Source organism: Sminthopsis crassicaudata, chromosome 2 (assembly GCF_048593235.1).
Source record: "Sminthopsis crassicaudata isolate SCR6 chromosome 2, ASM4859323v1, whole genome shotgun sequence".
Taxonomy (NCBI): Eukaryota; Metazoa; Chordata; class Mammalia; order Dasyuromorphia; family Dasyuridae; genus Sminthopsis; species Sminthopsis crassicaudata.
In genome coordinates this window covers 144207419-144279507 of record NC_133618.1, presented here as the reverse complement: position 1 = coordinate 144279507, position 72089 = coordinate 144207419, and the positions used below count along the sequence as shown (strand labels likewise).

Genomic DNA, 72089 nt, shown 5'->3' with positions numbered 1-72089 from the left:
TGATAGAAAGAAGCCTGAAAAATCAGAGATACTAGCCTTCCTTGAACACCCATATAACCCATACACAAAATAATACACAGAGTGAATAAGGTCTCCCATTGGGAGTGAGATAGTTCAATTGAGAATGGAGATCTCAACTTTACTCATTGAGGAATTCCCTGAAGTTTCTAATGTTGCAAGGGAGGTATAAGAATATTATTGAGGTTCTAGCTCCTCTCTATGTCATTTTCTTTGCAGAATCTTCCTTCCTTTCAGTGTTCTCTAGAGAGTCTGGAGCTGTGCATCTTCTATCTTTAATCTGGGGGCCAGAAGAAAAGGATTTCTCTTCTCTCCAGCTCTCACTAACTGTCCCTCATGCTTATGAAGAGCATTGAATAATCAATCTCCACCAATTAAGAGAGATTTATGGTTTTTGAGTCACTGATTACATACAAACACACACATTTATATATGTATATATAATACATATATATATATGTTTGTATGTATATATGTTTGTATTTATATATATGTTTGTATGTATATAAATACGTTTGTATGTATATATATATATATGTATGTATGTATTATGCATACACATATATCCACAAAGGGAGTTAAAATACTTAGGCACCAACAACTGGGAAGATCAGCAAGAGCCTGATGGAGAAAATGGCACTTGGGCTTATTCCTGAAGGATACCTAGGGTTTTAAGAGGCAAAAGTAGGGAGGCAATGCATGTCAGATGTAGGAGACAACTAGTGGAAACACCCTGAAGTAGCAGATGGAGTGTGTAAGCAATGGCAGGAAGGTCAATTTAAGTGAAAAGGAGAGTCTGTGATGGAGGAAGGATAAAGTATAAGAGGTAAGGTTAGAAATGTAGGCTAGTATCAGGTTAAGGAGCTTTAAATTTTATTGTATTTTCTTTCTTATTGAAGTTTTTTTTTTTAATTTTCAAAACATATGTAAGGGCTGCCTGCCATCTAGAGGAGGGGGTAGAGGAAGGGAAGGGAAAAGTTGGAACAGAAGTGAGTGCAAGGGATAATGTTGTAAAAAATTACCCATGCATATGTTCTGTCAATAAAAAGTTATAATAATAAAAAACCATATGTAAGGATAATTTTTCAACACTGATCCTTGAAAAACTTTATGTACCCATTTTCCCCCTCTTTCTCTCCCCTTCCTTTAGATGAGCCTTAAATTTTAATCAGAGCTTCTATGTTCTTCTGGCATTATTAGGAATCAGTGTGATATAGTAGAGCTGGAGTAGCATATCAGGATTCTAATCCTGACTGCCCCTTACCAACTATGATATCCTCAGGCAAAGCACTTAAACTTTCTAGACCTCAATTCCTCCATTGTAAAATGAGGAAGTTATTTTAGATAATTTCCAAGATTCCTTCCAACTCTAACATTAGGGGAAAGGGGGAACTATCAAAGGTATCTACAATTAATTTTCATCTATTTGTGCTCCACAGAAAAAGTGAAAAATTAAATCCACAGAAAAAAACTTAACCTCATTTTTCCTCACTTAAATCTTCCTACCCAACAAAAGTACTGAAGACCTGAAAGCAAGGTACAAATTTTACTGATTTAATGTATGAATGATTTGCATTTTATTTTTTCTTTCTTTTCATTTTTAGTTTAGGGTTAGTCAGCAGTGAAATGCTCAAAAAACAGATGGTAGGAAGGAGGAAGAAGAGAAGGAAAGGGCCTGGATTATTCACAAATTTATATAACCAGTCTCTGTATAATCAAACATTTGGCTATATTAGCTTAAATATGATTTTTTAATTTGCTTAAAGAGTTTGACATCTTTAAAAGCTTTCATGCCATCAGATTACTAACAGAGCAAAAAAAGCTGTTTTTTGTCTGGTAAGTCCAAATGCCAGAAATTGAAAAGCAGCAGCAGTTTTAAAACTGCTTATTGGCAAAGGGAAGTGTGGAGAAAGCAGAGCTCTGGAAATAACATCAGGATAAGAAAAAGACAAAAGAAAAAGTAGGAGGCAATATATGGAAAATATCACCAATGATGATTGGATTTTGTCATTGTACCAAATTAAAAAAAAAAAAAAGAATTCCATTACAGGTCCCAGAAATATGTATGGGAAAAATAAATTGGTACAATAATACTGGATTCTGTGTGTGTGTGTGTGTGTGTGTGTGTGTGTGTGTGTGTGTGTGTGTTTTATTAAGACTTGTGATTCCAATAATGGAGGGAACTTCTGGACATGAAATTCCCTTTACCTACATAGAATGTCAAGTATTTTACAATTTATAGTCACAGAAAGTTGCCTGTATAAGTGTCTTGGTAAGTTTACATAGCCAGAATGTATCAAGGGCTATATAACCCTGAGTTAAGTGTCATCTGAACTTAGTTTATTCTGACTCCAATATTAGGTCTCTATCATCTGCCTTCCTTTTTTTAAAATAGCTTTTTTATTTTTCAAAATAAATGGAATGCAAAGATAGTTTTCAACATTCACCCTTGCAAAATCTTATGTTTCACATTTTTGTCCCTGTCCCCCCACCTTCCCCTCACCTAGACAGCGAGTAATCCAATATAAGTTAAGTGGGTGGAATTCTTCTACACATATTTCCATATTTATCATGCTCTTCAAAAAAAAAATCAGATCAACAGAGAAATGCAAATTAAGACAACTCTGAGATACCACTACACACCTGTCAGATTGGCTAAGATGACAGGAACAAATAATGACAAATGTTGGAGGGGATGTGGGGAAATTGGGACACTAATACATTGCTGGTGGAGTTGTGAAAGAATCCAGCCATTCTGGAGAGCAATCTGGAATTATGCCCAAAAAGTTATCAAACTGTGTATACCCTTTGACCCAGCAGCGCTACTACTGGGATTATATCCCAAAGAAATACTAAAGAGCGGAAAGAAACATATATGTGCCAAAATGTTTGTGGCAGCTCTTTTTGTTGTAGCTAGAAACTGGAAGATGAATGGATGTCCATCGGTTGGAGAATGGTTGGGTAAATTGTGGTATATGAAGGTTATGGAATATTATTGCTCGGTAAGAAATGACCAGCAGGAGGAATATAGAGAGGCCTGGAGAGACTTAAATCAACTGATGCTGAGTGAAATGAGCAGAACCAGAAGATCACTGTACACTTCAACAACAATACTGTATGAGGATGTATTCTGATGGAAGTGGAAATCTTCAACATAAAGAAGATCCAACTCACTTCCAGCTGATCAATGATGGACAGAGGTAGCTACACCCAGAGAAGAAACACTGGGAGGGGAATGAAAATTGTTAGCACTAATATCTGTCTGCCCAGGTTGCATGTACCTTCGGATTCTAATGTTTATTGTGCAACAAGAAAATGATATTCGCACACATGTATTGTACCTAGACTATATTGTAACACATGTAGAATGTATGGTATTGCCTGTCGTCGGGGGGAGGGAATAGAGGGAGGGGGGGTAATTTGGAAAAATGAATACAAGGGATAATATTATAAAATATATATATACATATAATAAAAAAAAATCAGATCAAAAGGGGAAAAATTTAGAAAGAAAAAAAAGTAAGCAAACAACAACAAAAAAAGTGAAAATACTATGTTGTGACTCGTATTCAGTCCCCATAGTCCTCTTTCAGGATGCAGATGGCTCTTTCCATCACAAGTTTATTGGAATTGCCTTGAATCACCCCATTGTTGAAAAAAGCCAAATCCATCACAGTTGATCATCACATGATTTTGTTGTTGCTGTGTACAGTGTCCTCTTGGTTCTACTTATTTTACTTATCATGAGTTCATGTAAGCCTTTCCAGGCTTTTCTAAAATCAGTCTGCTCATCATTTTGTATAGGACAATAATATTACATTCTTATATCATAATTTATTCAGCCATCCCTTAACCAATGGGCATCCTTGCCATTACAAAAAGGGTTGCTACAAACATTTTTGTACATGTGGCTCCTTTTCCCTTTTTCATGATCTCTTTGGGCTACAGACCCAGTATACACTGCTCGATCAAAGGGTATGGCACAATTTTATGCCCTTTGGGCATAGTTCCAAATTGCTCTCCACAATAGTGGATCAGTTCACAATTCCACCGTCACTGTATTTCCCACACTGTATCCCAGTTTTCCCATACATCTCCTCAAACATTTGTCATTATCTTTTCCTGTCATCTTAGCCAATGTTAGAGGAATGAAGCAGTACCTCAGAATTGTCTTAATTTGCATTTTTCTAATTAATAGTGATTTAGAGAATTTTTTCATATGACAAGAAATGGTTCTAATTTCTTCATCTGAAAATTGTCTGTTCATGAATTTTGACATTTGGCTTGCTTCTTATAAGAAAGGTAGGGAAGGTAGGAAAGATATTTGAAGTTCCCTAGGAGATCCTTTTGCCCTTTTCATACTGTACCATGTAGCAAAGTCACTATTCAGACAGCTTTGGTTCCTCTCTATTGAGAGTTTGAATCTGGGACAATGGAAGAATGGTTACACCTTTGAAATAAATAGGAATGTTTTTAGAAGGAGTAAAGGGTAATCAATAATGTTAAATGCAGCATTTATGGTCAAAAAGGATAAGGGAAAAGCAAAAAAACCAATCCTTGGAATAAAAACAAAAAAAAAACAACAATCCTTGGAGATGATAGCGATTTCATTGTCCTTACACCAATGAAATTGCAAATCTGAATAACATTAAATGCTGGACATTTGAAGAAAGTAGATGGCACAATGGATAGAATCAGAAAGACTTCAGTTCTTATCTTGCCTCTGATCCTAACTAGTTGTGTAATACAGGGACAGTTGCTTAACCTCTGTCTCAATTTCTTCATCTGTAAACTAAGCATAATGGTAGTGCTATCTATCAAGGTAGTTGTGAAGATTAAATTAAATAATATTATAAAACACTTTATAAATCTTAAAGAGCTAAGTGAATACTAGCTATTATTATTATTAGAATAAGGGAGATCAGAATGCATCTGGAATATTGTGTTCACTCATGGGTAGCACATTTTAGATTAAAAAAAAAAAGCTGAAAAATATCCAGAGTGACTTATCCAGGATAGTGAGAGGAACAAGACATAAGATACAAAGATCAATTTCATTTAATTCAATAAAATAAATTAAATGTCTATTATATGCAAGATATACTGTACTAGATCCTTTGGATATCAAGACAAAAAGGAAGGAGTTCTTGCCCTCAAAGATCTTATTCTGTGGATATACTCATAGATTATACAAGATAATTTTATAAGTTTAACTAAGAACTGAAGGGAACAAGCGGGGCCATCAACAGTTATCTTGAATTTTTGTTTTGTCACTGGTCTTCGATGATCTAGAGGACAGAGTAAGGATGAACACTGTGCAACTCTGCCTCATTTAAATCCAATATATGAACAAGTCAAAACATAACTCTCATGATGTTATAGGTCCTCTTCTAAAACAAAGGGCAAATCACAAACAATAAGTGAAGGATCAAGGAAACTTTCATAGAAGAAGAGAAACCTTAGTAAAGGGTAGAAGCCAACTAAAGATCCTAGCAGATCATAAGGAAGAGGGAGGGTGTTTAAAGAAGGGGAGGGGAAGGGCAGCTTGCATAAATGTACAGAGGAAGCAGATGGAATGTCAAGTTAGCAAAAGGTTACTCCATTTTGGCTGAAATACAGAATAAGCAAATGAAGAGGCTAGGAAGCAGTAGAATTGCAAATGGCTTTTGATTCCAGGTAGGAAAAAAGTATTATGGTTTTAAAGCAGCTAAGTGACATTCATGTGTACCTCAAGAAGATTATTGGAGAGGAGAGACTGAAAGTAGAGAAAGCAAATGGAAGAAAATCACTATAGTCCCTCACCCTTTGCTTCCCCATCCATCGATCCCTCTCACCTTATTTCTGCATAAATTTTGGAGAATGCTATACCTTTCATGTTATATATGTAGTGTTGCCTATTGAACCCATTCCTGATGTGAGTAGGTTTTCAGTACTATGAGCCCTCCTCCCCTCTTTAATGCTTCTGTGTTTATTCTTCCTCTGCACCTCATTTGTATATATGATTACTATTTTTAACCTTAACTCTGTCAATCTTTCTTTTAAGTTTACACTATTGTTCATGTAAATCTTAAACATAAAGTGTACATTTCCCATGTAGATGTTTAAACAGTTTGTCCATGTTGAGTTCCTTAAATTGTTCTTGGATATTGACTCTTATATATTAAATTTTCCATTTAGTTCAGATTTGGTTGATAGAAAGTCCTGAAACTCTGCAAGTTCACTGAATGTTTTTTTTCTCATTGAAAATTATAATTTTGCTGGATGTGATATTTTTGGCTGAAGGCTTAGTTCTTTTGCTTTGTCTGTAGATATGATTCCAAGACCTGCCATCTTTCATTGTAGCTGCTGATACGTTTTGTACAATTCTAATTGTAACTCCAGCATATTTCAAGAGGGAATTAACTTGGTTTCCTTAGCCACAATGGGCAGAACTTAAATAGGTAGAAGTTGTAGAGAAGATTTTTACTCTATACATAATGAAAAAATTTGTAACAACTAGAAAAGTCAAAGTAGAATGGGCTGTCTTTTGGGGTTTTGTATTTTCCATCCTTGGAGGATTTCCAAAAAAAGATCTAAATGATAACATGTCAGAAATTTAAAGGAATTCTTATTCTTTTATGATTAACCTCTGAGGGTTTTTCCGATTGAGAATTTATAGATTGTGACATATAGTTTTAGCCTTGATTACACAACCAACTATATTATCTTGACAAGCTCTCTCTTTTATTCTCTGGGTGTCAGTTTTCTCATAAGTAAAATAAGAGTACTGGATTCTATAATCTCTAAAATCCCTTCTGTTTCTAAATTTCTATGAAAATAAAACAGAGTAGGAGAGACAACAGGAGCAAAAAAAGGCACTATGGTATCAAGTTATTCCAATGTTTAACTACAGTCAACTCAGTGACTTTCTCATACTCTTGCAATAGTATATTTGCCTAGACCCTTCAAGATGAAATAGTAAAAACAAAAAGACAAAGAAAAGAAGTGAAAGATAAAGTGAATAATCAGATAAAAATGAGAGTGAAAGATGGAAAATAGAGATAATGGAAATTAAAAGGATTAGGGCTGTCAGAAAGAGAAGGTAGGAAGAGAAAACCACTGGAGATAGGGAAGAGGCAAAGACAGAATATATGACAAGAAAGGATGGATATAAGTGACACTGGTGCTATTAGTTTAATTTAAAATGCAGAAAATAAAACCAGGGACTCAGAAGATCATGGAATCATAGAACTAGATAGAACCTTAAGGAGAATCTGATCTAAATCCTTGTTTTACAAATAAGAAACCTGAGATTCAGGAAGTTTTAGTTATTTTCCTAATGATATTCGGCAAATTAGTGGCAAACATGAAAATTGCATCTGTGTATATGTATGTGAGAAGCAGAGTGAAATACATATACTATATATAATATATAGAGAGAGCAGGTATAATTATATATATATATATATAATATGTATATATATATATATACATATTTACATACATATATACACATATAATTCCTAAATGCTACTCTTTCTTGATTCTCCTAATGCACTCCAACTTCTTTATTAAATTATGTCCCTTCTCTCATGTCCTAAGTTTGGATTAAGTGGGCATCTATATATATATATGTGTGTGTGTGTGTGTGTGTGTGTGTGTATGTTTATGTGTATGTATTTGTGTATATATTTTAATACATATATTATTGATACCTACATACACACACACACACACACACACACACACACATACAATTTTCATGAAACAAAATTTCCTGTGATTTCAAGATGATAAGAGAGAGAGGCTAAGATCAGGGAAGCATGATAAGAGAGTGCCCCATACAAATAACTTAATGTATTTTATTTACATCTGACTCTATTTAGTGTCCAGTCCAGATTCCTAACATGAAAGTACTCTGACTCCTTCTATTACCATATGTCTGGCAGAATAGCTGCAACAGCAGACTGACAACAATTGTTCTCTTTCCTGCTACTCCTAGACATTCTATACATTTCATTTGTCCTTCCCAGTTTTAGGATTGTTTGTGATCCCCAGTGGATAATTAGGGCCAAGGAAAGGTACTCAAATAATCAAGTTCAAGGAAAGTTTTAAACTTAGTACTGAGAGTGTATTTTATAGGAACTGAGTTAACAGTTTGTATGTTAGTTATTATACCTTTGAAGTAGATATTTCTCTGTAAAAGCTAATCTGTTTGTAAGTGGTTAGCAGGAGACTCCCCCCCCCCCAATATTTGAGAGACACCATTGATAGGGGAGCCATTGGCAGAGATGCTGGATACCCCTAGGCTTTAGTATACTGAAGTATCCTGGGAAAAGGATGAAATATAATGTGTCACCTATGTGGAAGTGGGAGACAGGATGGTCAATATGATATTAGATATACTAATCCATATACTTAGTACATATTACACTATACTAACTCAATATATTACTTATATAGCTTTGAAGTAGTAATTTTAAAATAGTGATTTGAGACATGAAGAGAAATCACAAGACACTTATCATGGCCAAAGGATGCCATTTATTATGTGAAATGGCTTATGGGCTTGACTACATGACTAGCAAAATATGATATGACTAAGCAAAGCTGAATCATACATGATTAAGCAACATGCTTCCAGGAGCAGAGACTTTTAAGGTCAGAGGGGAAAAAGAGAAGGGAAAAGGAGAAGGAAAAAATATAGAGTCTAGGGAATGAGAGGAGGAATTGTCAAGGAGTTGAGAAGGGGGCAGGTGGAGGACCAAATTACATGCAGGCTCCTGTGTGAGGAGATATAAGGTCCAGTCTGTTTTAGGTATGCTAATCAAGATAATCTCAGAGGTTGGTCTATCTCTGTGTGGTAATGGGAACAGGATGGATGCATTAGAGTTATTAAAGTTCCTGTTCCACATCAGTTGCAGGTTATAATATGGGTACTATGCCTTCCTCATGGAAAGATATTTTTATTTCATTAAAATTAAATTTGTATCACTAGTGTGATTAACACAAAGTTTCCCTTTTGTTTTCAGAAACTCCACTTTGCTAGGCCAGCTATTTTTAAATGCAAAGACAGCCATTGCATCGATATAAACATTGCCAACAAATTTACATAATAAAACTTACATGTGTTTTTAAAGGACCACTACTGCATATCTGGAAAAATTTCTTCATACCCATTGTGACCTCTGTATTTTTGCTAGGGAATAAACTAGCAAAGGTCAGAAAATCAGTTTATATTCTAAAAGAGAAGAGTGGTAAGTAAAGTTCTCATTTCTATCCTATCAGTCATCTCTTATATAGTATTCTTTATATGAGGGACAAGGTTGCTCAGTGGGATAGCACATTGAAATCGGAGACTGGTTTTAGGCCATTCTCAGATACTTACCAGCCAGACAACTCCTGGCAGGTTACTTTACCTTCCTTTACCTTCAGTTCCTCATCATTAAAATAAGGGAAACAATAGTACCTCCTACACAAAGTATGTAAAGATATTATCATCTACTTCATTTGTCAAATCTTCAAAACATAACAACTTTTCTACATAGACCTTCTACAGCACTTCATTTCACAATTCTAGACCTACCATGTAATACTGTCTATTACAATAACTTATTCTACATATTACAATAATTATAAGGAATGTAACCCCAGTACCAAAACCCATTCATATTGGTCTGTCTCCTGAGGTAGAGATCAATGTCAGATCAAGGGCAGAGTTGGCAAGAACAGGAGATAAGTCGTCTCCAAGTTTTCAACAAGACTTTTTCAATTTCAACTTTGAGTCACTTCAAGTGCTTTTTACTTTCAGCTTTGAGAGAGAAGATGGAAGAGATCCATCCCACTGTAGATTTCTGTGAGAATTGGATGAGGATTAATTTCCACAGAGTTAGAAAATTTAAATTAGAGAAATGCAGAGAAATGAGACTTAAATAAGTAAAACAAAATCGAAACCTAAGAAATGGAATTTAAAGGTTAGGCTGATGCTGAACAAGAGGAAACAAAACTTATTTTGGGCTTTTTTTGGGGGGGGATTTATGGGAAGCCATAAATTAAAATAAGAAACATGCATGTGGAAAGGAGATATAATTAGGGGTGAAGACTCACATGGGGGAGTTAGGTGCTTCATAACCTCTATATTATCCATCCAGTCAATGGGGGAGACAGGGGAGCCTTATGTTTTGGAATAAGAAATAAAAGGCTGTGCTTTTGTGCTTCAAGGGCATACCTACTAGCTTAGACTCCCACTCTTGCAAGAACATAAAATAAAATCTTTTCCTGGATTCATCAGTAAGTCGGTGGAGTTCTTGGTAAGGCATTTTCTTTCTTACAGTTACTGAAGAAAAAGACTCTGGCAAGACATGAGAAGAATTGGTAGTCTCCATCATGTCCCTGTCTTCAGCTTGTTCACTAGAGACTTTGGGGAAGTTCCCCTTGGGTGAAATCTAGGACTTACTTTCTCTCCCTCTCCTTCTCCCTCTGTCTCTCTCTGACTGCAAGTTATCTTGTTCTCAAGAGGGTAGCTCCCTCACTATCTATGATCTGGTACATTCTCTTAGTTCTACTTTCTCTGATTTTTCTCTTACTTTCAAGGTGGATAAATGGGTTTCTTTGATAATTCCTATATATGTTCATTGTGGAATTCATATTTGGTAGGGAGGGAGTCAAGACTTGGATATAAAGTTTGGGGTCCTTCTTCCCCCAATAATAAATGCACAATAGGAAGTTACCTTGAACCTGGAAACCTCATTTAAGGGAGTAGATAGATATAATTCTAGTCAAGACTCCTTATCATTTGTGGAAATCAGAGTGGCCTCCTCACTCAAAATTTCTGCTTCCAGCAGGAATTAAAATCTTACTAGGAGAAGGGTATGAAAAGAAGATACTAGAGATTTCTATTCTGTGTCCCTTTGAACACAAAATGAAAACTCCACACAACAGGAAGGAATGTAATCATAGCAGGCACTTAAAATGGTAGTTGACAACTGACATGATTAGCAGAGAATTAGAAAATACTGAAAACTGAGACCATGAATTTTCAAATATCCATGGAGTTATCACTCTTCTTGATCGTATCCAAATCATGCTGGGTCATGGGTCTCTAGTCATGTTCCTCAACTCTCTCTTACTTTGAACCCTTGGCATCCTGGACTATCAAGTTGAGTTTTCATCTCAATGGTCAGAATTCTGTATTACTTCCAGGCTATTTCAAACCATGCTGACTATTAGGAGGTTCCTTTTTGCTCCACCTCCCTACTAAGCCATGTATAGTCTTTTCCAATAGAATGCAAGCTCTATGAAGTTAAAGAGCTGCCTTATTTCTTCCTGTTTATTTCTGTAAGAAACAAAATGCCTTACTGAGAACTCAACTGACTCACTGATGAATCCAGGAAAAGATTTTATTTTATGTTCTTGCAAGAGTGGGTGTCTAAGCTAGTAGACAAACTTAAAATCAATAAAACATGCCTTTTTATACCCTATATCTGAAATACAGGTTCCTTCCCCTGATTCACCATTGACTGGGTACTATAAAGCTTACAGCTTACCTGGAGAGCCTAATTCTCCCAGTGAGTCTCTAGTCCTAATTACATCTCCCTTTAGCATTCACCTTATTTGGGTTGTGTACACCCCTTCTGTATCTAATAGCATGTTTCTTATTCTAATTTATTGTTTCCCTCTATAAGTTTTGTTTATCTTTTTTCACATCAGCCTAATCTTTAGGTTCCATTTCTTAGGTTTCAATTTCATTTTTCTGGTTTAAGTTTTACTTATCTAATTTAAAAATTTTAACTATGGAAACTAAATTCTCATCCAATTCTCACAATATCCTCTGTGCTTAACACAATGCCTGGCACATTTGTAAACAAATACTTTACCATTCAGTCATGCACTCTTGTCTCCCTAACAAGACCACAAACCCTTTAAAGACTGGTGCTTACATTATACCCATACAATATGTTTGACTTGGTTTCAACTCCATCATCATCCTTATCACACCCCACCCAGGAAAGTGATCTTTGTGGAGATTGTTTCAACTTTGCTTCCCAGACCTAATGAGTTCCCTAGGCTGTTTCTCTCTAACGAATTGATTCCTTTTGAGGAGGCTCAAAATGCCAGTCATTTTTTCATTTGGTATCTTCATTATCATTTTCATCATGCTCCTGCTCTGATTCTCTTCTCCATTCCCTTGCATCTTCCTTTTGTATATTCTTATGTTTGCTTATTCTTCCTTTATTATATTGCCAACTCCTCGAGGGCACACTTTCTTTTTCTTATTTGTATCCCCAATACTTAGCCACAGTGCCTGACACTTGACAGGTGTTTAATAAATGTTTATTGTAGTGTATCTTTGGTACCACAGTCTCCTCCTCTGCCCACTCTGATTTTCCATTTCACCCAAAGGGAATAATGCCTTTGACCCAAAGGCCTAGGACTAGATTTTTCTTCATTATAACCCTCTGAATCATTTTGCATTGGGCAGTTTGCTGAACTCTTGCCTGCAACTTCAGAGTATGCACAGCCAACGGAAAGGGCCAAATGCCCTGGTAAACACTGGACTGAGCTGCCACCTACTGTCCATATAGTATATGAATGTGAATTGTTAATGATAACTTCCCACCTAGACTCTAGTTTTCACTTGCTTGACCTCAGTTATAGTAGATCTAATTCTCTAGAATTAAGTACAGCAACATCTTAGCAAGGTGGATGGAAAGCAAAATCTTAATAATTCTAGACTAACAATGGACAGATTGTAAGCTCCATAGCAGAGGACAGAACAGTACTCACAGTTGTTGTTTAGTAAATGTTTGTTGACTTGAATTCAATTCTCCTTTGTATAATTGTTGTAGTAGTCATCATCATCATCAATCTGCATTTTGGATAAGCTTTCAGTTTTAAAAAATCTTGAAATAAACATGCATTACAGAAAGTTTCTCTTTCCTGAATATGATAAAGATGCTAGCCTATTATATGTGTGTGACATTTTGCTATTAGAAAGCATTTTGCAAATGTTATTTGATTTAATCCTTACCACTGATAGACAGGCACATATATTATAACTATTTTACAGATGAAGTAACGGGATTTCGGAAAGAGATTAAGTAATTTGCTAAAGGTCATATAGCTAAGCCTTTCTATTTGAGTGATCTTTCCATTATATTATGATGCTTTCTTCTCAGAATAGGGTATCTATCTACTTATTATATTTATTCATCTATTTTCCTCTTTCAAAGTTTCTTTTCCTAAACACTCCCTACTTTGAAAACAACTAAAAAACTATCTGTTCTTTCATCACCCCATTTAGTTTTTTTCTTCTATCAGCAGGGGTGCTAATAATTTGAATCCTTAAAAATCAATTTTGCAACTAGAGATAAAATGATCTATGGAAATAAAACCTAAAAGGCAATTTTAGAATTAATTATTTAACCTATCTGTTTATTTTTGCATAACAAATGTGCCTTGCCTTGAACATAGCACTAGCTTGGGCTAGAGAACTGGAGAACAAGCAGGCACTATAGTAGTTATGCTCATGAGGCAGTAGAAGGTCCTTTGGGCAAATTCTGAAATCTTTCAGGGAAATCCTGCTGCAGTGATAGGTACCACCTGTTCTTTCTTTTTTTAAGCCTGAAACACAAAATTTGAAGTCAACAAATAACTGTATTTATTAAGAACTTTCCATGAGTCAGACACTACAATAAGTGATGAAATGAAAATATGCCCTCAAGAACCTTGTATTCTAATGGAGGAGACACTATGCAAACAACTATGTATATTCAGGATAATTACAGGATAAATTGGAGCTGAAGCCACTAACATTGAGGGAGAAAAGAAGAAGTATTTTGTATAAGGTCAGATATAAGTTGAGATTTGATAGAAGCCATGATAGCTAGAAGAGATGACGAGGAAGATGTTAATTATAAAAATGTAATACTTTGTTCTTTGGGTTCAGACACTTAAGAGTATATCAATTATAGAATATCCAGTTTATTCTGATAAGTAATGTTTAATTATTTGACCTTAACACATGGTATAACTGTTAATAAACAATGTCTCCTAACCTATAATTATTGGTTTAGCTATTCAACAAAATGATAAAATTAGCAAACCCCAGTCTTGCTGAGTGTCTCTGTGACACCTGAGAGCAATGCAATCATTCTGAAGTTTAAGTCCTGTGAAAAGTAGCTAACTTGTTTCTCCAAGTGATAGGCTCATGAATTTAGAGCTGAAAGGGTCCTTAGAAATAATGTTTTCCAACCTCTTCAACTTTACCACTGAGGAAAATGAAACTCAGAGAGGTTAACTGATTGGCCAACATTCCCCCCACTTCTTGCCCCCAGAAGATTTCAGAGCTAGAATTCAATCCTTGCTCTCTTGATTTTAAGTTCAAAACTCCTTCTGTGAATCATGGTAACAAAGTCACTTTCAACATGAGGCCTATTTTAGTAAGGCCAAATAGATATTTTCTTCTCCAGAGAGAAACCATCAAAAATGTTCCCTCTTGATTAAATTTGGCTAGAAGGGAAAAAGCAGTAAAGAGGCAAAAAAATGTATATGTATTTGTAATAGGGATTATCAACTAGATTTGAAAGTGCCAGGAAGTAGCAGATGGCTGCTTGAACTAAAGAGGACTGCCTAGTTCTCATATAACTTTTCTAGAAAAAGCTGAAATTAGCATCAGCTAATTGAAAAAAATGATTAAGAAATCTACTGTAAAACTATTCCTCTTGGGGGTTGAGGTCCCTTTAAGATTCCTTTCTGATTTCCCAACCCCCATGGCTGACCTTTGATTCACAAATCCTGGTCAAAAACCACCCTTTTCAATATCCAGGCCCAGCCCCCACCAGATCAGAGCTGGCTTGGGTTTTCCCAGTCTCCCACTATCTGCTCAGGTTTCCCCCACCCCCCCACAAACAGTTTCTTCCTTATCTGAAAGGCCGCCAGGAGCTGGGATTCCACCCACCTTCAACATCACCAAGAGCCCCCATTATAAAAGGGCAACGCTAGCCGACATGCTTTTGCAGAAGTCCTAAGTATGGCATCCTTATGCCAAGGGTTTCTGCCCACTGGACCTAATCCGGTGCTCTTCTATCTCTACCCTCAACTTTACTAACTAAACTTTAATTCCAAATTTCTACAATAAGCCTTTTTATCAATCTAGGTTTTCGGTCCGTAAATTCATTTACAGGGGACACTGCGCCTCATGGGACTATCTTACCATCTTTGCGCCCACCAATGGGGTTCCCCCTTTCCTATCTCTCATCATTCTCTCAAAACTATACAAATAGCCATTAGGAAACCTACCAGTAATAGGGAAAAGGGACACTAGCAAAGCCAATACCCATGGAGGCAAAGAAGCCAGTGGCCTTCCAGTGTTGCCATTAGTACATTTAGTCTTTAAGATTGTGTACAAAGACAGCAAAAAAAAACCCCCAAAAAACCAGGAAGGAGGCCCCTCCTTCCTCTTTCCAGGAAGCCTCAGGGTGTTCAGAAAGCCCAAGAGGCCTCAGAAAGCATCAGGAACCTTAAAGTCATCTGGCATGACAGTGATGGGTGTGAAAAAGGCACTTAGATAGCATTGTCCTGTTATACCAAAGAGGGTCCCTGAAGATCCCACATACCACCCCAAGCTAGACCCTATATTTAAAGAAATCATAAATGAAAACCATCCACAGCTCTTGGAACCAAAGGGTAAAATGAAATTAGAAAGAATTCTCAAACACCTCCTAAAAGTTATCTCAAAAAAAAAAAGAAAATATCTAGGACTTTGGCAATATTACTGCCAAAATCCAAAATTGTAAGAAAAAATGTTGCAAGCACCCAGAAATTCATGTACCAAGGAACTGTAGGCAGAATTACATAAGTCCTGGCAACATGAAGAAGTATTGGAATACAAAATTTAAAAGACAAAAGAGATAGGCTTAGAGTGAAGAACAATTTACCCAGCAAAGCTGAATATAAACCTGGAGGGAGGGGGTGGCGGGAAGGAAATAGAGCTTTACCAGAATGGATTTTCAGACATTTTTTTATGAGGGGGGGGAAGCAGAACTAAGTAGTTATTGTAAAATGCAAACACCAAAATCCAGATTAACCTAGAAAGGCAATTTAATTTGAGCAACAAACGGGAAGAAGTTAATATTTTAATGGGGGAGAAGAAACAATTGTCTGTTCTGGACCTTAATGTTTTCAAAAGGCATTAAGGAAAATAAGAAAAACAGGGCTCTTGGGATAGACTGGTCTGCTGTAAGCATCTGAAGAGAGAAAAGAAAAGGGTAAAAAGAATAAATTGGTTTAGAAAGGAGGGTGGGAAAAGATTGAATTTTCTAGTTCTCAAAACTAAAGTGTGAAAATTTATAAATATGAAGGATGGGGTCTAGGAAGAAAGCGGTCACTCTTACTCTTACCTGAGATGGGGAAAGGAATAAACCCACATACTCATATACACATTAAACTCAATAAATAATTAAAAAAGAATAAAGGGAAGTTAAAGTAAATATAATACAGAGGGGGATTAGTAGGAATCCAAACAAACTTCTCAACCCTGAAGAGGGATTGAAATGGGAAAAAGAAAGGAACCGGAATGTAAGGGAATGCCCCAAATCTCTGGAATCAGTGAAGAGATTTCAGGGAATTGTGAATGTAGATTTAAAAAATAACATTTTATTTTCACTAACTTCTAACTAAAATTTACTACTCCCTTCAATTGTGAATTTAAAGGAGAAAAAACGCCTAGATCTCATAGAGGAGATTTTATTGCACCATAAGAAAGTAGGAGAGGTGGAGTGAGCAGGAGCAGAGCAATTTAAAAATATTTTACAGAAAGATAATTTCGAAAGATGTGAGCCCTTTGATGAATGCGATGGCTGAGCCCTCCTGTTTAACTGCTTAATGCCTTACAAGCCCCTCTGGGTTTTTAATTGGAAGGGATAAGGATGGAGAGGAAATGGCAACGGCATCCCCCGGAGACGGAGACATATTTAAAAGATATAGAAATATTCTGAGACCAGAAGAGGGAAAGAAAAACAATTTAAAAATTAAGGCGTGATTTAAATCAGGAAGAATAAAAGTTAAAAACAATGAAACAAACAACAAAAAACAAGCAGTAAGAAGAGACGTAGTCTCTAAATCAACGGAGAGAGATGGAGATGGCAGGGAGCATGTATAAACTTTAAAAAGCTTTGAAAAAACGACACAAAACAGCACCACGTTTATTCTGTTATTTGCCAGGTGTTTGCTGTTTAGTAACAGCCTTACTTTACGGTTGAGGAAACTGCAAGTAAAAGTTATTCTCCCGCGCTCACGAAGCGAGGTTTTGCACTCGGGTCCTGCTTAAGCCAGGTCTGGAGTTTTAGCCACTTGCACCACCTAGCGGACACTAAGTTGCACCACCTGTCTGCAATGGAACCCAGTTCCTGAGCTCCCTCGGGCCCGCTCCTATACAGCTCACTTTTCTCCAGTACTAAATCAGTGCACTGCGGGCCTGACTTTCCAGAGGGAACGAGACGCCAGCTAACACTTCCCGACTCTAGACCTGGGGCCCACAGCCCCAATCCGCTCGTCTAAGCTTCGGGGGGTGTGGCCATCGGCTTCTCGGTCCGAGCTTCGCACCATAGATGGCCTCAGGCTTGCGGCCCTTTTATTCTGGGCTTGCTGAGGCTCAGGGGAACAAGAGTGGCAGGGACGAGACTTCCCACTTCCTTCCTTACACAAGTGTAGGAATCGGGAGATGAGGAGGAATTTAAATCTGAAGGCACCATTTCCGGGCACGAGACCTACAGACCTACTCTCCCAATCGGCTTCTGCTACTTCCGCCCGGAGTCGCTCGAGGGCTCTGGGCCTCTGCTACTTCCGCCCGGAGTCGCTCGAGGGCTGTGGGCCTCTGCTACTTCCGCCCGAAGTCGCTCGAGGGCTCTGGGCGTCAGCCACTTCCGCCCGGAGTCGCTCGAGGACTTTGGGCGTCAGCTACTTCCGCCCGGAGTGGACAGCTGCCTGGAGATGTGCGGGGCCTGAGATCCCTTCGCTTTCCCCGCTCCCCGGAAGAGGACCCCGCCTTCTCCCCCACGCCCCCCGGTCCCCTCAGACGGGGTTGCCGGGGGAAACAGCTCCGGGCCTTGAGACCCCCGGCCTGGGCTGGTGTGGGAGACGGGGCTCTCCGACCGGGTTCGAGGGGCCGGCCGCCGGGAGCTTGAGGAAGAAGGGAAGAGAGGAACGACCAGGCCCTGCAGCCAGTCTCGACCCTGCGACCCCTTCCTCGGGTTTCTGGTCCCCCGGGCCGCTATGGAGTTCGCGGAGCTGATCAAGACACCGCGAGTGGACAACGTGGTGCTGCACCGGCCCTTCTACCCGGCTGTGGAAGGCACGCTATGCCTGACCGGCCATCACCTGATCCTGTCCTCCCGGCAGGATAACACCGAGGAGTTGTGGCTGCTCCACTCGAACATCGACTCCATCGAGAAGCGGTGAGTCCTGCTCGAAATTCCGCTAGGATGAGCTCGGAAAGATGATCCTTTGGGCCTCAATCTTATTTTCTGTTAAAAGGGTGGTGGGGAGGTGGGGTTGGAGTAGCTTAATTTCAAAGGCCTTTTCCTGCTCTGTCCCGTTTATTCCGCCTATATCTCATTGGTACCCAATTATTTGTCCGTTTTCCCTGGTGGTTGTAAGTTCCCCAAGGGCAGAAACTGTTTCCTGCTGTTCTTGTGTCCCTGACTTGTAACCTTATGTCTAGCACCCAGTAGACGTTTAATCAGTGTTTATTAACTGATCAGTTTCTCCGGCGTTCATCCCAGAGTAGTTTTTTAAAGTTATCTTTTCCTGTCTCCAAAGTAACTTCTGAATTCCTGGAGAATGTCTCTCCTTAGGACCTGGATTGTGAGAAATTTGGAAAGTGGGGAAAATAGCCTAAAAGAGGAACCTAGTTCTAGGCACCTGCACGGATTCACTGCGCATCAGTTATTCTAAATCATTCTATTTTACTTCATTTTGAGGCTGTCTCAAAGGGATGCTTTATTAACCTTTATCGATTTTGATCATGCACCAGTTTCTTTACCTGCCGTAAAATTGAGATGATAATGCCTTCTTGCATATTGTTTTACAATAAGGTATGAACTAATTTTAACAACTTTGAGTAAAATTGGAACTCTGGGCTCTTTATGGGTTCTAAGACTTCGGATTCTGTCTGTGTGGTTGGATTGTATTGTTCATCCTGTCACTTGATTAATCTGTTATGCTTCAAGGCATAAAGTTTGTAGCGTTAAATTTCCTCCTGAATGACTAGTTATTTTGTTTGGTTTGTTTATTTGTCGTGGGTTCTTATTTTTCTTTAACTGGTCAGTTTATCAACTCTCATTGGTTCAGTTTTTCTAGCTTGACTACTCTCAGATCTACATATTTAGCTCTAGCCTCTTTATTGGTCTTCATTCCTACATCAGCTACTCTCAGTTGGACATTCGGGACTGGATAATATAGCTCAAGTCAAACTCTACACATCCAAACATATTTTCTCTTTCTCTTCTCCATTTATCTAATGAACTTTCTTATTTCTGTCAAGGACACTTCTAAGTAAGTCCAGTTCAAAGTCTGAGCCCTCCTTGACTTTTCAGTCTGCCTCACCCCAGGGATCCAATTGGGTGCCATCTCTTATTTCTGCCCTTCCCCCAACATTTGTTCCCTTCTTTCCATTACTATTCAGTAATATACTCTCTGGATTCTCCTTTTTTCACTCTTTTCCTTCTTCGGTTCATTCTCTACATCAGTGATATCAAACTCAATAAAAATTGATTGGTTTAGAAAACCATAAATGAACATTGACTATGTTATATTTTTATTTAAATATTTCTCAATTACATTTTAATTTGATTCACTCATTTGACAATTATGTTTTACCCAGCTGCTGAAATAATATTCCTAAAACATTGTCACTTCCCTTTCATAAGCTCTAGTACCTCCCAACCACCATAAACTCCTTTGCCCTTTAAATCCCATTATATTCTAGGCCTGTTGTATGGCTACCCATATGTACTATCTACAGTAATTCCAAATTGGCGGCCACCTTGTTCTTCACACTGGACATTCCATCTTCCTTCTTCTAACCTTTATATAGGTTGCTTGTATCAGTCTATTTTTAGTTGAGATAATAAAGTCTTTATAGTGGACTATTTCTGCTTTTAATGAAAGAAATAGGTCTTCTCCAACCAGTCCTGCCCTAAGCAAAATTGTGAAAGAGACTGTTTTTGGAGGGATTTTAGACATCATCTAAGCGAACTCCTTCATTTTGCAGATGAGGAAATTGAGGTTTAGAAAAGGGAACTGAATTGAAAAACAATTGTACAAATAATACTAACTAAAAATCCAGGAGGAAATTTAAAGCTAGCAAACTAAAAATTTAAATGTTTGCCAACAATCTGATATGTTTTGTACAAAGGAAACACTCACATTTTAAACAAGAGTGCTTAGAAAGTCATACTTTAGTTGTATTCTCTAATGATGAAATTTCTGGTGAAAGAGGGATTGGTAAATTTAGGAAGGCTCTTTTGCTCCAAATCATAAAAATGGCTACTCAGGAGACCTTGTTTCCCATTATAAATAGTTATAACTTTTGTTCCTTGTCTCTTTTGCTTCAAATATTTATCACTTGCCCCAGAATTAAGTGCCTACATGTTAGTACTAAGCACTAGGAAGTTTGCAAAAAAGAGGTATGAAGAGTTTATTTTGTCTGCAACCACATGAGCTCCTCAGCTTGTAGTCCAGTAGAAGACAAGATACACAAATCACACAGCCTTATCTCAATCCTCCTTTTCTCTTCACTATATTGCTGTTCTTATTACTTTGCACTCTTTGAATATCTGTTTTTTTTTTCCTTCTGCTGTCTTCCATTCAAAAAGAAATAAAAAGAATCATAAGCTGCAAATCATCACAATGGAGACATTTTCCCTCATATTGCTTGTTATTTTCTTTTGCATGTCATAAAGAGATCTACCTTCAAGTTTCAATTTGTTTTGTCATGATTATATTTGAAATCCATCCATTTGGTGCCCAAGTGATGTCATTTCCCCCACCTTACTTTTTTTTATTTGAATCTGTGATTTCATTTATGTGGAGACACCTTCCACTAATGAAAATCTTTTAGAAGTAGACTTTGAATTCAATCAAAAGTCCCAAGAAATAGTGTTGAGGGTTCTAAAAAATAATCAGGGATTTATATCTTTTTTTTTAATTGCATTTTAAACTTTTTTTAAAAATAGTTTTTATTTACCAGATATATGCATGGGTAATTTTACAGCATTGACAATTGCCAAATCTTTTGTTGACCAATACATGTTAAATATGTTAGAGTGATTTATATCTCTTTTAAAGCAAAATTTTTGGACTGACAGTACCAAGAAGCTATCTTGGTGGCTAAAGAACTAATAATAATAATAGCATAATAACTAATGTTTATGTAGCACTTACTTTGTGCTGGATATTGTGCTAAGAATTTTACAAATATTATCTCATGAGAATCACAACTCTGGAAAATATATACTATTCCTATGTTATAGTTGAAGTTGAAGTTGAGGCAGATGGCAGTTATGTCACTTGACAGAATAAATGTTAGAAGATTTGAACTTGGGAATTCTTGATTCCAAGCCTAGTCCTCTGATGGAAACTGAATAATGGTATAGAATATGTTAGGAGCTAGCTGTCCTGGGGACTGGGAATTCTCTCTTATTTCTTGAAAGCAGAGTAGTAAAAATTGTATAGTAACAGAGTTTCAGGTTAACAAGAATCCTTATTATAACTATTTTTAAAAAAATAAATTTTGTAGTTTTCAGATTCTCTTCCTCAAGTTTTTCCGCTTTTATAGAAATTGGTTAAGCTGGAAAATATTATGTATTAATTGGTGTAATTAATATATTACAATATCAGCAAGATAATTTTTTTATTTTTTAAATCAGGCTATTGCTTATAGTTTGAGGTACTTTAGATTGCAGGACAGCTGACCAGTTTTGAATTTACTCCTTTTTTTGTTCCTTTTTTTTTTTTTTTTTTAATTAATTTTATAATTATAACATTTTTTTTGACAGTACATATGCATAGGTAATTTTTTTTTTTTTTTTTACAGCATTTTCCCTTGTACTCCCTTCTGTTCCGAATGTTTCCCCTCCTTCCCTCCCCTAGATGGCAGGCATTCCCATACATATTAAATATCTTATAGTATATCTTAAGTACACTATATATGTGCAGAACCGAATTTTGTTGTTGTTGTTGCAAAGGAAGAATGTATTCAGAAGGTAAAAATAATCCGGGAAGAAAAACAAAAAACAAATGCTCACAGTTTACACTCATTTCCCAGTGTTCCTTTTCTGGGTGTAGCTGATTCTGTCCATCATTGATCAATTGGATCAATTGGAATTGGATTAGCTCTTCTCTATGTTGAAGATATCCACTTCCATCAGCATACATCCTCGTACAGTATCATTGTTGAAGTGTATAATGATCCCCTAGTTCTGCTTGTTTCACTCAGCATCAGTTCATGTAAGAGGCTCTCCAAGCCTCTCTCTCTGTATTCATTCTGTTGGTCATTTCTTACAGAACAATAATAATATTCCATAACATTCATATACCATAATTTACCCAACCATTCTCCAATTGATGGACATCCATTCATCTTCCATCTTCTAGCCACTATGAAAAGAGCTGCCACAAACATTTTGGCACATACAGGTCCCTTTCCCTTCTTTAGTATTTCCTTGGGATATAAGCCCAGTAGTAGTAGCTGAATCAAAGGGTATATACAGTTTGATAACTTTTGGGGCATAATTCCTGATTGCTCTCCAGAATGGTTGGATTCTTTCACAACTCCACCAACAATGCATCAGTATCCCAGTTTTCCCACAGCCCCTCCAACATTCATCATTATCTTTTCCTATCATCTTAGCCAATCTGACAGGTATGTAGTGGTATCTCAGAGTTGTCTTACTTTGCATTTCTCTGATCAATAGTGATTTGGAACATTCTTTCATATGAGTGGAAATAGTTTTTAATTTCATCATCTGAAAATTGTCTGTTCATATCCTTTGACCATTTATCAATTGGAGAATGGCTTGATTTCTTATAAATTAAAGTCAATTCTCTGTATATTTTGGAGATGAGGCCTTTATCAGAATCTTTAACTGTAAAAATGTTTTCCCAATTTGTTACTTCCCTTCTAATCTTGTTTGCATTGTTTGTGGAAAAACAAAATTTTAATTTGATGTAATCAAAATTTTCTATTTTGTGATCAATAATGATCTCTAGTTCTCCTTTGGACACAAATTCCTTCCTCCTCCACAAGTCTGAGAGGTAAACTATCCTATGTTCCTCTAATTTATTTATGATCTCGTTCTTTATGCCTAAATCTTGGATCCATTTTGATCTTATCTTAGTATGTGGTGTTAAATGTGGGTCCATGCCTAGTTTCTGCCATGAATTAACTCTTAACATGAGAGTAATCTTAGTAGCTGGAAAAATATGGGACTTCTATAGAGGGTAGAAAGAATAAGGAAGTTAGTTAATTGTTAGAGGAAAGGAGAGTTGGTTAATTGCTAGAGGAAAAGGAGGGAGTAAACATATATATGGCATATACTTTGTGCTAAATAGTTGTAAATAGAGTGTAAATAAGATTGTAAAGGAACTGTACTGAATTTTGGAAGTATCAGGAATAAATAGTTGAGACAAGTCATTTTTATATCTATTTTTAAATGAAGTGTCCTAGGTGAATTAGTCTAATTTTAATTACTGTATGTATATTTTAAAGTAATATATTTGCTTAAAGTTCACACTTTTTATGGATTCCTTCCCCCAATTAGTGTGAATTTAGATTTTATTGTATGGTACATCATTTCAGAAAGAGGATTTCATTATTAGTAGAGTTGAATTTTACAGATTGGAGTTTTCTATTTAAAATATTTCTCTTTATCCCTGTGCATGACATACTATATTTCAGATTCGTGGGCTCATTGGGTACCATAATCATAAAATGCAAAGATCTACGGATTATTCAGTTGGACATTCCTGGCATGGAAGAATGTTTGAATATTTCCAGTTCTATTGAGGTAAGAGCTCTGTCAAAGAAGTTATATTAAGGAAATAAGAAAAGAGAATTTTTACTTAAATCCAAGACTATTGCAGATAATCAGGGTCCTTCTATTTGACTTAGATAGCTAAAGCATCTTTTAGTGTAATGTATCCTTTTTTGTAAGGTTCAATATCAGTTTTAAATTTCTAACCCTCATTTAGTGTTGTACTCATATTCTGGAAACTTATTAGCTTCTAGGATGATGTAATTGTCTTTATCTCAAGTGAAAATTTGCCAAAAATTCTTTTTGGAGTTTTATCTCTGACACTGATTCTTTCATTTTGGGGAAGTTGCTAGCCTTTGGGAAATTGACTGTTAGCTTCCATATCTTTAAAATGGAGCATTTGGCTTCACATTGATAAAAATAAATTAAAAGTGCTGATAGGGTTGTGAAAGAGCAAATGTTCTCCTTTATTGCTAGTAGAATTATGAACTTTTAGAATCATTTTAGAGCACAATCCAGAAAAGTTATAAAAAATAATCATTGTGACTTATTAATTCTACTGATAAGACTATGCCCTGAATGAATTATCAAAAGCAAATCAAAATGAATTATATTTTCAAAGATTTTCATGGCACTGTTATATAGAATTTTTTAAGTCAAATTTCTGACATGGAAATACTTAAAAGTTAAACTCAAAATATGTGTTTAATGTAAATGTTTAAAATTTAATTTTTATATTTTATATTTTTACTTATTTAAAAAAATAAGAAAACAGATAAAGTACTTTTCATAGTTATAATTAGGGGGAAATTCTTAACAAAAGAGAAAACTGGATCACAAAAAAAAATCAGTTATTTCAGTAACATGAAATTAAAAAGCATGAACAAAATCAGTGTAATTCAAGTAAAAAAGGAATCTTGTTTTTTTGGTTTTGTTTTTTTTTTTTGGTGGGGGGGAAATTATCGAATATGATCAGTCAGTAAACATTTATCAAGTGCCTGACAGGCACTATGCTAAGTACATGGAATATATTGAAAGGTAAAAAATGATTCCTTCTTTTAAGGAACTCACAGTCTAATGGGGGAGATATCATGTAAACAACTCATAAAACAAGATGTAAATTTGAAATAATCAAAAGTGGAGAGGCATTAGAATTAAGGGAATTTGAGAATGACTTCCTGTAAGAGATAGGATTTTATTTGGAACTTAAAGGAAGCTGGGAGTTTGAGATGAGGAAGGAAAGTGTTCCAGGAAAGAGCTAATCAGTAAAAAATGAATGATGTTGGAAATGGAGTTTGTAGTTTCAGGAAGGAATAGCAAGGAGGGCAATGTCAGAGGATTAAAGAATACATAGGATGTTATAAAGTTAAGAAGACTGAAAAGATGGAGTGGAGAACCAGCTTATGATGGGCTTTGAACGCCAAAAAGAATTTTTAGATTTGATTCTGGACATGATAAGGAGTCACTGGGATTTATTAGGAGAGGTAGAGAGGGATGACATAGTGAGATACTTGCTTTAAGAAGGTGATTTGACAATTCAGTGGAAGATGGATTGGAGTGAAGATAGACTTGTGCCAGTTAGATCAATCAGCAAACCTTTGCAATAGTACAGCTATGAGGTGATAGTTTTCATTAAGGTGATGGCAGTGTCACAGAAGAGAAAGGGGGCATGTGCAAGAGATGTTACTAAGATAAAAATTGACAGGCTTTGGCATCAGATTGGATATAAGATGTAAGATACCTGTATTATAAGCCTGGGTGACAAGGAGGATAATGGTAATCTCAGCAGTAGCATGGAAGTTAGGAGGATGGAAGGGTGTATTGTGTTTGGTTTTTTTTTTTTTTTTTTTTTTTATTATTTTATTTTTTGAGGGGATGAAGAGGAGAATAAGTTTAGTTTGGGAAATGTTGAATCTAAGTTATCTATGGGCATCTAGTTCATGATGTACAATAGGCTATTGGAAGATTTGAGACAAGATAACCAGAGAATTTATGGCTGTATAAGTAATTTGGGAATCATCAGCCTAGAGATGATAAATGAATTCATGGGAGCTGATGAGATCAACTAGTAAAATAGTATAGCTGGAGAAGAAAAGAAGGTCCAAGACAGATTCCTGTGGGATAATCACAATTAGTAGGTGTGACCCAGGTGAGAAAACAGCAAAGGAGACTGAGAAGGATCACTTAAGTAGATAGGAAGAGAACTAGGAAAGAACAATGTCATGAAAATCTAGAGAGAAGACAGTGACAAGGAGAAGAAAATGATAATTGACTACATTAGAGAATGCAGAGAAGTCAAGAAAGATAAGAACTGAGAAAGGAATATATAGATTGTTAGTAACTTTAGAGAGAGCAGTTTTGAGTTGAATGATGGGGTCAGATGTAAGATTCTCAAAGATTTAAGAAGAGAGTAAGAAGGAAGGAAGGGGGGGCATCTATGGAGACAATGTTCTCAAGGAGTTTAACCACAAAATAGAGGAGAGTTGTTGGAAGATAAGTAGTGGGCACAGATCAAGTGAGGGTTTTTCAAGAAAAGGACAGAAATGGGCATGTTTGTAGGTCACAAAGAAGCAGCCCTCAAATATGGTGAGATTGAAGATAAGTGAGAGAAAGGGCAATCTGCCAGTGTAGTGGGATGGAATAATATTACTTGTGTTATATTGGAAGATTTGCCTTGGCAAGAATAAGGGCTTTATTACATGAGATATCAGTGAATGAGAACACAGTAACAGAAAACATGTTGGGTGACATGAGATGAGGAAGAAAAAGAGATTAATTAAGCAAGCATTTATTTAGTGTTTATTATGTGCCAGTACTATAGGGGATGGAGATACAACTACCCTAAGCAGTCTCTACAAGCAAAAATTTTACATGCTATTTAGGGAAACAAGGACATATATCAGTGTATAAAGAAATGCAAAATAATTTGATATAAAATTGTTTGAGAGGAAGGATACTAGCAGGATGACTTCCTTATCAATGATGAATAAGATAACAATCAATAGAAAAAGAAGTGACTAGAAGTATAATAAATAGCTGGGCCAGAAAAGCACATTTCTTTTTCTAGTTTGAGATTGTGATCAATCAATGTAGCCACCAGCCTGGCAGGTAAAAAAGACCAACATTTCTACTTGTTATGATTATGTTTTCTTTTTGAGCACTGTAGACTATATAGAAGAACCATAATCTGTTATTCAAAGAATTAAAACCATCCTGTACCCCAAAAGGTGATATTTAGTATTCAATGGTTCAGAAAATTTAGGGTTTTCTTGGCAAAGATACTGGAGTGGGTTGCCATTTCCTTTCCCATGTTATTTTATAGATGAGAACTGAGGCAAAAAGTGTTAAGTGACATGTCCAGGGTCACACAACTATTAAGTATCTGAGGCTGCATTTGAACTCAGGTCTTCCCAGCTCCAGGCCAGTATTCTATCCCTATGCCATCTAACTGTCCCAGGGACTCCTTCACTAACTACGCTATAATGGCTATAATTTAAAAAACAAAACAAACTAAAAAAAAAAAATTGAAATATATATATGCTGAATCACACCAATTTACTTTTTAATTCTTGTTTTCATTTTACTGAATTGTCCAGTGTAAACAAAGAAGTAAAAGCTCAATCATTCAACATGATCATAGTTCCTTTATATGCTGTAGAAATTCCTTTTTTTAAAGGCATAAAAATTTTGAATAGTAGTTTGCTCTTCCTGCTTCTTTTTAATATAAGGGGGAATATATTATTTTTTATGATATAGATCTTATTTTTATTTTTTTAAACATAGTAGAAATTTGTAAATTCAATACAAGCATATGTATTTATATAATTTTCTTGCTGCACAAGAAGAATCAGATCAAAAAAGTGAGAAAGAAAACAAAATGCTAGCAAACAACAATAAAAAGAATGAAAATGCTATGTTGTGATCCACACACAGTTCCCACAATCCTTTCTCTGAGTGTAGATGGCTCTCGTCATCACAAGATCATTAGAACTGGCCTGAATCATCTCATTGTTGAGAAGAGTCATGTCCATCAGAATTGATCATCATATAATCTTCTTGTCACTGTGTACAATGATCTCCTGGTTCTGCTCACTTCACTCAGCATCAGTTCATGTAACTCTTCAGGCCTTTCTAAAATCATCTTGATGGTCATTTCTTAAAAAAAAAAATAATATTCCATAACAGTCATATACCATAACTTTTTCAGCCATTCTCCAACTGATGGGCATCCACTTAGTTTCCAGTTTCTTGCCACTACAAAAAGGGCTGCCACAAACATTTTTGCACATGTGGGTCCCTTTCCCTCCTTTAAGATCTCTTTGGGATATAAGCCCAGGAGAAATACTGCTGGATCAAAGGGTATGTACAGTTGGGATATGCATTATATTCTTGATATAAAACCTGAATTTAGACAAATAATCAGTGTATTTCCAAAATTATTCAGAAAAATACAGTGCACATTATGTTAATTGCTATAATTTGGTTGCAATGATGTTAACAAAAGCACTTTGAAAATCAGAAGTAGACCACAAGAATTGATTCAAATGGGACATATTGTATGTGATCTTCCAGAACAAATTTTAAATTACTTACTCCAGGTTCACAAAAAAGAGCTAAGAAAAATTAGAGTAGATTATTCACTTAAAAAAAAAAAAAAAGATTGCATTAAAAAAGGATTCACTGTAAGTTACTTTTAATTAGCAAGCAAACTTCCCTTAATGCATTTATGAGGTACCTCAATTTGATTTACACTTAACCTTCTTAGTACATGTCTACTTAGATAAAACCAGGTAAACCCATACTTGTAAATGTCTTTATTGTTTTGTTTTATTTTTTTAAATTTTACATCACCTATGTATTTCTTAACTATCTCTTTTCCCCCTCTAAGAGGACTATCCATTATAACAAAAGAAGACAAAGGGGAAAAATAATTTATAATTAACCAACATATCAACCAAGTCTATATTATATGAAGTGTTCCATATTCCATCTTCCTCATCTCTGTAAAGAAAGGAGGGAAACTGAATTCTCATATCCTTCTTATGAGGCCATGTTTGTTCATTACAAATTCATAACAATAAGTAGTTTTTTATTTCCAAAAACCAGTACAAAACATGTAGCTATAAATATTTTGTTGAATATAGGACCTTTTTATCATTCATAGTCTTGAGGTATATTCCTCACAATGAAATGTCTGTTAAATATAAATATATCATTTAAAAAAGAAAAAGAGGAAAATGGATAGAGATACCATTCACAATTAAGCCTGGGAAAGAATCCTTAACTAAAAAAGAGAGAAAGATGAAAAGGGTAAAAAATTATATATATATATTACATGAATTTGAAAAGATTTTGCACAAATAGAATGTAGCCAGGATAAGAGAGCAACTAACTGGTTTTAAAAATCTGAGTCATCTGTGTGATAAAGATCTAAGATACGTGTGGGAAATTATTTAGTTTAAGAGGCCAAGAATCTTAAAAGGTAAAGTAAATGAACAGTTCTTAAAAGAATTGTAAACTATTTTTTAAATAGCTTTTTATTTACAAGATATATGCATGAGTAATTTTTCAGCATTGACAACTGAGAAACCTTTTGTTCCAATTTTTCCCCTCCCCCAGATGGTAGGTTGCCCAATACATGTTAAATATCTTAAAATATATGTTAAATGCAATATATGTATAGATGTCCTTACAGTTATTTTGCTGTACAAAAAAAAAAAAAAAAAAAAAAAAAAGGACTTTGAAATAGTATGCAATTAACCTTTGAAGGAAATAAAAAATGCAGGCAGACAAAAATAGAGGGATGGGGAATTCTTTGTAGTGGTTCACACTTATTTCCCAGAGTTTTATCGCTGGGTGTAGCTGGTTCAATTCATTACTGCTCTTTTGGAACTGATTTGATTAATCTCATTTTGAAGAGGGCCACGTCCATCAGAATACATCCTCATATAGTATTGTTGTTGAAGTATGTAATGATCTCCTGGTCCTGCTCATTTCACTCAGCATCAGTTCATGTAAGTCTCCAGGCCTTTCTGAAATCATCCTTCTGGGCATAAGAATTATAAACTATTAAGAAACATATGAAAGACTACTTCAAATCAAATTACTTTGATTTGTTCTTTTGGCTTATTTAAATTTGTTCCTCCCTTTCTCTACCCAGAGAACTATCTCTTGTTACAAAGAGAAGAAAAAAGGCAGTTATACAAAACAAATTAATGCATAAACCAAGCCTTAAATTACAGGCAATGTTCCACATCAAGTTGCCAAACCAAGTTTGTTCAAAAAAGGCACAAGTGCAATTTCTTCTTTTTTCTTTAGGTTCAGTCTTGTTCATTGTAATTATACTGCATTTAGTTTCCACTTTATAAAAAATATATTAGATTATAATTGTATATTTTCCTGGTTTTGCTTACTTCAATTTGCATCATTATCATTTAACTGACTGATTTTTTTTATATTCAAGAGAGAGGTATTTCTTGAAGGAATTCTGAGGCAGAGATAAAGAGGGAGTACAATCCAAATACAGGGCACAGGCAGGGCAGAGGTAAGGTGAAGGGATAAGAGTATTATGTTTGAGGCACAGAGAGAATGCTGTTTTCCTTCAAGAAATACCTCTCTCTTGAATATACTCTCTTGAAATATCACCTTTTCCTGTATGAAACCTTCTTTGATCTCCAGCTACTACTGCTTTTCTTCCTTTGAATTTATTTGTATTTATCCTCTGCTTGCTATTTATTTGTAATTATTTTCTATATATTTATTAGTCCATCATGGAATATAAACTGCTTGCAAGTGAAAATTGTCCTCCATTGCATTTATATGCACCCTGAATTAATAAATACTTGTAGGTCAATTGATAGGCAGTGCAAACATTCCCCCCTTCTATCATTTATTTTCTAATTCCATAAAAATTTTATTTGTGTAAGAGCTTTTAAATTTTATGTAATCAAAATTGCCTGTTTGGTTTTTATGATCTCCATCATCCTTTGTGTAGTTAGGAGTTTCCTATCCATGTTCACTAAAAGTAATAGATCTCATGTTCTTAAAATTTTTAATGTAGTTTGACCTTTTGAATTTAATCTTAGCTTTAGATTAATGTGATTTATGGCCATGGTATTCTCAACTGAAAACTAAGGGATAGGCATACATGTCCTCTATAGTTTCTTCCTTCTGGATTTATGATACTAACATATTATTAAAGTCTGGTAATGTTAATCCCTCTTCATTGTCAATTTTTTCATTATGTCCATTAAGATTTTCTACCTTTGTTTTCCCAAATTAATTTTGTTGTATTTTGCCTAGTTTTTTTTTTAAATTTCCTTTGGTATTAATATATATGGTATTAACATTAATATGGTATCAACAATAAATTTGTATATTTTATAGTATTGTCATTTTTATTATATTGGCATGACATACCTATGAACAATGAGTGTCCAGTAAATTTTTTCCTTTTATTTCTGTATATGTTTTTAAAATTGAATTATCGGGCAGTAGCCCCTACTAATATGCCAGCCACTATGCTAAGCACAGAAGATACAAAGAAAGGTAAAAATGTAATGATAGTCTCTGCTTTGAAGGAGTTTTGTCTTATTGGAGAGACTATTTGCAAACAATTATGTATAAACAGGTTATATTAGAGAAAATTGGAACTAATCAACAGAAGTAGGGCACTAGAATTAAGTCAGGAGAGATGTTTTGGCATTCTTTTAAATGAAACTGTTGTTTGATCAATTTCACCAACTAAAAGTATAAATTAGTGTAAAATAGTGGGTAGAATACTAGAATTAAGTTAGGAAGAGTTGACAAATAAGATTTATACCAGATAAATTGGAGGTAATTTCAGAGGGAAGGCACTAAGGAAGACTGGGAAAGGCTCCTTGTAGAATATGCAACTTTGCATGAGACTTGAAGAAAACTAGGAGTCAGAGATGGAGACAGAGAGTTGCATAACCAGCAAAATGCCTAGTATAGAGATGGTGTATTATATGGGGAAAACAAGGCAATTTACTCAGTGTCTCCAGTTTGTCAGCTCTTTTAAGGGAGGGGCTTTTTGCCTTTATTTTTATCCAAAGTGCCTGACACATAGTTGGCATATAATAAATTCTCATTTACCTGGCTTATAGTGACCAAATAAAACAACATATAAATATAGCTTAAGCCTTTAAGTACTATATAAATATTAGTTACTCTCATTATTGTTGCTGTTATTTTGGTTTGTTAGATGCCTTGTTGAATCTAAGTATAAACTATGGCATCTTTTCTATGAAAACAAAACCAGTTTCTTTTATTTCTTAAATGTTGCTTTATTTTTTTCTAGGCTTTGTCAACCTTGGACTCCATCACTCTGATGTATCCTTTCTTTTATCGACCCATGTTTGAAGTGGTAGAAGATGGCTGGCATACATTTCTTCCTGAGAGAGAATTTGAACTCTTCTCAGATGTAAGTCTCTTTTCAAGAATTATACCTAATTGAAGCTCAATACTGCCCTTTGAAATTCACCCTTATTTGTCTTTTAAAAAAAAAAAAAAAAAAAAAGGCACTCTGATTTTCATGAATCCTCAAGAAAACTTTTGGAATAAAAATATGAGATAACTCTTTATCTTTAATTCCAAATAAAGAAACTTAACTTATTTTCTGCTATTGGGGGTTAACTTTACCCTTTGCCATTTTATATATTTTTTCAAAGTGCCAAAGGAGAATATGGACTGTCTAATAGTTAAACTGTTGCTCTTACCCACAGATTTTCTTCCTAGTCATTCATTTCTTTGATCATAATAGCCACCACAAGTCTTTAATGATATTTACTAAAGCTAAGATAAGCAATTTCAAATTTTGATTTTGGGGTTTTATAATTCTAACTTAACTTCTTGATCATATCTAAAAATACTTAACACTGATTTGTATGAGCAGAACCCAAGAAAACTATGTAATATTTTCTTGCTAGTTGGTAAGTTATAATAGAAGGGTTGACTCTTAATTCCAATAAATTGTTAAGGAGGTCAAGAGTATGTGAAAGTCTTTTAGTGTTAGAACCAAAGGAATTATTTGGTAATTATAGTAACTCTAAACCTCACAGAAGTGTACTTCATTTGAGCCTTAGTTTGAAACCTGGGAGAATGACCTATTCAATATTGAGATACCTATTTGATATAATTTTAAAAATTCAGTCCCTTTCTTACTACAAATACTGTTAAATTGTCTTTAGAGTCAATGAAAGATAAAAAGAAGGCAAAGTGAAGAACACATTACGTTAAAAACAAAAGTTTAAGAATTGCCACATTCATAGAAACAGAGATGAAATTACATAGTTCCTTAGTGATAATAAAAGGAAAATAAGATTTAAATACGTTTTTTTCTACAATTTTATATTACTTAATGCTTACCAGAGTTCTCATAATTGTCTTGGTCTAGTCATGTCATTTATGACCTAAGTGTTCTGAATTGGAAGTTAATATTTTTAAGATAAAGAAACTTTGAGGGGAGCTTTTTAAAATCTCTTGGATTACACTCTTCTCCAAGTTGTTTCTCATAATGTAGACATTTTTCTTAACAATGGATAACCTATAGACCAGATCTATCTTGAATGGTAGGCATATATCATAATTCTTTATGAGCCTATGCCTGAAAAATGAAATACATTTTTAATTCATTTGCATCCTTTCCTTCAAATCTAAATTGAGTTCAAAAATTTTAATTTTATGAAGGCTAACAGGAAATAAGAGTTTCAGATATCTGAAAATAGGCCATGTAGAAAGAGAAGCAGATTTGTTTGGTATTTGCATAGAAAGCTTGATTAGAACCAGTAAGGTAGAGTGGCCAGGACAGATATTAGCTTATCATTCAAGTAAATAGAGAGAGCTGCCTGAAGAATAGGTTTCCAGACAGAGGAGAAAGCTACCCCTTCTCCAGAGTGTTTTGAGGCAGAGATGGAAAGCATAGAAAGGCATCCTCCCAAATGGAGTTTTGGTTGGGAATCTGTCATGTCTCTTCTAGTTTTTATGATGCTTTTATTTTGTGAAATTTAGATTCTTGTTCAGGCATGAAAAGTTCTCATTTGCATTTTACAGACCAAAGAATGGAGACTGAGTTACGTCAATAAAGATTTTTCTGTCTGCCCCTCTTACCCTCCAATTGTTACTGTGCCCAACTGCATTGATGATGAGGCTCTAAGAAAAGTGGCTACATTTCGTCATGGTGGGCGCTTCCCAGTACTTAGTTATTACCATAAAAAAAATGGAATGGTAAGTACAATTTGGTTTTTTTTGTTCCCTGAAGAATCTCATACTATTCATGACAATTGGTATTTTTCCTTCTTAACCCTTTCAGATTTCTGTGATTATCTAAACCCAGGGGTGAGTCAAACCACTCAGATTCTTCTGGACTCATGAATTGATAATGATTTTTACTTTTTTTTTCCTTTTGAGCAATGTTTTCATTTAAAAAGATAAAAACTAAGATTTTTAACTCATGAGCAAATTTGGCTCTCTGTAGTTTTCTCACCCTTGGTTCTAAAACATTTCAAATTTGGACTTTAGGGATCCGATTACAGAACATTTTCTGTGGTCAGGGTATGCTTTTCAATCCATTTTCCAGTTCTCAAGTCCAGAAAACCCAGATTTTGTTCACTTCAGAGCACAGCACAAAGAATTGCCCTTTAAGAAGCCCAGCCAAGTGTGTATAAACGACATTCAATCCATTACTAAGAAACTGATTGAATGATTTAAAACTATTTTCAAGTATTTTAATTATTAGAATTATGTATTGCTTTAAGAAACAGTTATCTTAAATACAATAAATACAAATCTCAATCCTTTAACTAAAGTAGACATTATCCCATAGATACAAATTCAAATGAATATTTGTAGTAACTGATGCTATTTTTTACTACTTTACAATCTTCATTGAAGACAGTAACTTGTTGAGAAATGTTTATGGATATAGCCTGTTGAGAAATGTTTATGGATATGTGTATTTGTTTTCTAGTCTGTTGAAAAATTATGTTTTCTAACTGAATAATGTTTAATTGTAAAGAGTGCATCATTACCTCACAGACGGATAAATAGGATACTCCATTATCCCACAGATAGATAGTGGAAAATATGAAATGGGTACATATATTTCAGTTTTAAACCCATTTGTAGTAAAAAAAAAAAAATCACTATCAAAATCATAACCAGAATATTTGTCTTTTGACTTCTGTTTCAAGGCTTGAAAAGCAGCATGGGTATAATGGCCAGAAAGCTGGCTTTGAAGACAGGAAGATCTAAGTTTGACTTCCCCTTCTGATATGTTGAGTCTGTGTGACCTTGGATAAGTCATTTAATATCTCAATATTCTAGGCACCTTTCCAAGACTATTGGTAGTAGTTTTCTCTCCTGGAAGTTTGCCTATACCAAGGGAATCTCAGATCCAATCCCTTTCCCTATCCAAGACCTGATAAATAATCAGGTATAATGTTTTTTCAGCATTTTTAAAGTTATATTGTCTGACCTCTGGCTGTTCTCCTCCTCCTTTCACAAGAACTTGTTCTTTTGGATATATTATTTTGAAATTTTTTTCAGTTCAATAACTTACCTTTTCTTTTTTTTGGAGGGGGGCAGGGAATTGGTGAAGGGGAAGAAGGTTAACTTTGTGGGCTCTTCTTGAATTTTAAATTCTACTGTCCTTTCTAGGTAATGATCCGGAGTAGTCAACCACTCACAGGCACCAATGGGAGACGGTGCAAAGAAGATGAAAAACTTATAAATGCTACCCTTCGTGTAGGAAAACGAGGCTACATTATTGATACCCGATCTCTAAATGTGGCTCAGCAAGCTAGAGCTAAAGGAGGTGGTTTTGAGCAGGAAGCTCATTATCCTCAGTGGAGACGCATTCACAAGTCCATTGAGAGGTAAAATCTACTGGAAAAGGTAATATAGTCTTTTAAAATAAAAAGTAAAAGGTGGGTTCTTAAGTAGTTAGAAATTACTTTTTCAAACAAACTCATAAATACTTGCTTTAAAGACCCAAAGTTGTACTGGGAACTCTCTTTCAGTATTTGATGAAATGGGAGGTGATAAGAGAACATCCCAGGTGCTGAAGATATTGTTATTTTTGTCCTTTTTCTGTATCAGCTTTATGTTATTACCACAAGATCTGCCCCTTAGTAGTATTGTGGTGAGTCTTGTTGATCTTCAAACATGACATAAATTTCAAAACTGTAAGACATAAATTTTACATATGTTTGTTATTAGTGTGTCCCACACCTACTTTTGTAATTTACTTTTTGCCCTTTCTCTGTATTTGCCAAAACTTCTGAATCAACTGTGGCAAAGTCACTGGCGCAGCCATCTGGTACTGATAGGCATTGGAGCCAGGAGAACATTAGAGAAGTCTGCCTAATGTTAGGCTGATGTTCTTGGCCACTGAGGGAACACTGGGCGTTTGCTCTAATCTCAGATGCAGAAGATTCTTCCCAAGCAGTTCAGAGTGGCAGATTTTATCTAATGTATTTAAGCATTTGTGCAGATTTCTTTTAGTATTGGTGTTTAGATCTTTATCCTTAGTGGTGATGATGTACAACAATGTAGCCTTCCTCCCAAAGTTAATAATTGGCTATATGTGGTTGACTAAATCTCTCTGAGTCCCAGTTTCATTATGTATATTATATGAAGAATTAAAGGATAATAGTGCTTTTATTAGCCCCCATTTTACAGATGAATGAACTGAGGCAGGCGGATTAGCTTGGCATCGAGGCCCTTTCCTAGCCTATAAACCCTTTCTCAGGATAATGTTTTTAAATTCATAAAGCAAAATATTTAAGATTACAGAGGAAACCAATTATATTAAGATGCAGTTATCAAAATATTTTTAAAAAGTTTATAGACATTAAGAGCCCCTGGTACTAGAGAAATATTTTACTTCATAATTTTTTCATTTTTAATATGCTTCTCTACATTATCAAATGAGGTAATGCATATAAAATACTTTGTAAACTTTAAGGTGCTTTGTAAAAGTCAACTATTTTTAAATAACAGTCTGAATTGTTTATTTTTGTTTTCCCAAAAGGTATCATATTCTTCAGGAGAGTTTGATAAAACTTGTAGAAGCTTGTAATGACCAGTCGCATAACATGGACCGGTGGCTTAGCAAATTAGAAGCTTCTAATTGGTTGACTCACATCAAAGAGATTCTAACCACTGCCTGCCTGGCTGCTCAGTGTATTGACAGGTAAAGGGCATCTGTGGAATCTTTCATATGATTCTTGCTGTCTGGATCTTAATTTATACTGGCACATAGGTAACAAGTTTCTATTTGCTTTCAATTCTGTGTCTTTGGTTCAAATCAGTTTTCCCTTTTTACATCATGTGCTATACACAAGGCAGAAGCATCAACAACAACAAAAATAATGATAGCAAGAGCTGTAACACTTTTAAGATTTGTAAGGCAGGGCACCTAGGTGGTACAATGGATAGAGCACCAGCCTTGAAGTCAGGAGAACCTGAGTTCATATCTAGTTTCAGATACTTAACCCTTCCTAGTTGTGTGACCCTGGAAAGTCAACCCTAATTGCCTCAGCAACAAACAGACAAACAAAACTTGTAAGGCAATGTACAGATGGTATTTCCCTTTATCTTCCTGGCACTACCTAATTGCAAGTAGTTTGTCTCCCTTAAAAACAAATGAGATATTTGTGTATGAAGATTTGCATGTACAGGGTTTTCCAGAAAGTCTTAATGCCATTTTAAATTTTAATAAGTTATTAAATATCTTAATAAGATTTAATAAATTATTAAGTAATACCTTTCTACTTTAATACTTAATAACTTATTAAAGCTTAAAATGGCGTTAAGACTATTTGGAACACCCAGTATGCACTTTATTTATTTGTAAAACCAGTTTCTTAAATGGGAGAAGAAAAGAGAAGAAATGAACATCTTTACATTGTGTACTTTGTGCCAGGCACTAAGCTAAGCTCTTTTTACAAATATGATCTCATTTGATCCACACAACAACCCTGTGAAATAATTGCTATTATAATTCTTGTTTTACAAATGAGGAAAGTGAGGCAGACAGAAGTTGAGGGGCTTAATTATTAAAGTGCCAAGTTCTGTGCTAGGCATCGGGGAATAAAGTATAAAAATGAAAGACTAGCAAAGATGGTAAAGTAGGAAGAATCTAAAATAGTTCAAATTCAACCTCAGAAACTTAACTAGCTCTGTGATATTGAGAAAATCATTTAGGCACTGTCTGCGTAAGTTTCCTCACCTATAAACCGTGCATAATAATTCCTCCCTTATAAAATTGTTTTCCATGTGATATTTATAAAACACTTACCACAGTGCCTAAAACATAGTAGGCATTTAATAAATGTGTATTCCTTTCTCTCCTTCCTTCCCAGATCTCTTCCTTAACTAGTCTGGATAAAATATCAGTTTGAGTAGGGATTGGAAAATACAAGTTAAAAACCCAGTCATTTCTTCAGCCAAGGTTGGGATAGGGGAATGGTGACCTGTGGGCATTATCAAAGAGACTTCAGTCAGGAAATGTCTCATATAAAGCCTTTTAGCACAAAAACTGCACTGGGGACTGCAGCTATATGTTACAGCAAGAAGTGGTCATGAATACCTGAGAGTGCAGGGTGAACAACAGGAGCCAGCCAGCAGTTGTGAGGCTCTAGCCTTGGAGTGGAGTCTCCGAGTTAGCCCCAAACTTATTCTGAGGTGCAGCTGAATAACTAGAGCAGGGACTTCAGGCCTAAGGGGAGCCTGCAGTTCTGTTTCGCTGAACTCCCAGAGCCCTCCAGTTAGCTAACAAGGGCTAGGATAAGCAGTATTTTACTGGAATTCCAACCAGGGACAAGTCTGCACTTGTTTCTCCCAGAATCAGTCCTTAGTCAGGATCTTGAAAGGACCAGAAGGACAGCAACCAGATTTTACCTTACATCAGACCATCTAGAGTGCCCTGAAAATTTGTAAGTCTCTGGGTTGAGTCAGACCCAAAATCCCTGAAGAACTCCTGTCCTCCTACTATGTATTTCACACTCCCTCAAATACTAACCTCTAGATCCTCAGCTACACAGAGAGATGGATATACCTTTGGTCTTACACAATAAATGCACTACTTCATGTTCATTAACTCTGAAATATCATTCCTTTATATGATCACTCTTTTGTCATTTACCTTTACCTCTGTTTTGTAACCCCAGATCTTGTTCTTCATCCAAAGCAAGACCCCCAATTTCTCTACCTTTGTATTCTTTTCCAAACCATCATCCTTGCACCAACTCCTCCCTTTCCTGATTTTGACTACTTGGTAAATCTGTTCAACTCTACACTGACCTTTTTGCTCTAGTCCCTTTTCCCCTGGTCCTGTTGCTGATTTTGTTCTGTTAAGGTTTAGTTTGATTTCACCCACCATCCATTGCTTAAGTTTTTTTCTATCTTCTGTTGCTTATTGGATATCTATTTACTGGAATTTCATAGATATTTTTAACTTAACATATCCAAAACTGAATTCATCTTTCCTCAAAATGTTTCCCATTTTTGAACTTCTTTATTTATATTTTTGGTACCATCATTATTCTGATTGCTGAGACTCACTAGGTATCATACTCAACTGCTCCTATTGTCCCTTTCCCCCCAATATCCAATCAGTTGTCATGTCCTATTCTACCTTAATAAATAACATGTCTCACATAAGCCCTACTAACTGCCTATCACTTCCAGGATCAAATATAAACTACTCTTTTTTAGCAACCAAAACATGCTGCCCTCCTTCATTTTTTTCAGTATACTTATGTCTTATTTTCTCCCTTTGTGATCCAGTAGCATTGGCCACCTTGCCTTTCTTCATAGAATATATTCTAACTCTCAATTCCAGGCATTTTTATTGACTCTTCCATCTCCACCTCTTGGCTTCCTTTGCTTCATTCAGGTTAAGCTAAAATCCTATTCCTTGATCCCTTTAATACTAATAATGCCTTGTCATTGAGATTATTTTCAATTTGTCCTGCATATAGTTTTGTGAGTACATAGTTGTTTACATGTCATCTTGTACCTCAGCTTTTTTTGAGTGGGAGTGGAGGAGGCTTTTTTTCTTATCCTTTTCTGGTCCTGTTCCTATCACTTATATAGTACCTCTCACATAGTAAATACTTAATAGATGCTTGTTGCCTGACCAACTGACATAGAACTCAATATTCAGAAAAAGTAGCAAGAGTATCCCAAATCAGAACCAAATGAGGCACTAGCATTCCCTCCAGGAGTGTGCCCTAAACCAAAATTCCAATTCAGAAAGTAAAACTAGGAGAGTGAGTTAAAAATAGGCAAAAACCAAAATTACCATGATAAAGGTATTATGGTACCATGCCCGAATACAAATCTAGAATAAAATAGCTGCAGAATATTTATAAGCAAAGCCTTAAAGAAAAACGCATCTTGACCACAAGAATTTCTTGGAAATGCAAAAATGAATTTTTTTTTAAAGCACTAGAGAAAAAGAAAAGAAATGGAAGTTACAGAGGAAAGACTTGGAAGGAGACTGAACAGTTTCATACAAGGGTTATAAAATCTTATCTAAGTATCACTTTTCCTGAAAATTAGAATGGATTAAAAATAGGTTAATAACTTTAAAGAAAAAATACTATAATCAAGAGAGTTTAAAATTACCTCCCTCCCACACAAAACAAGAAAATAAGGTATTAAAAACAATTGACATCCAAAAATAGATCAGAAAGAGAATATAAGAATCATTAGACTACCTGGAATTAATAACAATAAAAAAGAGCCTGGATATTATGTTTCCATCTTTTCTTTTTTCTTTTTTTTTTGTTTTTATTCTTTTTTTAAATAATAATTTTCTCTCTCTTTTTTTTTAATTATAGTTTTTATTTACCAGATATATGCATGGGTAATTTTACAGCATTGACAACTGCCAAACCTTTTGTTCCAATTTTACCCCTCCTTGCCCCCCTCTCCCAGATGGCAGATTGACCAATACATGTTAAATATGTTAAAGTATAAATTAAATACACTATATGTATACATGTCCAAATAGTTGTTTTGCTGTACAAAAAGAATAGGACTTTGAAATAGTGTACAATTAGCCTGTGGAGGAGATCAAAAATGCAGGCAGACAAAAATAGAGGGATTGGGAATTCTAGTGGTTCATAATCATCTCCCAGAGTTCTTTCGCTGGGTATAGCTGGTTCAGTTCATTACTGCTCTGTTGGAGCTGATTTGGTTCATCTCATTGTTGAAGAGGGCCACATCCATCAGAATTGATCATCTTAAATAATAATTTTTTATTTTCAAAATACATACAAAGATATATTTTAGCATTAACCCTTGAAAAACTTTGTATTCCAAATTTTTCTTTTTCCCCTCTACCCTAGACAGGAAGTAATCCAGTATAGGTTAAACATGTACAATTCTTTTAAACATATTTCCACATTTATCATGCTGCATAAGAAAAATCGGATCAAAAAGGGGAAAAAATGAAGGGGGGGGGGAATAAGCAAACAACAACAGAAAAGGTGAAAATGCTATGTTGTGATCCATACTCAGTCTCCATTCTCCTCTCTCTGGGTGCAGATGGCTCTCTCCATCACAAACCTATTGGAACTGGCCTGAATTGCCTCATTGTTAAAAAGAGCCATGTCCATCTGGATATTATATTTCAAGAAATCATGAAAGAAAATGTTTCGGTTCGGTTAGAACCCAGTGAAACTAGAAAGCCACATATTAAAATTTCCAGATCATAAAGCAAATACTGCAAGTATTTAGCAAAAAGAAAATTCAATAAACATTAAGTACCTACTATGTGCCAGGTACCACAGAGCCACACCCAGAATCACATGATTTAGCAGCCACCTCTTATAAAATGCAGAGAGTTGAAACATGTTATTCCAAAAGGCAAAACAGGCTTACAGCCTATAGCAATTTGTCCCTAAACCCTAAGTATCTTAGGGGGAAAAAATGGGCTTTCTGTTAAGAAATGGTACGCAAGCTTTCCTGATGAAAGGACCAGAATGGAGGCGAAACTTTAAAATCCAAGGAAGGAATCAAGAGAAGCATAAAAAGAGGTGGTTCTGCTAACCTGTGAAATCATGGCTTTCTCCTCTTAAAAGACTAAGCTGAGTAGTATAGTGTATTTGAGAATATTCCACCAAGAATAGCCATCCTGTGAATACTTGGCAATATATAGGGCATTCTTTAAGAAGCCTAGAGTAGTTTAGAGATTAAGTTTACATTGGTTATATCAGACAGAAAAAGACAATTGTTAGATTTTTTTTTTTTACTTCTTTTGCCTTGATTTTGATATAAGCTTGAGAAAGTTTAGTCCTTATTCAAAAAATAAAGATTGCACCATTTTCTTACAGTGTTCCATGCAGTGGAAAGAAAACAAAGCCTTACTTTAACCTTCTTGTATTTGTCAGACTGTGTGTGACCATGATCTATTTTTGACTTTAGGAATTTACCAGTAGCACTGAAATTGATATAATTTACTCTTTTTGCATAGAAACATCAGAGCATTTGAAAGTGGTTGCTCACTTACTGCATCTGTTATGTGTAAATATAAGACATCTTTCCTAAGCATGAAAAGAAATTCAACAAAGAATTGAGGTTGGAAATGTTCTAGTGTAGAGTTTGTATCCATGTAAAAACTTTACTGAAAAAATTAATTAGGTTGGAGCAACTCATTATTTATTGGACTTAAGAATTCAGTAGTTATTAAATGGTAGTACTTGAAAGAAAAGATAAAATTATCCATTGTTCATGAAAAGACAGATACTATGTCTGACAAACCCTCGTGGACAGCTTTATACAAATAACTGGTATAGCATATGGTTTGTATCTTTATTCAGATACAACTAGCTGACTTAAAATATTGGTAAGATTTTGCTATGCAAATTAAAACTACTCACAAATGAAAGTTTTACTTGTATTTTCCATGTCACCTCCATTGTGTGAGTAATGGCAGTGAGGAAGTTTTAGATCTTCAGTATCAGCATCAAAAAGCATTAAGAATAAAAAGAATTAAATGATAAAAGTGGATATAGGATGAGTAAAAATAAACAGGAATATTGGTGAACTGTGCTAAAAATATTGTCTTTAAAATGGTTAAGTGAAAAAAGCCCTAAATTTTTTAGCAACAACAGTGAAAGAAAAAGAAACAGTCCCTGATCTGAAGGAACTTATAGAAGTACCTATCTTCTTAATAAGAATGTAAGTAAATATGAAATCAAAACAAAGAAAGCTAATATAAGGTAGGTTGGGATGGCAGGGCACTAGCAGTAAGATGAAAGAGAGCTGTCAAGAAATCCTAGAAGGTGGTGCTTGAACTTAATCTGGAAGTAAAATAGGAAGTTCACGAGGCACAGGTGAGGATATTGTAGATTCCAGGTATGGGGGATGGCCAGGCAATAAGAGAGGAGGTTCAATGTTAGATTTGAGAAAGAGACTGAAGGAAGAGGGGAATCAGTTCTCATGAGTTTGGAAAGATAAGTTGGGCCCAATTCGTGAGAGCCTAAAAATTAAACAATGTAGTTTAGATTTTATTCTAGAGACAATAGAAGCTCCTGGAGTTGACCGAGTTAAGGAAAAAATTTAGTCAGATCTGAATTTAAAGAAAATTAATTTGGTGTCAATATATGAGGTGTTAATATATGAAATGTATTAGAGAATTGAGAGCCTTAAGCTAGGGAGGCCAAAAAAGAAGTTTTTGCATTCATTGAGATGAATAATGATAGGGCTTGAACTTAGGTTGGAATTATATAAAGAGAGAGAAGGGATCAAATGTGAAAATGTTATAAGGTAGAAAATGCAAGATTTGGCAGTTGATTGGATTTGTGGGTTAGAGTGATAACATATAATACCATGGTTGCAGACTGGGAGAGTAGGAATATGGTAGTTCCTTTGACATAGGAGAATTTGAAAAGGAGAATGGTATGGTAGGGAGAAAATCGGTTTCATTTTGAATGTTTTGAATTTAAGGTGCCTCCAGGATATACAGTTTGAAATGTCCAATAGGCAGTTGGAGATGTGGAACTGAAGCTTGGGGAGAGACTTAGGCTAGATATATAGTCATTTGTTTAGACAAAATGATTAAATCCGTGGGAGCTGAAGATGTCATTGAGAGAGATCATAGAGAGAGAAGAGGGTCTTGGGGAATACAGTTAGATAATCATATGAGTGGTGAACCAGTTAAAAAAACTGGGAAAGAGTAATCCAATAAGTTGGAAGAAAAGCAGGAGAGAATGTCATGAAAATCTAGAGACAAGGGGGGATTATCCAGATAGGTGAAGAGTGATTAGGGCTGAGAAGAGACTGTAAGATTTGACAATAAAGAAAACACTGGTAACTTTGAAGAGTTATTTCAGTTGAGTGAAGAGGTGAGAAACCAAGTTACAAAAAGCTGGATAATAGAAGTAGAGACTGTTATCTGAGGAAATGAAATCATATCTTCTCATTCATGGCATAACTACTGAAAATTGAGATAAATGACTTAGTGGCTTATTAGTAGAAACAGTTGTGAATATATCTAATACTAAAAATGGAGGTGGCATCTCAAATAAAGTAATTATCAGCATGGTGCTGGAATGGCACCTTTTTCTATATTTCTTTGAAAATCTTAAAAGATGATGCTTTTGAATTCACAAAGTGATACTGCCAAGTTAAAAAGAGATATTCATATATTTTAGAAAGAAAGCAATTGTTATACAAATAGTTACTTTCCTTTTTAGGGAAAGATGTTCTCAGGAAACTGAAAATAAGGCTAAGCACTAAAGTTAAGGATTAGTGGAATTGAGACAAAATGACCAGATAATGTGCCTTATGTATAGTTAAAGGATTTTTACTTAAATCCATATACATACTTGACAAATAAGTATAAATGCCATTTAAAGTAGTCATTTTGTTCTTTTTTATTTTAAATTTTAAATTGCAGGCATAGAATTATTTAATTTGTTAATGGTGGTAATTAGATGGAATTGATGAATGTCAATAGAGGAAAATGTAACAATAAATGTGTAACTGAAATGACTGCATTTGTTCTTCATTATATAATATATCCTTTTTTAAACCAAAAATATCATGATTATGAATTAGCAAATGTAGGAATGAGTTAAAAAGTGGTTACTTTTGTGTTTCATCTTAGTTTGTAGTAAAAATCTGGAACTAAATAGCAATTCATCAATGTCGTATTTTGGCTCCCTTGGTAAATTTCATTTATTTACAAAATATAACTAATCTAAAAATTTATAATTCATTCTTAAGGTACAAATATACACTTGATTGTAATGAAAGATAGCATATTGTTAAGAACTGTATACATGGAACTTTTTATTTTGATGCATGTAGACAACCTATTTATTCATATTTATTTATGTGTGCATCTTAATTTAATGAAATATTTGGTATTTTCCTTGCCATTTCTTTTTTCTCCAATCTTTCCCCCAAACAGCAGTGGTAAATAAGATCTAAGAGCGTTAACTTTGGTCCCAGAAGATTTGAGTTCAGATCTTAGCTTTACCACCCAGGTTTTTTTTTTTTTAACATTGGGTTCTGAAACTTATTTTCCTTATCTGTAAAATGGGGTGAGTCATAAGACCTGTACAGCTATCTCACAAGAATTGTGTGAGAAAGGCACCTGGAATGTCTTTAAAAGCTACAGAATTGAGAGTTTAAAATATTTCCCAAAGTAAATTTCAAACATCTAAAGATGCATTATAGTAAATATAGCAGTATAGAATTAGAAGACTCCTTGGATTTTGAACTGAAAGAGATCTCAGAGATCAATCAAACCAACTCTGTCACATTGGAAAGATGAAGAAACAGTTACCCTGAGAGCAAATATATACACAAAATCTAGGATTGTGGGACCTTAGATCTTGTGTCTCCAAGTCCATGTCTTATCTGTTATGCCAAAAAATGAAATCAGTTCAAGAACAAAAGGGAAGTACAGAAAAAGAAGTTGAGGGTATATTTCAAAGGAAGAAAGCCAGGCCCTGAGGATATCTTTTTAAAGAAGGGAAAGGAGTAAGAGAGCCTACTATGAAATTCAAATAACAATTAACTTTAGTAAGGAAGAGAAATTCATGTGTGAAAGTTGAAAGGCAGGTCTGTGAAATTTAACAACTTGAGAGGGCAAGATTTACGAATTTTTGGAAACGTCCCCCACCCCCCTTCCTCCTTTCTCTCTTCCCTGCTCTATCTCCAGGAAAATCTTGGATATATCTTATCAGTCTTACTAAGATGGAGAACCTGCTGGGCTGTGGAGAAGTATGCATTGCCTTACAAGTTATTTGTACTCAATAAATGTTTATTGTTAACAGAGTTCATTGAACATGTCGGGAGTATCCCATTTGTGCTCTGGATTTTCCTATCAGGGAAGGAGCATCGGTATTGATTCATGGAACAGAGGGAACTGATTCTACACTTCAGGTTACCTCCCTAGCCCAGATCATCTTAGAACCAAGATGTAGGACCATTCGTGGTTTTGAAGCTCTTGTAGAGAGAGAATGGCTACAGGTAAGAAATATTAGTTGATTTAAATAGAATTTGCCAGAAATGTTTATATCATCTATTCAAAAAGAATTGCCTTTATGTACTGATTTCTTCTTTTTGTATTAGCTGTGACAAATTGGATGAAAAATAATTTTTTTTCTATTTTATTCCTTGACAGATAATTCCTCTATCTTACCACCTGTTGAATGAATGAATTCAAACTAATAGTAGAATGTTTATATAGAAGGTACCATGTGGGCCAAAGAAATATGACTGTCCCAGTTTTATTGCAGTTTGATGTCTAATAAGATGAAGTGTAAATGAATGGCACAGAGTGCTATAAGAATTGAGTAAAAAGAATTTACTCACTTTGGACTAAAGTAATTGTTATTTGTCCTCTCTTCTTGAAGAGGACCATCAGGGAGGTGATGTCATGATATTCAAATGAATTAGATTTAAGGGAGGGAGAGCTATGCAAAATCAACAGTCTCACTTTCTCCTTTGGAGTCATCTGAATCCAATGGCAACATATAATTCAGGATGGCTGGAGGATGCAGGAGGATACCCTTGGTCTTTTTAAGCTAAAGTTTTTAATGGCCTCAGTCAACTGAGACCTGTTCATCAGTGATTTAAGGGTAGGTAAGAAATGAAGCAGAGAATGACCTCTTTTATCCGGATTAGCGTAAGAGATGCTTGAGCTAGATCTCTTGGGATAGATAGAAGTCTTCCTGTCTGACTTCTCTTTCTGAGTTTTCTTTGGAGTTCTTTATTTATCTACAGAAATGATCCCCTGATCTTCATATCTTGTTCCAATCTCTCCCAAACTCTGATCTCCATATTCCTAAGTGCCTGCTAAACATCTCTACCTACATAGCAACATATTCAAAGTTATCCTTCCTTTAAATTTCCCCACTTTATTTGACTAAGGCCTTGTGTATTCATCTGCCTTTGGGTCATAAACTCCTGGCTATATTTTATAAATTTTATCATTTTAACAAGAAGTTGAATATTCTATTCTGAAAAGATGTTCTATTTCAATTTATTAAATAAAAAAAAATTTTTTTTGGCCATAACAAGCCAGTAATGACTTTATCTTTAGAATCAGTGCTAAGAAAAACTATTAATGAATTACTTTGGTAAAAAATTAATCATTTATAATTATAAATTATTATAATATTCTTAATGTTGTTATGGATTCTATTCATCCATGTTCTTGATACTGACCTTGGCTATGTTATTATATGCTACTATCTTCTATCCACTCCATCTCCACCCCTCTTTTGCAATGCTCCAGAATCATTGTGTAGCCATATCTTTATTCTGTAATTCAGGTATGATCTTAATAGGTATAGAAACCCCACAATTAGTTGAAGTTATTGTTGCTTGTTTTATGTCAACTAAAATGATCTAAAAACCCAAACTTTTGTATTTTGTTATATGTGTAGCTTTGATGTGTAAGAATTTGATTAGTTGAAAGACTTACTTTGCTTAGATTCTGATCATGAAGCTAAAAAGCAGAACTTGGGCAGTAGTGACTGTGCAAGTGGGTATTAGTAGAATGTGTCATTTCAGCTACTCACTTTAGATAGTAGGTGGCAGATTCTTTTTATTATTTTTTTTGATTACTATTTTCCACATAGGCCATAAAATGCTTGAATTTGTAATAAACTCTTACGAGTCTTGGTTTTTTGAGTATACTCTCAAAATGATCCTATTTTCATATTTTAAAAAAATGCAACAGTTGGCAATGTTGCACACATCATTTCATATTTTGATGTTTAAGAGGGGAAAGTTTTATTTTTTTCTACAGACTCCTGGCTCACATTAGTTGTCCAGAATATCATTGTTCCTTGGAAGCAGACATGATGTTTTGGAGGAATGGGAAAACAACTCCGACAATTTTACTATTTGATATGTTCCCACTCCAAAATCAAACTAAAATAATCTGGCCACATCTCTTTATGAACATGGGTTTATTCCTTAGCCATAATGACAGAGTTGATTATATCAGAAAGTGACTTGAAACTTTGTATCTAAGGAAGCAGAACTTATAGCTGACCTTCTACTGAAAGAAATGAGAAAATAGAGATGGCAGTAATTTTTTTCTTTCACTTTATAAGGTAATAGTATTTGACTTTTTTATCTCTTGAGTTTTATAATTCTGAGAATTTGAGACATAATGGTAGATTATGAACAAAGCCTACTGCATTCACTTATTTTTGATTAATAAACCCCTAGCTAGTGTTTTAAACATACTTACATAAATGGCATGTGCTTCTTTCCCATTGAATTTATCATATACGACAGCTTCTCCCAACAAGACCTCCTTGACTTTGGCTGCCTAGGTGGGAGGTTTTTGAGGAGGACATCCTTTTTAATTTTGGTGTCTGGGAGAAAACATAAGTTTTAAACAAAGAAACTGACAAAATCTGCCACCAACCTTCTGTCAAGAAGAATTGCTCTTAGCTGTACAATAGTCAGTTGGAAGCTTTGTGTCAGCAGTGTAGGCTCTGCTTAATTTAAGTAGAATTTGTCAATTAGAGAACATTTCTGGAAAGGTTTCCTTTCTGAGACTGCCCCATGTGTTATTAACAGGTATTTCATCATAGCTGTGGCAGACAAGATAACAATAACAATACTCTAATGTTCTCCAGGCAGGCCACCCCTTCCAGCAGCGTTGTGCCCAGTCGGCCTACTCCAACAGTAAGCAGAAGTGGGAAGCACCTGTGTTTTTTCTTTTCTTAGACTGTGTGTGGCAAATCCTGCGCCAGTTCCCTTGCTCCTTTGAATTTAACGAGCACTTCCTTATCTTGCTCTTTGAGCATTCTTATGCCTCACAGTTTGGGACCTTCTTGGGCAACAATGAAAGTGAAAGGTAAGCAGACATCTCCATTTCTCATGGCTGCAGTCTCTTTTGCAATGCTTTGTAGTCCTAAAGATATAAAGATTAACTTATGTCTCCTTTTTGCTTTTAAATAACCATTGGGAAGATAAATAATTATCCTGTATATAGTCACTTATATTACAAAACAGGCTACAACCAGAACACAAAAGTGACGTGCTCTATAAGAGTGTGTATATACACTCAAAACTTTAAATTGCAAATACACTGAGTGGGATCTCATGAGTGGATTTGGATTCTTGAGTTTGCCAGCATTGCCATTTTTAAAAATTGGTTTCATGAAGTCAGACTTTCAGAATTGGAAGGGATTTCATATCCAGTAAATCTTTTCATTTTTATATAGCTCTGATTATTAAAAAAATTTCTTATTATATCAAGGAAAAATCTGCTTTACAATCTCATCAGTGCTCTTTTTTTTCCTGACTTTTTGGGCCAAACAGAGCAAGTCTATCAATATATCAATATTAGTTGATTAATATATTGGACACCACCACAGCTATCTCAATTTCACAAGTCTAACCTCCACTAAGTCCTTATATTTATTTAATAATGTACAGTGGAAGGATCTCTTTTAATTATTATATTGAGAAATTATTCATAATACTAGAACCTATGTAGCATTTTATGATTAACAAAGTATTTTTCTGGTAATAGCACTGTGATAGAGATCAAAGCTTCTTAAACTGTGGATGACCTGATAGGGTTTCGAAATGATGATTTATTATTACTAAATGCTTGATTTTGGGGGCAGCTAGGTGGCGCAGTGGATAGAGCACCAGCCTTGAATTCAGGAGGACCCGAGTTCAAATTTGGTCTCAGACACTTAACACTTCCTAGCTGTGTGAGCCTGGGCAAGTCACTTAACCCCAGCCTCAGGGGGGGGAAAAATAAATAAATGCTTGATTTGTATACCTATTTTATATGCCTATAAATCTCAGCCTGGTCTAGATGGTGCAAGGAGTAATATTTCCATTTTGTAGATAAGGAAATTGGAGCCAGGAGAATTTAACGTATTTGTCCACAGTCATACAACTAGTTATTGCTCAAGCCTGGCCTTGAACTTAGGTCTTCTGACTCCAAGGTCTCTGTTGGTTTCACTGATCTACATTAATCTCCTCTGTAAATTATGACCTTCAAATTGCCTGAGTTTGTTTTAAAGGCAAAATGTGATTTGTTTTTTATAACCATTTCCATGTAATTGTATTGATATAAAACAATTTTTTTTTAATTTAAAGTTTGTCTTTAGCTACAAATGTACATTTATTTTTCAAGAATTGTATTCACATGGGTAGCTAGATGACGCAGTGACTAGAGCACTAAGTGTGGAGTCAGGAAGACCTGAATTCAAATCTGATCTCAGACATTTAACACTTACTAGCTATGTGACCCTGGGCAAGTCATTTAACCCAGTTGCCTTGTAGAGAGGGAGATCGAGAAAAAAAGGAAAAGAAAGAGAGGGAGGGAAGGGGAACGATGGAGGGAAGGGGAACGAGGGAGGAATGGAGAGGGGGGGGAGGGAAGGAGAAAGAGAGAGAGAAAAGAATGGCATTGATAGATTCTGCAGTTAGAATTTTCTTTTTACAGATCTAACTCTCAATCCAGTTTTGGTACAAACCTTAGAACCACTTGATGAGTTTTACAGAAAGGTCTTATGGTCTTAAAGAATTACTACTTTGTCTTAAAGTTCTTTATGTGCTTGATTTAGCAAGAATGGCCCCTTAGTGTTTGAACCTGTTCACATTGCTGCTACAGATGTTTTATTCCCATGTTTATCTTAATGACATTGTGATAGCAGGACTAGACTAGTTTATTTTTAGGCATGTTGAAGAACAAATTCAAACTTTTATGTGTGTGTATAAGTAGAGCTAACATTGTCCTTTTGCATTAATGATTCAAAACTAATATTTTGCAAAACTTTCTCAGGTTATAGAGGAAAAGGGGAAAAGGGACAGAAATATTTATTAAGTGCCCATTATGTGTCAGATGCTATACTAAGCACAAATTTTTTTTAACTTACGTAATTGGGCTAATTCCCAGTTTTCCATTTTAAGTTGATTTTCTAGGAAGTTACCTTCATTCATGGTAGATAGGCATGGCTGTTGGTATTGTCAGAGTCCTGTCTAAATGATTGTTATTTTAGCATCTAATTCTATATAATGAGACTGTTTACATACTCTACTAGTAGTTTATATTAAAAAAAAAAAAAAAGTTTTAGTGAAAGTTAAATCCTTAGAGATCATTTATTACAGTGCACTTATTTTACAAAGAATATCAGTGTTTAGGGAGATAAAATAATTTGTCTGGGATATTAGATCTAGGGAATGATGAAGATTATTAATCATTTTACACTGCACTGTGAGGTAAGCTCCTATCTCTCCCTGAACCCAGTTTCCATTCTAATGGGAAGGATTATCTCACGTCTTACATTCCCTGTTTTTGTGAGAGAGCCCAATCAGGGCATGCTCTTATTTCAACCACTAATCTTTCATCTCTCTTGAGTCTTAATTTCTTTTCTTTTCTTTTTTAGCGAGGCATTTGGAGTTGAGTGACTTGCCCAGTGTCACATGACTGAATTTAAACTGAGGTCCTTCTAACTTCAGGACTCATGTTTGATCTACTGTTCTATTTAGCTGCCCCAAGTCTTAGTGAACAGGATAATAAAATGTCAACCCATTGAGGACAGACATTTTTAGTTTTGCTTTTATACATTAAATAACACTATGTTTTGTTTTTGGCTTTTTGTTTGTTTTTTTTGCTGAGGTAATTGGGGTTAAATGACTTGCCCTGGGTCACACAGCCAAGAAGTGTCTGAGGTCAGATTTGAACTCAGGACCTCCTGACTTGAGGACCAGTGCTTTATCTACTGCATCATCTAGCTGCCCCTAAAAATCAGGGTTTTGTTTTGTTGGTTTTCTTTTCTTTTCTTTTTTTTTTTTTTGAAGAAAGTAAGGCCTTTATTCAGGTCTATATAAATAAATACTTGTCTTCAGAAATCCAGCCTCTGCAGGGGGTCCAGGTTGCTGAACAGGAGGAATAGGGTTGGCGTCAAAGGAAGACAGCAGTTGTGGGGTAGTTTGAGTGAGGAACTGATGGAAGTGATGCTCCCATTTCTCTCAGGCTCCTTCAGGCTTTATTTTTATACTATATCATGATCATATACTTTTCTTTAGGTCAACATAGTCTTCAGACCTGTGTCTGACTTATTGACTTTATATGTTATTACATTTGACATTTAATATTTGAGTAAGTTTTTTATTGTTAAGTGTTAATTATTTATTTCATTACTCAAAGCTAATAACGAAAAGGTAAATGTTATACAAGATTAAATATCAATGAATTTTGTTAGTTTATTTATGTCTTCTTTGTCAATTCTATGGATTGTTTGATTCCTCTTATTTCCCTGACTTGGAACTGTATACATAGGCATTTAGGGCAATTCTTAGTTATACTTTAACCATCTTTTAGTTCCTAGACCTACTGATCTTTTCTGAGTCTAAATTGGTAAACACCATTATTTCCTAGACCTTTGGATTTCCTCCCATAGTGACAATACTTTCCATGGTGTTCTCTTCTTTATCATTTGTCTCAGTGAGAGATTAGTTTTATTAGGACAGAATATGCATGTGGAGTCATTTCTAGTTAACTTGCCCAAATTCCCTTTGTCACCAGATTTTTTTAGATAATGTTTAGTGCTGTAATCAAGCCGATTATAAATAATATAGGAAATAGTAGTCCACTAATGAGAATCATAGAAGGAAATGTTGTTCCTGCATGAGTGCTGTGCACATTTGATCTCAGTGCTGGGCTTTGCCAATCAGCTTAGAGATTGCAGCTCCTAACACTTGTCCACGCCATTAGGAGTAGAAGATTGGTTCTAGTCTATTTTTATGACCTGAATGGCAAAGAATTTGAAACTGAGCCTTGGACCCTGCATACTCCTTGAAAATAAATACATATACATACATATATATATGTGTGTGTGTGTGTGTGTGTGTGTGTATGTGTGCATATATATATATATATATATATATATATATATAATATTTTTCCCAGTTACATTAAATTTTTTTTTGTTTTTAAAACTTTTGAGTTCCAAATTCTCTTCCTTGTCCCCACTCCCAGCCCCCATTAATAAACCACTTGTGAAGTTAGGCAAAACATTTCCATAAAAATCATGTTTGGAAAGAAAATATAGATTGCCCACCTAAAAAAAAAAGTGAGAGAGAGAATGCTTCAATCTTTATTCAGACACAATCAGTTCTTTCTCTGTGTATAAATAGGAATTTTCATAATAAGTCCATCAGAGTAGTCTTGGATCATTGTATTGCCTAGTCATTCACAGCTGATCATCCCACAACTTTAGCTATTACTTTGTACACACTACATTTTACTGTGCTTGAATTCATGGCAGACTTTCCAGGTTTCTTTCTGTAGTGTGCTTTCTAGAGCCCCCAAATTGGGGTGCCAAAATATATCATCTGGACTAGCTCTCTGGAGTATCTTGGGCGCATCCTGAGTCCTTGGTCTTAGTGGAGGAGTGAAGTAGGCCTGAGACCCACGAGGATGGTTAAAGATAGAGTTCATTTATTTCAAGTCCTCTCAGCCCTTAAATACCTTAGTATGATTACATCAGTACAGAATACTGAGCATGTACCAACTAGAAAACCATTACATCACCACAGCACACTGTGAAAGTGCTAACTATAAGCACCCTGCTATGTAAATGCCTCTTTACTGTAAGTATCCTTTGCTTCAAGTAGAACACAGGTGGTCACACCCTCCCTGACTTCTCAGGAAAGGTGAGAGCATCAAACAGAGGTGGGGAACCAAATCAGACATTGTTAGCCAGTACTCTCTGAACTGAAGAGTCTTTTACTTACCTAGAGTTCCCCAACTATCTGCAGCCTTCTATACTTTTTTTTTTTCCCTGAGAGCATCCTGCTCATTATTTCTCACAGAAGAATATATTTCATCATAATCACTATTTATTCAGCCATTCCCAATTGGTGGGCATCCCCGCAGTTTGAAATTTCTTGCCCTGAGAAGGGAATTGCTATAAAATATTTTTGGGCATATAGGTCCTTTTCCTTTTTAAAAAATCTCTCTTGGGATTCATGCATGGTAGTCTAAGACTCTTTGGAGCTAATTGCCTTGCCCTTGCCTTTAGGAGCAAGGCTCTTATACTTTCTGATTTTTGACCTATTCTCTCTTCTTTTTTTTTTTTTTTTTTTTTTATTAAAGCTTTTTTATTTACAAAACATCTGCATGGGTAATTTTTCTTTTTTTTCTTTTGTTTTTTATTAATTTTTATAATTATAACATTTTCTTTGACAGTACATATGCATAGGTAGATTTTTTTTTTTTTTTTTACAACATTATCCCTTGTACTCCCTTCTGTTCCGAGTTTTTCCCCTCCTTCCCTCCACCCCCTCCCCTAGATGGCAGGCATTCCCATACATATTAAATATCTTATAGTATATCCTAGGTACAATATATATATGCAGAACCGAATTTTGTTGTTGTTGTTGCAAAGGAAGGATTGTATTCAGAAGGTAAAAATAATCTGGGAAGAGAAACAAAACAAAACAAAACAAAACAAAACAAAAACAATGCTCACAGTTTACACTTATTTCCCAGTGTTCCTTTTCTGGATATAGCTTATTCTGTCCATCATTGATCAATTGGAATTGGATTAGCTCTTCTCTATGTTGAAGAAACCCACTTCCATCAGAATACATCCTCATACAGTATCATTGTTGAAGTGTATAATGATCCCCTAGTTCTGCTTGTTTCACTCAGCATCAGTTGATGTAAGTCTCTTTCAAGTCTCTCTGTATTCCTCCTGTTGGTCATTTCTTACAGAACAATAATAATATTCCATAACATTCATATACCATAATTTACCCAACCATTCTCCAATTGATGGACATCCATTCATCTTCCAGCTTCTAGCCACTATGAAAAGAGCTGCCACAAACATTTTGGCACATACAGGTCCCTTTCCCTTCTTTAGTATTTCCTTGGGATATAAGCCCAGTAGTAGCACTGCTGGGTCAAAGGGTATGCACATTTTGATAACTTTTTGGGCATAATTCCAGATTGCTCTCCAGAATGGTTGGATTCTTTCACAACTCCACCAACAATCCATCAGTGTCCCAGTTTTCCCACAGCCCCTCCAACATTCATTGTTATTTGTTCCTGTCATCTTAGCCAATATGACAGGTGTATAATGATATCTCAGAGTTGTCTTAATTTGCATTTCTCTGATCAATAATGATTTGGAACACTCTTTCATATGAGTGGAAATAGTTTTAATTTCATCATCTGAAAATTGTCTATTCATATCCTTTGACCATTTAATCAATTGGAGAATGGCTTGATTTCTTATAAATTAAAGTCAATTCTCTGTATATTTTGGAGATGAGGCCTTTATCAGAACCTTTAACTGTAAAAATGTTTTCCCAATTTGTTACTTCCCTTCTAATCTTGTTTGCATTAGTTTTGTTTGTGCAGAAACTTTTTAATTTGGTGTAATCAAAATTTTCTATTTTGTGATCAATAATGGTCTCTAGTTCTCCCTTGGACACAAACTCCTTCCTCCTCCACAAGTCCGAGAGGTAAACCATCCCATGTTCCTCCAATTTATTTATGATCTCGTTCTTTATGCCTAAATCTTGGACCCATTTTGATCTTATCTTAGTATGTGGTGTTAAATGTGGGTCTGTGCCTAATTTCTGCCATACTAATTTCCAGTTTTCCCAGCAGTTTTTGTCAAATAATGAATTCGTATCCCAAAATTTGGGATCTTTGGGTTTGTCAAACACTAGATTGCTATTTTTATTCACTATCTTGCCCTGTCAACCTAACCTATGCCACTGATCAACTAGTCTATTTCTTAGCCAATACCAAATGGTTTTGGTGACTGTTGCTTTATAATATAGTTCTACATCAGGTACAGCTAGACCACCTTCATTTAATTTTTTTTCATTACTTCTGCATGGGTAATTTTTCAACATTGACCCTTGCAAAACCTTCTGTTCCAAATTTTCTCCTCCTTCCCCCCATCCTTTCCCCTAGATGGTAAGTAGTCCAATACATGTTAAATATGTTAAAATATATGTTAAATCCAATATATGTATACATATTTATACAGTTATCTTGCTGCACAAGAAAAATCAGATCAAGAAGGAGAAAAAAAAACTGAGAAAGAAAACAAAATTCAAACAAACAACAAAAGAAATGAAAATGTTATGTTCCCATGGTTCTTTCTCTGGGAGTAAATGGCTCTCTTCATCACTCTCATTGTTGAAGAGAGCCATGTATTTGACCTATTCTCACTAATTTCTTTTCCTGCTTCTCAGTTCTTCTTCTCTGCTGCCACTTGTATCACATCTTAATTAGAAATTAGAATATTAGACCTAGAAGAAAGACTTTAGAGTCATCTAGTGAGACTAATTTTACAGAAGAAAAAAAAAAACTGAAGCCCAGAGAGATTATGTGATTTCTTTAAGATCACACAGCTAGTTTGTGGCAAAGATAAGATGATAATTAGTTCTCTCTGTTCCTATTTTCCACTACCAAAACAGTTGTATACTTTATTCTGATAGGTAGACCCATAAATGGTAATGGTCATTATAATCTTTGTCTTACTGAATACAAGAGTGCCAACATACTCTTGTATATCATAACACACAAGTGGTTATGATATATATATTTAAAATGAACAATTGAAAATGTGAGAATGGGAAGGTCTTTGTATTTCTTAACCAATCATGTTTAGGATCTTGGATTCTTAATTTGTTTTGGTCTTTGCTATTATATAGGCTATCTTTGTTGTGCCACTTAAATATAGAATGGAGAGACCTTAACATGTCAGAGTGTGTTTAGTGCTTACACAGCCTTCTCATAATTCAAAACTATGTAATTGCCTACCTGTTTAGCTACAATACAGTGTTTAGTTATTGTCCCCAATGTTTAAAAATGAACTATATGGGGACTTTAAAAAGCATAGGGCTGCTTTACAGTAAAAATCTCATGCTAACTGGAATTAGCAGGGAATAAAAAAAAAGGTATTATGGCAACTTGCTTTTATGGTTATTTTTAGAATTAACAGAACCTTTCATGTTTTTTAAAAAATCTTCCCAAAATAATACTAGAATATCCTTTTTCATAAATAGGATGTAAAGAACATAATTGATTTTTCTTAGGTATTAAAGGATCTTGCAGTATTACAATTACAAAAGTGAGGTTTGTGTTAGGTTCTTACTAAGTGCTAATGAGATAATGAGATATTAGGTTCTTACTAAGTGCTAAGTCAGTACTTAACAATTCTCTAGTTCCGGCCTTTAGGGGAGTTTTACTCCTGTGAACTCCTGGGGAGGAGCTTGCATGCTTAGGAGGAGCAAGTTCATTGGTTGAAGTATTTCTTCCCAGAAGCCCTTTCATTTTCCCACGCCCATTCTGTGGGAGGATAAAAGAGAGCAGCACTTGAGAGACAGAGAGTCTTGTCTGGGCCAGACTTGAGGCGGCTCTCTAGAGGAAGAAGTTTCTCCTCTAGACCGGAGAGTGATCGACAGTCTCTGGAGACAACAGCACATTACAGGTTTGGCTGTGTATTCTTGTAATATGTACTGTTTTGTCCTTAAGTTTCCAGATTCTTAGCAATTGGAAATACTGAAAGTTTTTTGTCACTCAACAATTTAAAATGTTTATACTGCTTTAAACCTAGTGAAGAAAGAAAAGGAATAAAGTTCTTTGAATGGGTTTAAGTGGAATCTTCAACATGACCTACCTAATGTGTGCTTTTATCTGTCTACTAAAGAAAAGATTGACTATAAAACAGTATGTCTGTTTATTCAAACTGAGTTAGTTTAATTTACTAGATAGTAACATTCTACAGAAGTTTCTTTGAAAGTTTAGTGATTCAATTTATATGTTTTAGCTTGCACAGAGGGGTTGCTGTCCCAATATTACATAAAGGAATCATTAAATAAGGTAGTTAATGGTGAGTAGTTACACATTTTCACTTGATCAGCAGTGACTCTTTCTTTATCAGGTGTAAATTGAAACTACAGCAGAAAACCATGTCCCTGTGGTCCTGGGTCAACAGACCTAGTGAGTTGAGCAAGTTCATTAATCCTCTTTTTGAAGCCAATAGCCTTGTCATCTGGCCTTCAGTTGCTCCACAAAGTCTTCAGTTATGGGAAGGTAAATGGTTCTTCTTTTCAGGTGTATTCTATTCCTGTTCCGTCATCCCTCTCTCTCTAATTTTTTGCCATCTTTTCATCTGCAATCAGTGAAGCAACAATTGGACTGATTGAGGGTTCTGTACTTGGATACACATTCCTTAGCTAACTCTGAACCTGTTGTGCCCAGGCTTCTTGTATCTAATAGCACAGAGTATTTAGAAGAATAATCTGATCAGATCAGGATCTGATCAGAACAAAATGGCCCATGTGGAGCTTGAGCCTGCAATAGCTTAACTGATCAGAGTGGCCACTTGGCTTGGATCTTTTCCATAGGTGGTGGAAAGGGAGAGTGGAAAGCCTACTGAAAGAAGAGTCAGGTGACATTGGTTTCTATTTCTAGCACTGCCATGTGAGCAAGTCACTCAATTTCTCCAAGTCAAGTTTATTTATATAATGAAGCTAATAACACTTAATAGGGTTATTGTGGAGATCAAATAAATATACATGAAGTGCTTTATAAATTATAAAATGCTATACAAATGTAAAATATTGTTTTAGTTAATGTCATTAAGTGAAAAGCCACTGTGCTTTTAAAACATTTTTAAAAATATAGTTTCATGCAATTTGCATGTATGATAGCAATTTAACACTAGACATTTATAGAACAGTCCTTTAGACCAATAATCCATTTGAATGTTTTGATGAATCATAATGCCTGTCAGTCACTGGCATATAACATGGATCATAGTGCCACCTTATCTATATCTCTTTAATAAACAGTTAGGTAATTCTCACTTTGGGATTATAGAGGTATAAACTTAAGTAGAAGAAGAAGATTAGGTATTTATCATTCCTGTTATTCCATAAAATGATGTTAAAACCCTTTTTCTTTCCCCTTTCTTCTTTTAATAGGTGTATTCTTACGATGGAACAGATCCTCTAAATATCTGGATGAAGCCTATGAAGAGATGATTAATATCATTGAATATAACAAGGAATTACAGGCAAAAGTAAATACCCTTAGAAGGCAGTTGGCAGAGCTGGAAACAGAAGATGGGATGCAAGAAAGCCCTTAAGAAAGTCCCTTATGGCTCTAGAGTTGGAATCTTTTCCATCTCTTTCACCTTTAGCCTCTTTCTATTTTCCTATGGTTCATCTTTACAGTGAAGCTTGGAATATGTTTAAGTGGTGGAACTAGTCTGATGTAATAGACTCAATACTTCACTGATGAAATCTCCAACCATTCTTTACCTTCCATAAGGCCTCTTAGGTGGCTTCATTTTGAGGAAAAGAGGAGTGATAATCATTTTAGTTGACATTAAAGTAGTGACATGTTTGTTGCATTCATCCTATAAACCACTTACACTTAAGTGTAAACTTAAGCTGATCTTTTTTCAATTTAAATCTTATATGGATGGCCAGCTATGGACAAAGATAAAAGTCATCTAATTAAAGGATTATTTGACTTTTTTCTTGTCTTGAGTTTTTGGTGTTTATCAGAATTCCTTATGTTTCAAATCTGAAATGGCAAATCAAGACATTTTAACACATTTTTTCAATCGATGGACTTAAAAATGGATTTGCAACTTCTTTTTGACATAATTCTTACTGACAAAGATAAATTTATTCAACTTTGGTTTATTAAAAAGGAAATAGAAGTACATTGATGCCATTGTTTCATTGTTGTAGGACAATTGCCTTTGAAAGAGAAGCCAGATGGTCTGATGGGATTTCTCTTAAGAATTAAATTTATTGAAAAGTGAACACTAAATCAGAGTTGGAAGAATGTGCAATATTGACATTGTTTTTTGTTTGTTTGTTTGTTTGTTTGTTTCTTGGCCATACTTTGTAGAAATAAAAGTAACATATGAGGACCAGAAAGAAAAAATACCATTTGGAAGAGGTCATAATTTACAATATAAAAAATGTTACCTTTAACCAGAGATGCACTGCCCTTGTCTGATGTTCTCATTGCACTGGGTTTTTGCCTTTTTTTTTTTTTTTTTTTTTTAGAACAAGAGTTGACTAATACTAAGGTTACAACTCTTTTATGGTGATTTTTATCACAGTGCATTTTTGTCTTGACTTTGTTAACTTGTCCATGTTTTACTTTAGGCAAATGTGATTTAAAAAATAAACTATGTTATGGTGATGTAATACCACATTTTAAATTTCAGAAATTTAGTAGATTAAAAGATTTTCAGATGTTACACAAGAACACTAATGATTTAATTACCCTGGTTTCAGCTTTTTCTTCTGGTCAGTTCTTGAAAATGTGTTGCCAATTTTTTTCATTATTGATTTTGTTTAGCTAGTACTTATCACTCTTAAAGAAGACACTGTGAAAGATTAGAATTTAATATCAACTCATAACATCTGTACATGAAACCATTTTAGTGTAGAATACTGAAACATAACCCAGATTTAGTGCTACTGTTCATTGTGGAAAAGAATAAACTTTTTGCTTTCCATTCTTGAATGTAAATCTGTGACCACAGTAGCCCTAGAAAATGGCAAATACTTGCTGCTTCTCCCCACCCCATCCAGAAATATAATCCTACCACTTTAAAAATTTCTGCTCTTCTCATTCCTTCTCCTGGCTGGTTAGCAGTAATTTGAAAAATTGTCTTTAGTGAGAAATTATTTATAGATATTTTAGAATGGTGGGTATCTTTGATTATTGCTGTGAACCTTAGAACATAATAGCCCTCATTAAAAGACTAAGGCAAAGAAGGGAATTGAGATCTCAATAGAAATAGATTAGAGCTAGTTATGTATAGTGTTGTATATATGTGTATGTTATATAAATTTTGGAAGGTAGAGACAGAAGGAAAACTTTTTGTGAGTCCTGAGAATGACCTACTTTCCAACCACATCTAAAACTAGCTTTCTCTTTGTTCCAAAATAAAAGACTTTTCCCCCCTCCAATTCACTTAGGAATAAGGGAGAGCATCAGAAGATTTCTTAGTGATTCCTTAAACATGATTAATACAACATGTGGTCCACAGGAACTAGATAAGCAGGTATAGGGGGCTGTTTATTACTAGGTTCTATACCTAGAGATGGCATCTCATCATCTGTGGTCAGCAAGCGTAATAATGAATGTCTGAGCCAGAGTTCAGTAACAATAAGGGACATATTATCTACTCCCTCTTTCTCTTCCTAAAAATAGGTGCTAACACATGAGGAATGTTAAGCTATTGTATGGTTTGTGCATTGTAGATAGAAATCTCAAAATCTGAGAGCCATGTGGGGCAAGTTAGAGCCAACTGAAGTGTCCTCTGGCTATATGAAAAAAATACTATGAAATAATAAATTACCTCTGACTTGAAAAAAGAACAAATAAAAGTTGCTTATGAGATATTAGTGTTTTTTAAGACTTACGATAAAAGCCTTAGGCCTCGGGGATTGTGCTTACCAAGGTCCCTTTCTCATCTAGGCTGATGTACATGAGGTATTTGTGTGTGTGTAATGGATACCTTCATTTAGTCATTCATATTGAAGATGCTGATTTACATTTTTAGTTGTAGTTAAAAGTTTGTGAAAGGGAAACAAGCAAATGTGTAAGCACCATCATCCAATAGTACACAGATCTGGTGTAGCCAGCCACATCCAGGACTTTCTAAGTGTAGGATAGGTTCTTATCCCTATCCTTGACCTGAATAATTTCTACTTAGAATCCCTATTCCTCGGTTTAGTCAGTTCTTCAAATCCTGACTGTTTTTAAATAAACTTGCCCTATGATTTTTCCAAGAGAGAACTTCATCTCTGTGACTTTGCTGAGTCCGTTATTATCATTTGTAATTAACAGATAATTATCTAGATTTGGAAAACAGGTGTGGCTAAACTAGAGTTGAAATTATGGATTTTTTATTTTCACAGCAAAGGCCCTCATATATAGTATTTGTGTCAAAAGAGCTTTTTGCCTTCACTAAATTCACAAACACATTTGAGGCAGTTATGCAGCCACTGTAAATGTTGCCAAATGAAAAGCTAATAATATTAACTTCTAAATAGAATTCATTCTTAAGTTTTAGAAGCAATTTAGATGAACAATGTTAGAAAATCTTTGAATTTATTCATAATCTCATATTGGGGAGATTTCTTTATATTATAATCTTTGGACTCTCAGGTCTAGATTAATAAGAATATATGGGTCTCAAATGACATCACTTTAGGTGATGAAATACAGTGGAATTTGAAAGTCAATTGACTTCTTTTGTATAAGTCAAGAGTAAATGCCTCTCGTCAAATACATGCCCATGAAACCACTTAAGGAAGAATTGAGTCCTTTTAATTACCTGAAATGAAAACTTTTCTATTTTACTGATTGAATACTGTAAGAAAGCAGAATACTTATTTCTTAGACTGAATTCATTCTCTCCTGAACAAAAAATGAGCTAGTAATTTAAATAATTTGTCCCTTGCTCCTCTGGCAACATAAAGCCTATGACAAGTAATAGAAGGCTACTGTCTAGTCCTCTGTGTCTCAATATCAAACAGATTTGGGTTTTTTCCCTTTTTTCCTTTATTTTGGGCACACTTATAGTGATTTTGTCTACTTTTGCTGAGAGGTGGGCTTTTCAAGATATTTCCTTGGTTATGATTTTGTGTAATTCTTCCTCTTATAAAATATCAAATACTGGGGAAGACTGATTTTGCCTTCGATATAAAAACCATAAGGTCTTGAAGTCTTTATAAGATATATATCAGCCCATTTTAAATAGGTAATCCAAAAATAGTTTTTTGAAACATTTCAAGTTCTTGATTTCCATACTTATTACTGTAAGTTCTTATTTAGCAAACAGAGCCGTTCATCCCTCAGAATTAAACATTTATAAAATGTTCAATTTCTTTTTTTCTATGGGAAGGAAAATGGTATTCATTACAAATTCTTTACCATCCTGAAAAGTGATTACTGGTGGAATTTTAAAGTGAACAAAAATCTTTTATTTTTGACTATTTGCAAATCCAAAGCATGAATGGAGATTTGAAACCATCTGATTGCTCAGTGCAATAGGACCTGTGTATAACTAGCCATAATAATACTTGCTTCTGGTTCAAGCTGTATGCATCCTGGGAGAGTTATTGTTCAACACAAGTACATGCTAGACCTCATTGCTTAGAATTCTTGTACATCTAATGCCATTTATAATAAAAATGTTGTACTTGCACAATTTAGTTTAAATGTATTTCTTCACTAGCCAGGTATTTGGATTGTACTCTTGATATGTTTGAATGTGATTCTTGGGTTCAAGTGCACTATTACTATTCATGTTCCATAAAATAAAGTCACACCATATAGCATTATTGGTGGCTGTAATGTATCTTTAAACTTTAGAGTACTGTTAATTTTTTTTTTTTTTTTGTAGAGATTCCTCTACAGAGCATTTGTCTTTTCTGTTTGGGAAAGATAACTATTTGTATATCTGTGTAACATTTTAATATTCTTTGTAATGTCCAAGTCAGGGTCATTAAATAATGCAAACTAGATAGTAGATATATATCCATCCTAAATCATCTTGAGTCAACTGTTTGGTCAAGTGTGGTTTTATTGACTTGAAAGAAATTGTGTTGTCTTAAGTGTTTGTTATTGTTGGTGCCTTGTTTTGTGTATGGTATTTTCTTCCACTACAAAGGAGAGCTGCACTAAATCTAGTGTTAAGTTTCTCTAGATAACTATTAATAAAATTTCAGTCTAATCAGATGCTGAAAAATTAAGCTGCCATCTGACAATAGTTTTTTCAAAGAGTTTAAAGAAGTTGGTAGAAAATATTTGAATTAAAATATGCGTATGTTTAAATATACTTATTGTTTTAATTCCTGCAGTTGAGTTTTCCTTTTCATTTACTTTCAACCTGTTCTAGTCTTGTTCTTAAGATTTGAGATTAAAATTAAACATCTGCAAGTAGCTAAGTGGTGCAGTGCATAGAACACAGGCTCTGGAATCAGGAGGACTTGAGTTTAAATCTGATCTTAGGCACTTAGTATGACTAGAGGCAAATTATTTAACCCTGATCACTTCCCAATCCCCTCTGCATGCTGCCTCTCCTCCCCTCCCTGCCCCCCCCAAAACAACAAATATCTGCAGAAAACTTATACCTTCCTGAGTCTTCAGAATAGGAGCTTCAGGTAGCTGCCTACAATTCAGAAGTTTCCAGAGGAGAATTGTATTAAAGGCAGGAGGCCATGTAATCCACTGCCTCTCGTGAATTTGAACAATAAACTAGATATGGGGCCACATAAATTGTAGGAAAAGTCAGGAAAGACTTGAGGGCCATGCTCCCTTACTGCCATCAGATTTGTCTAGAAGGATGCCAAATCATTGGATAACAATATAAATTGTTATTCACACTTTGGAGATACTATACTTCCAAATGCAGCAATCTATGAATTACTACTTTTTCTAGACAAGCCCACATACCTGCACCTTCCATTCTCCCTTTCTGTTTCCTATCATGAGTCATTTCTGTGGTACTCAGAAGTTGCTAAGAAACAATGAATATTGAAAAGCAAGGACAATTAAAAAGATGAAAGGGATTTCTGTAGAAGAATAAAAGATTTGCCAGCCTAAACAAAAGCAAGAGATCAAGAAGCCCTTAGATAGAACTTCAAAATTGGAAGGGACTTAAGAAACTTTGTATTTCTAAGCCATATCTGAAGGACATTTTACAAAATACCCAACAAATAGTCAGCCAGTCTTAGAACTGGATAGAAATACTGGGTGAAAACTAGTAGTGCAGAAGCCAGTACCTTCTGAAATAGTCTAAATTCACCACCTATTCTCTCTTCATAACATCTTCCTATATCCCTTTTTCTCTGATGCTGTGTCACTATTCTGGCTCAGGCCCCTTCTCATACCTAGATTACTGCAGTAGCCTTCTGGTTAGGTTCCTTGACTCCCTATCTTTCCATGTTACAGTTCATCCTTAGCTGTCAAATTGATCTTCCTAAAGCATAGAATTGACCATGATGTCTTCTTACATCTTACTCCCTTTCCAGGTATACTGCAGTCCAGTGGCTCTAACCTTCATGCGGTTCTTGAAGAAGTCATTTCAATTCTGGACTCTAGGCATTTATTTTCTCTGGCTTCCCCCTCATGCCAGGAGTTTCCTCATCTTCATCTCCTGCCCTTCCTGGCTTCCTTCAAATCACATCTTTTCCTAATAACCATTCCTGCTAGGGCCATCCCTCTGTTGATTATCTCAATTGCTGCTTATTTTGCCAACTGCAGCCAAATAAGCAAGTCTGAGCTTTTTTCCATGTGATAGCCCTTTATGTACTTGACAACTGTCTTGTCCACCTTAGGTCTTGTCCAGGTTAACCATCTCCAGTTCTTCCCCTCATCAATATGGGTGCCTTTCTTTGAATGCTTTCAAGCTTATTAATATCCTTTCTAAGGTATAATGTCATAGAAATGAATATGGGACTTCAAATATAGCAAGGCTATCACCTCCATTTTCTTGGAAGCTGTATCTTTGTGCAGTCCTGTTACTTGCGATCCACTAAAACTCCCTTGGAATCATTCTAATTGTGTATACACATAATAAACCAATAGCCAGCTCTGGTGGACCTTGTGTTGAATGGCTCTTCCTGTTCTGAGAAGCACTCTGATTAACCAGTAAGCATCTTTCTCTTAGCTTTATGCTATTTCCTATACTGATACTCAACTTTCTCAATTTATCAACTTTTAAATTTGATATTTACACATATATATATGTACATATGTATATATATATGTACATATATATGTATGTGTGTATATATACATACACACACACACACACACACACACACACATGGCAGCCATATATGAGAAGGTGGGAATGAGGAAAATACAGAGACATCAGACCACCAGCCCAGAGATGTCAAACATATACCAAACACTTAAATGCAGTCCTAATTAGATTAAAATATAATTAGGGAAATGTTCAACAATAGCAATTTAAAATACAAGAAAACGTGTGTAATGTAAAGATGCGGTTTTTTAAGTCAATATGTTATTCTGCAGGGATGCTTATTTATGGTCTAGTGTTTGACATTTCTGCTGGAGAGTAATGAGGCAACATGGAGTCATGGAAAAGTATCACAATGCTGCTAAAACAAGTAAGCAGCCGTAAAAGTTCATTTCTCCCATGAATCTTTTGGGAATAATTGTTTTTTAGTCATGTCTGACTTTTCATGAACTTATTTGGGATTTTCTTGACAAAGATACTGGAATAGTTTGCCATTTCCTTTTCTAGCTCATTTTATAGATAAGACTGCCAACTGGAGACAAATAAGACAAGTTTTATTTGCAAACAGGGTTAAGGGACTTGCTAAAGTTCATACAGCTAGTAAGTGTCTAAGGACAGATTTGAAGTCAAGATGAATCTTCTTGACCCCAAGGCTGGCCCTCTACTGGGGTGTATCACTGCCCTTTTTATTATAGTACCACTGTTTAATCAATCTGAAAGGTAAAGAACTAGAGAGAAGGAATGGACCAAATAGAGGAAGCAAACAATGAAATGGGATTTAATCAAAGTAGTTGTATATTTCCTTACCTTTCTTTCTTCTCCCCATACTTGCTCTGTCATAAATCTTGACACTTGTAATCTGCACATCACTTTTACTTATATCATTTCAATCTTACCAGATTCCCTTCCCCTACAACTCTTGTAAGGAATAATATTGATGTAAACAGTCCTTTCACTATTGATAAGAATACTTACCATAACTCGAAATCCAGTAAAAATCATATTGTTTTTCATTGTCACAAAGGAAAAGCTAAAAAAGGGTGAAAGAGTAGGTTGATGAGGGGACTCTTGATGAATTGAATCTACCAATCCAGAACATCAAGTTATAAAATATCAACCTTTAGTCTCCATTCTTGGGGGATTGTTTCTTCTTGTTCTCCTTTGCTGTTTGAATATCCTCATCTGTAAAATGATCTGGAGAGGGAAATGGCAAATCATTCCAGTATTCTTGCCAAGAAAATCCCAAATGGGGTCATGAAGAGCCAGACTTGATTAAAATTACTGAATAACAAATATGATGCTTAACCTGCTAGGTTACTATTTAAGGAAGCCAGTTTTCAGCCTTAAAGATCTATAAACTCACAGACAGGGTAACAAAATTCACTGGAAGTGTTTTGTAAGAAGAGAATACCAGTTGGTCAATTTACAATGGAAGGTGTAATTACTGGAGAATCAAGTCATTCTGAGAACTAGTGAAAATGAGTCACTTAGGTCAACCTTTTCCTCTTATTGGTGTGCTCCTGGGTCTTTGTTTTTCTGTGCAAATAATGAAATAAAAGGATAAACTGGTCACTCTGCAAGACAATATTGGTATCTTAAAGAATCATCATTTTGTAAACTAAAGGTAACATAATATTAATTTGTTGTCATTCAGTCATTTTCAGTCATTTCTTGACTCTTCATGAGCCCATTTGGAGTTTTAGCAAAGATACTGGAATGATTTGCCATTTCCTTCTCTAGCTCAAAGTCACACAGTAAGTATTTGAGGCTGCATTTGAATTCTGATCTTCCTGACTCTCAAGTCTGACTCTATACAGAGAACCATCTAACTTCTCCAACAATACTGTCTGGTAATGAAGCAGAAAAAGGCAGCTTAATCAAGAAGTTAATGCCTAACCTTTCAGTGCCTGAGGCAATTCTCTAAGACTAAATTGCAGATCTACCTTGCTATAAAAGTATGTTAGACATGTTTTTATACATGTCAATGATAAAAATATAAACAGCATAAGTCTCAGCACAAATTTCTGGAATACTTCCCTAAATACATTGCATTGAACCATTAGCAACTACTTTGAATCTACTCTTCTGAGAGAAATTATTATGATGCTATTTTAATAACTAATTATTAATTTGTAATCCATCCTTTTCTTCCTATTTTTTTTAAGATCTAACTTCTTAAAGGTATGACAATTCTGGAAAAGAGTAACAATCATAGCTTTCTCCCTGTCCAAGGGTCCTAGCTCTCCCCTCCTCTACTACAACCCATCACAATGAATTTGTCATGAAAAGTAGATTTATTTTTTAAAATTTTGTTATAGTTTTTTTATTTTCAAAACATATACATGAGCAATTTTTCAACATTGACCCTTGCAAAACCTTCTGTTACAAATTTTCCCCTCCTTCCTCCTACTCCCTCCTCTAGAAGGCAAATAGTCCAATGTTAAATATGTTAAAATATATGTTAAATCTAATACACACACATGCACATATACACACACATATATTTACACATATTTATACAGTTATCTTGCTGCACAAGAAAAATCAGATCTAGAAAGAAAAAAAACTGAGAAGGAAAGCAAAAATTCAATCAAACAACAGAAAGAATGAAAATGCTATATTATGGTCCACACTAAGTTCCCCTAGTCCTCTCTCTGGTTGTAGATGGCTCTCTTCATTATTGAACAATTGAAATTGGATAAAAAGTAGATTTAATAAGAATTATTGACTGCCCCATTTTCACATGCATGTGCATGCATACCCAAAGTTTTCAAATATTATTACAAACATTATCAAATTTTAATCTTGTAAACACCCTGTAAGGAAGGTAGTACAGATATTAGCCTCATTTTATAGATATGAAAACTGAGATTCAAAATGGCTACATTTATGTATTGGAGTTGGAGATTCTAAGCAAGTCTTCTAGTTCCAAGTCCAGTCTTCTTTCCACCCTGCTTTCCTGACTCATGGTCCTTGGTCTATCAGTAATCCTCAAACTTTTTAAATAGGGGGCCAGTTCACTGTCCCTCAGATTGTTGGAGGGCCGAACTATAGTAAAAACAAAAGCTCACACTCTGTCTCCGCCCCTCAGCCCATTTGCAATAACCCGGTGGGCTGCATAAACGTCCTCAGCAGCTGCATCTGGCCTGTGGGCCGTAGTTTGAGAACTCCTGGTAGATGATAATTCCATCATGAAAGTTCTAGCCATGTTTGTTCTCTGGCTAAAACACAGCTAGGTGATACCATATTGCATAGAGTGCTGGCCCTGAGTAAGGAAGATTAACTTTCCTGTGACTCTAGGCAAGCCCTTTAACTCTTTTTATCCCAGTTTTTTCATATGTGAAATGGGAAGGAAAAGGAATAGCAATCCACTTCAGTATATCTACCAAGAAAACCCCAAATGGGGTCTAAAAGAGTTGGAAGTGACTGAAATATTATTGAACAACTCAAGCTATAATTGACCATGGCTGCCAATGCGAGGTTCATTTGGCAGTTTGTGATGACAGTCAATCTAGAGACCTCATTAAGTGCAAGGGATGCCTAAGGAAATGGAGACATCATTCACACCTCCATGATGCAGAGGCTCTTTATTCACTTCTCTATTCTGATAATTCTACAATTTAGGCACTTCATCTTGAGTCTCAATTTGCTCATCTCTATAAAATGAGAGTGGCTGGACTAGGTACCTCTAAGGATTCTTCTCCCTCTAAGTTGAAGATCCTTTGATTTCAGCTTGAGGAATTAAAAGCAGAGTTGGGGATATAATATATAGACAATATAAAATTTAAAATTAAATCAAAATGTACACACAATATGTTAGATGCAAACTAAAATATTCTGAGTATAAGTATTATTTGTCCTTTCTTCTTAAAGAGTTCCCCTATATCAGGGAGGTGATGCCATGGCATACAAGTGAATTGGATTTAAGTGTGGGAGGGCTGGGCAAGATTACCAGATTACCCCTCCAGAGCCAGAAGGGTCCAGAGCCAAGATAAAGGTCAAGTATACAAATGCAAAAGAATGATGGGTCGCCAGATCTTGTTCCCAGAATTTCTTCTCCCCAAAAGACAGAAAGGAGGGACATTATAGGTCACAACCCAGAGTCTACTCAAATGCATATCTAGCTGATGAATGTGGAGTAATAAAAATTACATCTCTAGGTAAGAAATGTGGAACAATTAAAACCTGTTATCTATTGTTCCTTATTTGTCTCCTGTAAAATTCCCATCCTAACTTATTTGTCTTTCTGTAAAAGCTCATACTTGTTTCCTTCCCTTAATTATAACCTTTTTTTAAAACATCCTTGTAGGCTATTAGCCTGCTAGCTAAGTCCCAAATTTTCAGTATATAAAGCTCTCCTGAACTCAGCTATGGTGTAAATAAATGAGTTCTACTCATTTTATGCCTTTTTTTTTAAATGATTTTGTAATTTTAAGAAAATCTCTGAATTCTTTCAAACTATGAATCATCACTCTTGCACACTTCAAGAAGTTGAGAATAAAAGAATAATTAGAGGGAAAAAGGAGAAGAGTTCCTAAGTGAGGTGATTTGAACTAGGTTTTGAAAAAGAAGTGGCATATGAGTTGGCAGAGAGGAGCAAAGTAGGGATAATGGCCACATGCCAGAGCAGTAATGAAATGGTATGAGAAATCATGCTGAGTTGGAAGAAGCAAATTCTGATGTAGGATTCATACTTCCAAAGTGATTTTCCTTAAGCATATATCTGATTATGTCACTCCCATTCTAGAAGTTCCCCACTGCTTCTAAAATAAGATTTTGTGTGTGTGTATATATATATATATATGTATATATATATATATTCTCTGTTTATCTATAAAAGCCTTTTACAATGTGTCCCTAATATATCTTTCCAGACTTATTTTCTGTTATACCATCTTCTACATCCTGAAATCTAGCCAAATGGACTTTGTGGTATTCCTTATACATGTCACTTGAATCGTAGTCTCTGTGCCTTCCATTAACTTATACTTCATATCTAGAATGTACTCCTTCCTTAGCTCCTCCCAAGAGAATCCTTTTCCTTTAACAAACAACTCAAGAACCGCCTTTTGTAAGACATCTTTCCTGATCCTCTCAACCACTGTCTTCTCATCCAAACTATCTTGAATTTAATTGATAAAGTTTAAGAAGTGAAGAATGCATGAAGTCCTCTGTAAAGAATTTACAGGCCCAAGGTATCTTCTGAGTCAAGGGGCAAAACCATAAGGTGGGCAAGTTCCTAATGCACTTGCCATTGTAACAAAAGTGGGCAAAGTTCTTAAAGAATTCAAATAAGGAAAACGATTGGAGCAAAGTTCTCTAGCAGAACTCAAAATTAACAAGGGGGAAGACATTATAACAAGGAGGAACATGGACATAACCTTATAGAGAAAATGCTGGAGCCTAACCCTGGGCCCTAGATGTTTTCTAAAATCATTAATATAAGTATATTTAGACTCACTGGGCCCACAGAAGGAACACTTGCCCAGTAAACTGTTCCTTGAACCTAGGTAACCAAGTTGCTGTTTAACAGATTGTGAGGGATTATGTGGTTTCTCACAAAATAATTAACTAAGGTAGACTGAACCTACCATTTAGATTTCAATGTATAAATTGATGGGTTTGGGAAATGAAATTCTTTGTATAAATATCATGAAAAAGAACTTAAATAGTTTAAGTAAAGTATTGTGACCAGCTAAGCTTGAGGCAACATTTGTAATAAGTCAACCATATCGGTTTG

The 72089-nt window shown here is 35.2% G+C and overlaps 1 protein-coding gene across 1 annotated transcript; it reads left to right on the top strand.

Annotated features, from left to right (window-relative positions):
• Positions 1 to 17927: 17927 nt before the first annotated feature.
• Positions 17928 to 63946, top strand: MTMR9 (myotubularin related protein 9). Its single transcript, XM_074287542.1, has 10 exons — positions 17928 to 18452; positions 23957 to 24065; positions 32353 to 32475; positions 34104 to 34277; positions 35709 to 35926; positions 37084 to 37245; positions 46406 to 46547; positions 49178 to 49398; positions 58481 to 58632; positions 59526 to 63946. Exons 1-10 carry the CDS (start codon positions 18271 to 18273, stop codon positions 59687 to 59689), a joined length of 1647 nt encoding a protein of 548 aa, XP_074143643.1. The 5' UTR covers positions 17928 to 18270; the 3' UTR covers positions 59690 to 63946.
• Positions 63947 to 72089: the final 8143 nt, after the last annotated feature.

Excerpts from the sequence above, each read along its gene's own strand:
- MTMR9 (XM_074287542.1), top strand. The coding sequence starts at position 18,271 with ATGGAGTTCGCGGAGCTGATCAAGACACCGCGAGTGGACAACGTGGTG. Across the intron at positions 18,453-23,956 it reads ATCGACTCCATCGAGAAGCG|ATTCGTGGGCTCATTGGGTA; the intron begins GTGAGTCCTGCT and ends ACTATATTTCAG. Across the intron at positions 34,278-35,708 it reads ACCATAAAAAAAATGGAATG|GTAATGATCCGGAGTAGTCA; the intron begins GTAAGTACAATT and ends TGTCCTTTCTAG.